Source organism: Monodelphis domestica, chromosome 2, assembly GCF_027887165.1.
Source record: "Monodelphis domestica isolate mMonDom1 chromosome 2, mMonDom1.pri, whole genome shotgun sequence".
Classification (NCBI taxonomy): Eukaryota; Metazoa; Chordata; class Mammalia; order Didelphimorphia; family Didelphidae; genus Monodelphis; species Monodelphis domestica.
The window spans coordinates 103,153,738-103,225,826 of NC_077228.1; the positions used below are offsets into that span (position 1 = coordinate 103,153,738).

Genomic DNA, 72,089 nt, shown 5'->3' on the forward strand with positions numbered 1-72,089 from the left:
TTTTAGAGGCAGATTTTGGCCCAATAAAACAACAATAACCATGGAGTGGGCTATCTCAGCGAGTTGGGTTCCTGCCTCTGTTCAGTTCAGTTCCTTTCTCTGAAACTTACTACCTATGTGACCTGGACAAGAAGAAATTTAATTTCCCTGGTCCTCAGTTTCCCCATCCAAAAAATGAAGAGGATGGACCATATGGCTTCAAGGTCACTTTCAGCTCTCTGATCCCAAATTCTTTAAGGATAATCTGGATGACTACTTTGGGGTGAAGTTGTAGAGGTGTTGGATAAATTGACTTCTGAAGGTATATCAGAGTGGTACTAGAACCCTTTAGAACCTTCCCAGCCCTTCCTCCCCCTTCCCCCTCATCAAACCAACAAAACCTCAAACCACACTCCTCCCCTGCCCAAAGGGTTCTGGTCACTGTGGTATGTAAAGATGAGTGAGAGAAGGCAGAAAGAGAGGAGGAACATGAGTTAGCAAATCCAGATTGGTTTTTCTAGGGCTTATGGAATCTTCTGTGGCACCTCCCAGGGTGCAGCTCTCTTAGGGCAAGTTGGCACTGGCCCAGAACCAGGAATCCCATGCCTTGGCAAGAAGCTGGGCATGCACATTTCCACCATCAGTCCTGGCCCATTCCCCAAGATCCAAGATGCCATGAAGGAAGCCACTTGCTGATCACATTGCTTTCTCCCAAAATCCCTCCATATCACACTCTCTAGGAAGGAGTGATTGGTAAAGCCTCTTGCCCTAGGGAAGCTGGTGATAAGTGTTGACTGGAAAGCTTTGTCCAGCCAAGATTGAGCCTACCCATCCTGAAACAACCTGACCCAAGGGTTTTGGTGGGACTCTGGTTTGACTCATACATGATGCCAAATGCTCATCAGCTTGAAGGATCTGGGATTTCATAAGTGGAGAGAGTTCTAGTGTGGGGATTTTCAATACTGAGAAAAGCACAATTCATCTTTGACTTATTAATCATGTCCAAGGAAGTTGTCAGAGATTCAATGACTTGTCCAGTGTCCTATGATTAGTAAATGTTAGAGGTAGAATTTGAACCTAGATCCTTCCAACTTAAAAAACTGATGATTCCAGGCTAATATGCATATTATAATGTGCTCTTTTTGAACTGTACAAAACAAAGTACGTGTGCAATATCTCTGCAATCTCTTTTATAAGGCTTTCTCCCTTCCCCTCTCAAGATACTCAAAGGGGATGACTTGTCCTTCTAAAATCCTGGATCTTGAGGCAGCTGGGTGACTCAGTGGATTGAGAGCCAGGCCTAGAGACGGGAAGTCCTGGGTTCAAATTTGGACTTAGACACTTCCTGTGTGACCCTGGGCAAGTTACTTAACCCCCATTGCCTAGCCCTTACCACTCTTCTGTCTTGGAACCAATACACAGTAGTGATTCTAAGAGAGAAGGTAAGTATTAAAAAAAACCTCTTGGATCTTTATTTTAGAAGGATGAATGCCTAGTTTGTTTCACACAGTAGATGTGCTACTGGAAAAGTGGTATGTGAGTTTTTTTGGTAAACTCTTATTTCAAATATACAAGGAGATGGTTACCATGAGGAACCCTATAGAGTACCCTTTTAAGTGAATAATTAGTCATCCACCAAAGCAGATTTTGTAAATTCATTTTCATATATTGGGGTTGCTTAAAATCAGATAGACCTCTCTAAAGAGCAGACCCTCCTATTATAACATCAGGGATAATAAGCTGCTCTTGAGAACCTTGCATAATAATGATAAACCTCTCTTCCACACTCCCAGAAGAGATCATCTCTTACAACTGTAGAAATAAAACTCACTCTTTCTCTACCAATCACTGAGGTTCTTAAATTCAGTGTCATCTTCAGTTCTCCTTCCCTTATTGCCCCACTTCTAATCAATAACCAAAACTTGTTCTATTTCCATCCATAGAGGTACCACTCTGGCTCAGGGTCTAGAGGTAGCTGGGTGATGTGACTAAGAAAACTGAGACTGGAATCAGGAAGACTTGAGTTCAAATTAATTGTCATACACTTGCCAGCTGTGTGATCCTGAGCAAGTCATTTAACCTCTTTGCTTCAGTTTCCTCAAATGTAAAATGGGAATCATAGAAGACCCTACCTTTCAGGGTTTCATAATGATCACATGAGATAGTATTTTTAAAGCACTTAGCACAGTGCCTGGCACATAGTAGGCACGTGCTTAATAAAAGCTTGTTTTCTTTCTCCTCCTTTCCCACTTTCCTCTTGTACTATTATCGTAGCCTTCTGATTGGCTTCCCTGCATCGTTTCCCCTCCTCTCCAATCCATCCTCTACCCAGGTGATGAAGTGATTTTCCTAAGGGCATATCTTCATTTAAGCCCAATTCACTCACAAGTCATCACCCCATGATGTCATTGGTCCTCTTTGGAAAGGAAGAACGAACAACAGACATCTGACCATAGCAATCTCTCTTCATTGGCCGAATAAGCTCCAGGGAATCCCTATTACTGCCAAGATCCCAGATGCAAGGCTGCATTAGGCATCTGAAACCCTTTACAACCTGGACACTTCTTAACCTGTTTTTTCTTCCATTTTCCTCCCATGGTACAATCCAGAAATTCTCCAGGTCCGGCTGTGCCTGGAACATTCTCCATCCTTACCTCTACCTCTTTGTCTCCCACTTCTTTCAAGACTCAGCTTAAAAGCCATCTTCTGTAGGAGGCCTTTTCCGATTGTTTGGGCAGCCAGTGCCTTCTCCTTTTAGGCTAACCACTCTTCATGCTTTTTGGATATGTCCATGTATATATATGCTTCCTCTCTCAAGAATGTAAGCTCCTGGAGCGAAAAAAATCTTTTTTTTTTTTTTTGGTAGCCCAGGGCATAGCACAATAACTAACTCATGGTTATATTAGCACTGATATGGATTGTCCCAAAAGTCTGTGTGGGTTTCAGCACTAAAATTTTTGGGACACTTAAGTATGGTTTATTTTCTTTAAAAAAAACAACCTTATCTTCTGTTTTAGAATCATATCAATTCCAAGGCAGAAGAGCAGCAAGAGCTAGACAATAAGGGTTAAGGGAGAAGTCACCCAGCTAAGAAGTATCTGAGAGGGTCAAATTTGAACCCAGTACCACCAAGGCTCCAAGCCTAATTATCTACTGATCTAGCTGTCCCTTAAGTGTAATTTTAAGACTTTTGGGACACTGAATAGTGTTTGAAGGTTTGCAAAGTAATTTACAGTTTATCTCATTAGATATTTACAACCCTTTATGGTTGGTACTATTATCATCAAAATCCCAATTTTATAGATAAGGGTCAGGGTTGAGAGAGGTTTAGTCACCCACCCTGGCTCACATAGCTAAATAAGTGTTGGGAATAGGTTTCAAACTCGGGTCTTCCTCCAGATTCCATATCCAATGCTTTATCCATCCAACCAACAAGCTGTCAATTTACTTATAAAGTGCATAATAATTGCAGGTGATTCTCTGGTGCCCATTCATCCCCACCAAATGTGGGAATGGACTAGAGAGAGGCTGCAGTGATGTTAACAGCCTGTTTTTGTGTCATTCTCATTTCCCTTTGACTTCCATCACTTACTTCATGTACCCCAGATTTAGTCCAATTTATATGAACCTCTATACCTCTGTGCCTATTTCTTTTGCCTAAAATATACCTCCACCCCCATGGATCCTTCAAACTATGTTCTCTTCATTCTTCAGAACCCTTCTTGGACTACCCCCTGCCCAGGTCTCATTTCTCAATTCATTCTTCCTCCATTCCCAAACTTTGTGCTATGTCCTATATTGACTTGTAATTCTGCAAATCTACTTGCTTGTAATTTGGGGTCTGGGTCTTAGAAATTTTTGTTCTTTTAAAAGCCCTCTCATTGGACTACAGTGGGGCTCCATAGATGGGGGTCTTCAGTACATTTATCTATTTCTAGGGCAGAAATTTTAATTACGTGCTCCTTCTGCCCAATTTGTTCTTCCTGGCTGGGTCTTTCTTTAATCTTCCCATTTCTATCCCCTTCCATTTATTACCTCCCCATTGTACTCAATGGCCAATCCAGCATTCAGGCTCTTCCAGGAGACTTCAGAAACGGGCCATTTTTCCTTCTCTGGCTATCCTCTCCCATTTCCCGATTTTCAGTGGATTTCACTGTCAACTATCTACCCAGATATCTATTGTCATTGACAGTCCCTCAGTTCATCCACTATCAGAATGGCACCAAGAGTTGATCTGAGGAAAGCACCAAACAGGATATGAAAAAATAGAGTATTAGGGGAAGACTCAAGGGCTGAAGGTGGGCTCATGGTAGTGATTCATATATCCACAGTTTTGGAATCTAGATATTTCCATGATTGGGCTGCTTTCCCCCCCAGGGAAGCTGTTCCATCTGAAAGGTCTACCAGCAACAGGTCTTAGCCTGGAAGGCGAGTTACCTGGATTCTGCTTTCTTTTCTAGACTTAAGACCTAGTGGCAGATCCATTCTCCAGATCTGTTTCCCCACTTAAACAGAAGGAGAATATGGCCCCTTTGGCCTTCCCACCCAAAGTTCTGAGGAGTCATTGATTATATCTCCTTCTGGCTCCTAAAGGTTCTTGAGATCCAGAAGGTTGGGGATGGAGGGGGAGATAAGACATAATTTAATCATTTCCTTGGCTTACAGGCAGGACTGCAAAGTGATGTGAGGATAGATGCTTCTCTCCATGCATTGAGGGAATAAACTTTGGGGGCAAGTGGGGATCCTAGGGGATGCTCAGGAATGAGTTTGCTCCTCACTCTGGGATGATGGAGGATCTAGCTTCTCCCTTTGACTAAACAGCTGGTGGTCAGTGGGAATGGAGGTGGCTGGGAAGGGTCTCAGTTTTTTTTAGTTGGTTAAGATGGAGTTATCTTGTCTCCAACATTAGGACTTTTGGCTGTAAAGGAACTAAGAGATAGGGATGTTGGACTACATCTAGAGAAGAAGTGGACACAGGGTAGAAGAAGTCAGGAAAGCTATTTGGCATATATACCCCGACTACAGAACCTGGGCCTTGGCTAAAATGTCACAATGCCAGCCAAACAGTCAGCTTTCCCATGGAAGTGACTTCAGGATCTGAGCTAGGAGGGCACAGAAATTGTGGAGTGGGATGACTGTGTCTATGTGAGTGTGGGGAATGGCCTTATTTAATCTACAGCAGAAGAGACAGGAGCAAGGTCATGCTGGGCAGGGTTTCTTTTCTTCCATTCCAAGCTAAGACATTCCGGATGCCCTTCCTTCCCCCTCCCAGGGGTTCTGAAGCTCTCCAGGATTTGGAGATAAGTTGGGGAAAGCAGAGGAGGCTGGAAGACATTTCCTACCCAATCCTGATGACTTCAGGAAATGTCTTTGTTCCTGTGGGGCTGTTATCTCCCCCCCAAATCCAAAGTCCTGAGATGTATTGAGGAGTGGGACTCACTCTCCTTGGATCATCATGTCTAAGGGAGAAGGGACGAGGAGGGTGGGTAGAAAAGAAGGGCAATGCCACAGGCTTGTAACAGGAAGGATTGAGAGAGAAAAGAGATGGGGAGAAGGGAAAAAACAGGCCCCTGACTCCCCACTCTCATTGCTTCCTCTTGTCCTTGGCCTAACTGACCCAGCCCATCTAGCTGAGCATTTTGTGACGATCAAATACAGTCTTCCTCTGTTCTTGCACCTGCAGCTTCCATCGCTGCTGGGCACCCTCTACCCGCTCCAGCACTGTGTTAGCTCGAGGTCCTGTCAGGGGGGCAGAGGCTGCTGCCAGGGAACGGGCATCCTGCAAAGAAAAAGAAATGGGAGAGTTGGAGGATGTCTCAAGTCTCGGGGAGCAGCAGCAACAGGCTCAAGTCTCCAGAATAGCCCTCTGGCTGAGCTGCAGAAGCCCAGCTGCTTAGGAATCATGCAGGAGAAACTCGTCCTCCTCTCCTCTTCTCAGTTGCATCTCCATGTTTCTCTAGTGCTTTTTAGAGGTGATCTGGAGCCCCACAGCTGCTCCTGAAGTGTACCTACCCACTTCTGGTTCCAGGACCCTGGCATGCAGTGCCATCTCCAAGTGTTATTTTCCTGGGCATGAATAGAATTCCTTGTGAATCTATTTCTGTGCTCTGAGATGATGTAAGGCCACTGGCTTGTGGTTCAGGGGGAAGGAGATAGAGCTTTGAGAGAACAGCTGAGAGATCTGGAGTAGCCAATGAGGGAAAGGGCTGGGCTACTCTGAAGTATGGTTATTCAAAGTGGCTACCTACAAGTTGGAGAACTCTCAAGATCAGGGGAGAGGGAGCAACTAGGTGCCTCAGAGGATTGAGAGCCAAGCCTAGATATGGGAGGTCCTGGGTTCAAATCTAGTATCAAACACTTCCTAGGTGTGTGACCCTGGGCAAGTACCTTAACCTCCATTGCTTAGCCTTCCCTGCTCCTCTGTCTTGGAAATAATACACAGTATTGATTCTAAGATGGAAGGTGAGGGTTTAAAAAAATAAGGGATGGATAACCCGGTTATCGCTAAGATCATTTCCAGCTCTAAATCTTTGACCTATGATCATCACCCTTCTGCCTTCGAACCAACACACAATATTGATCCCAAGAGGGAAGGTAAGGGCTTACAAAAAGATTAGGCGAGAGGTCAAGAGAAGCACTGAGCTAGTTAGGGCCAGACTCTGACAGAGGACAGTCAAATCGTGTGCTCTGGGGAGGTTATCCAACTACATCTCTGGTGCCCCAGTTAAAGGGTGTGCCTGTATGTAAGTGGAGCCATGGACCATTGGGGGAGAGAGCATTGATCCCATTCAGTAGATTCTTCTTTTCCTCAGCTTGGGGAGAAGTAGGAGAAGGATTTGGGGGTGTATTGCATTCTCAGGCTCTTCAGAGCACTTTATTTATCTAGGGTCTCTAACTCCAGATGAACCCAGAGAAGTCAGAAAGATGTTTACAAGCCACTTTCTGGTCTCATTCCTTGTAAGATGGGAGAAATACAGATAGTTCTGGCTTGGTCCTAGAGATGTAGCTCAGGCCAGGAAAAACAAACAAACAAAAACCAACAGACTGGGATTGGGGGTTGTGAATTCAAATCTTAACTCTACCATTTAACACCTCTGTACTTCCTTTTCTCTAATAGCTTCCTTTAAGCATTCTTTAAGGTACCTGAAATATAAGACAGTGGGGGGGGGGGAACAGTAAAAACAAATAGTCGGAAACACAATTCAGATTTTCCAGGAATCAAAGATGAGACTGTTTGAATTGGGAGGCTGGCAAAATCTCTAGCTCTTCCCTTTTCAGAAACAGTCCAACAGCATACCGACCTGCCCCTGTCTTTTGGACAAGAACCCTTTTTCCATAGCCACACTACAAATAAATTGGGTGATTAGATGGTGCAGTGGATAGAGCACTGGACCTAGAGTCAAGAACTCATCTTCCTGCGTTCAAACCCACCTTAGACCCTTATAAACTGTGTGACCCTGGGCAAATCACAATACTCTGTTTGCCTCAGTTTCCTCATCTGTAAAATGAACTGGAGGAGGACAAGACAAACAACTTCAGTATCTTTTCCAAGAAAACTCCAAATGGGGTCACATACAACCAAACAACAACACTCCAAAAAACATCAATAATAGAGAGAGAAGACCAAGTCCATGCTCCAGCTTTGTTTCATCAACTGAACAAGTTGCTTAATTTCTATGGGCCTCAATTTTCTTAACTGTAAAATGGATATTAAAAGAAAATACTTGTACTACCTGTCTGAGAGTTGTTGCTTAAAAAAGCTAAATTTGCTAAATCTCGAAGCCATATTAAAATGTGAGCTATTATTATGGCTTAGAGGCAATACGACAGTGGATAGAGTCAGTCTTGAAACCAAGAAGATGTGGGTATAAATCCCTACTCTGACAAATACTGGTGGCGAGACCTTGGGCTTACCTCTTAACCCCTCAGTGCTCTGGGCACTCAGTGTCCAGCCTAAGATTTTTTTTTAGGCTAGTAGGGTTAAGTGACTTGCCCAGGGTCACAGAGCTGGGATATGTCTGAGTTCAGATTTGAACCCAGGACCTCCTGACTCCAGACCTAGTTCTCAATCCACTAAGCTACCTAGCTGCCCCAATTGGGAAATATTTAACAGAATAAATAAAAATACAAGAGAACATGGATAATGTGTTTTTCAAAATCCATCTGTGACCCACAGGGACCCTTATATATTATCTAGTGCAAATTCCCCTCTTTCTATTTGAATTTGACTCTTCAATTTTGCAATACTATTATCTTAAGAAAATGCTATCTTGAAAGCAGAGGACTCCATTTATAATGGCAGGAGGGTAATCCAGTTCAGAGGCACTGAAAGTCTGGACCCCAAAGTGTGCCCCTGTCCTTGTTGGCCACCCACTAGCTATGTTTCTGGCTTCTGTGCCTCAGTCTCCCCAGATGATGACAGAACCTAGAAGCACACAGTTACAGGACCAGACTTCCCTTGGAATCTAGGCAAGGAATGAGCAGTTTTGATGTTGCCTCTTCCTGCTCCTTTCTTCCTCTACATGGCACCCTCTGTCCATCCCATCCTTACCTGTGGAAATGCCTGTGCACTGGAAGAAAGACATTAGAACATTTCCTGGCAGGGAGGGTGGGATGATGGGTGACCTCTGGATGGCACTTTTGAGTAATTCCCCAAGGTGGGTTCTTAGGACCCTGGATAGCTCTCTCCAGCTGGAGGAGGGAGAAATCCCCTTGAGAGATCTTGGAGAACAGAACTGGATTCAAATCCTGACTTTGTTCCTTTACTACTTAATTAACCATGGACAAATCACCTTTATTTCTCTAGGTTTCATTTTCTTCACCTGTAAAAGGAGGAAATTGTTCTGGAAAGTCTCTGTGGCCCCTTTGAGGTCTAAATCTGAGATCTTATAATCCCTTTGATCTGGCTTTGTATGGAGGGATAGGAAGTAGGGACCAGCAATATTTCTTTGCCTTCTCTTTTCTTTTTTTTAAACCCTTAACTTCTGTTATAGTAATTATTCTAAGAGAGAAGGGCAAGGGCTAGGCAATTGGGATTAAGTGACTTGCCCAGGGTCACACAACTAGGAAGTGTCTGAGGTCAGATTTGAACCCAGGATTTCCTGTTTCCAGGACTGGCTGTGCTACTTGGCTGCCCCCAAGACATGTAAGAGGGGCTCTTTGTCCAGGTAGGTGGCCTCCAAAGCTCCTTCCAGGTCTGAGACTGTGAGATTCTGATTTCTGGAGTAAGAAGAATATGCAGTGAGGCACCTAAGTGCTCCAACTTAGCTCACCTTTTCTCTTCCTCAGGAAAGAAGTGAGGGAAGAGAATATCCTGGGGAATCTGAGCTCAGATGGGAACTGGGGTGTCCAGAGACTAGCATTACTCCCCCTTTTCATCTGTGACCTTTCTGGAGGTTCATTATCTACCCTCCTGTCCCCCCAATGCTCTCCCACTCCCGCCTCCTCTTCCCCTCCGATCTCGGAACTGCCTCCGTCGAAAGCAGCCTTCTCTTTTAATTACCACTTCCCTGCTTCTGAAGCTCCCCAGCTCATGCATTTCCTGAAGGACCCGAGCCTGATCTTTGGGGGGGATTAGAGCCGAGGGCCAGGCCCGCGCCCCCATGGGGATTTCCTCCCAGCCTCTTCCCGTCTCTCATCTCCTGCCACACACCTCTTAAGGGATTAGCACACCTCTGGGAGCCCAGAGCCGCCCAGCACATGAAACTTTGCTTCTAAGGCCCTAAGCTGGCACAGCTTCTGTCATCCTCTGACTGCCAGGCTCAAGGAGGGGGGCCACAGGGGGAAAAGGTGGGGAGGGGAAGAGAACAAGCAGGGAGACAGTCACACAGGGAGGTGGGATGCCTTGATGCTGTGCGGCTGGGTGGAAAGTTCATTTCCCTTAAAAAGCACCCTCCTTGGGGCAGCTGGGTAGCACAGTGAATGGAGAGCCAAGCCAAGAGTCAGGAGGTCCTGGGGTCAAATCTGGCCTTTAGTTGTGTGATCCTGGGCAATTCACTTAATCCCAATTGCCTAGCCCTTGCCGTTCTCTCTTAGAATAATTACTAGAACAGAAGTTAAGGATTTTTTAAAAAGAAGAATAAAAGAGAAGGCAAAGAAATATTGTAGCTGCGCCATTGTCTTAGAATTGATACTAAGATAGAAGGTGGGGGACAGCTGGGTGGCTCAGTGTATAGAGAGCCAGGTCTGGGCACAGGAGTCTTAGATTTTGGTCTCAGACACTTTCTGGCTGTGCCATCCTGTGCAAGACACTTACCCCTGTTTTCCTACCCCTTGCCTCATTTCTATCTTAGAATTGGTGCCAAGACAGAAGGCTGGGGGCAGCTGGGCAGCCCCGTGGATACAGAACCAGGTTTGGGCAAGGAGGTCCTGGGTTCTGGTCTCAGATACTTTCTAGCTCTGCCACCCTGGGCGAGTCACTTACCCCTGTTTTGCCTATCCCTTGCCACTCTTCTGCCTTGGAACCAGTACACAGATAAGGTTTTTTTTTTTAAAGGTAGAAGGTACAAGCTCTTCCTACATTCACACACTCACTCAGATCATGGATGACAATAGCAAAGTGAGCTGGGTGGTCTCAGGCCTCTAGGAGCTCTGGGTCTAAGATGACTAATGTCTCTTCTCTGAAGTGTTTGGATAACTCAGTAGAGCTGGTTTCTTTTGTACTCTTCTGTGTTTCATGTTAAACATTTGAAAATGTTCTGAGAAGGGGTCCCCAGACTTCACCAGACTGCCACGAGGGTCCATGACACCAAAAATGATTCAAGAGCCTCCTTTTTTAAAGGGGGTCCCTTTTCAGGTGTGGGTTGGGCTCAGTGGCTTGTGAAGCCCCTTCCACATCTGAGATTCTATGGATGCCCCAAACTCCTTTCTTTATCAGGGGAGAAACAGTGACTTGTCTCCACATACCCTCAGAGCTCCATTCTCTTGTACTGCCTAAAAACTTACATGTTCCTGCCACCAAAGACCAATAGAAAGGTCAGTGGATTTGGTGTGAGAGGACCTGGTGCAAAATCACACCTCTGTTCCTTACTGCCCACATCGTCTTTTTTTTTTAGACCCTTTATTTCTGTCTTAGTATCAATTTTAAGACAAAAGAGCAGCAAGGGCTGGGCAATTGGGGTTAAGTGACTTTCCCAGGGTCACACAGTTGAGAGGTGTTTGAGGCCAGATTCCACTCGAGGGTCTCCCCACTCCAGGCCAGGTGCTCCATCCGTTGTGCTACCTAGCTCCCTCCTGCCTATGTCATCTTAGACAAATCAGTTCCTGTCTCTGGACCTGTTTTCTCATTTGTAAAATCAAAGGGTCTTGGATGGTTTGACTATCCCTTCCAGCTCTAACTCTATGATCTAAGCTTTGTATCTCCCCAGTGGCCAGCACAGGGCTTTGAAGAGAACATGTTTACCTGCTGAGGAATTAAACTGAAATGACTAAGAGTGAAGCAGAATTATGTCCCAAAGACTTCTGTGTCATTTCTTTCCTCTGGCTCAGCTTCCATGGGATTTCTGCATTATTGACATAAAACTAAATCAAGAAGGTATTGTTTGTATGGCTGGATAGGTGAATGGAGATTCATGTTCATTTCATTTTTGGAAGGTTGTGGATAAATTGTCCAGAGGAAGAAAGCAGGATAGTGAGGGCACTGGGGAACATGCCACAGAAAGACAGATTGAAGGAACTGGTTAGTGATAAGCCTGGGAAAAGGGGAAAGAGAAAGGATGGGACAGCAAACATTTGATTGTCTGTCACAGAAGTGGCATCAGATTGATTCTGCTTGGATCTACTGGCCAGAGCTGGAAGCAATAGACAAAAATTGTGAAGAAGTCATTGGGAAAATGACTTCCTAGAATAGAATGGGGGCATTGGGGTGGTGCAATGGATAGAATGCCAGGACTGGAGTCAGGAACACTTGGCTTCCTGAGTTCAAATCTGGCTTCTGACACTTACTAGATGTATTGCACAGGGCAAGTCACTTAATCCTATTTGCTATAGTTTCCTCATCTCTAAAATAAACTAGAGAAGAAAATGGCAAAGCACTCCAGGATTTCTGCCAAGAAAATCCCAAATGGGGCCACAAAGAGTTGGACATGATTGAAAAATGACTAAACACCTTAACTAGTTGCCACTTGGGTAATTGGAAGGAATGAATGAGATGATGGATGTATTTATAATATAAAATATTCTCTAAATAGAAGATAATTATTTTATACTGATGGAGGGAGCTTTCCAAACCTTATTAACCTTACTATGTTGGTCACAACTGGAAGTAACTGAACAATAAGGGTGGAATAGGCTACCTATGTGGATGATGACTTCTCCATCTTGGGAGGTCTTCAGGGGAAGGTTGGGTGGCCAGTTGGAGTCATAGAAAGATATCTGCTCAGATAGGAGTTGTACTAGATGGCCTCTAAGATTTCTTCCCACACACTAATTCTAAGGAAGGACAAATAATGGCTATTTCCAGCTGGGGATGGTATAAACATTCAGATGTATGGAGAGGCAACATGGTGAAGTAGAAAGAATCCTGGATTTAGTGGCAAGATACCTGGGTTCAAATTCTAGTTCTATCATTTATTGTTACCTTGGGCTTGATTTCAGTTGCCTCGTCTGTAAAATGAGGAGATTGGGCTAGATAACTTCTAAGGTCCTTTTCGGTTTCAGATCTGGGAAGGTTAAATTATTTCCCCTTATTCATTCCAAAAACACCCACTAACTTCCAAAAAAATCAGTGAGGTAGCTAGCCAATATTGTAGATAGAGTTTCTAGGCTTGGAGCCAAGAAAACCCAAGTTCAAATCTAATCTCAAGCACTTACAAGCTGTGTGACCTTGGGTAAGAAACTTTATCTCTCCCAGCCTCAGTTTCCTCATCTATAAAACGAGGGGGTTGGACCTGATGACCTCTAAGGACTGTTTCAACTCTAAGTCTGTGATCTATGATATGATGGTTCTCATTTATAAGGCTAGGTATGGCTCTGTACCTGATTTCTCCTTATAGATGAGCAAGGAGGGTTCCAGGGTAGGATGAGGGATGTTGCCTTTGCTACCCCCTTAGCATTAAATTTCCAGAACTGGAGGGCTCAACTCCCCCTTGCATGTCTATGTCTCACCAGTGGAGGATTGGAAACCATCAGGGAGCCAAGAGCAGCAGCATTAAGGGAACATGCTGAAATTCACCACATTACCACAGTGTCATTTGTTTTCCCTTCATGTAAAGTCTTAACAAACAGCTCCTAAGTGGGGGAAAAGCTGCTGCTGAGTGGTCCTGTGTTTCCACTGCTAATAATCTGATTAAAAGGTATTAAAGACACCACATCTGCTCCAGAGATGCATCAAATCAGATCCTAATCCTTGCTCTCTCTCAGGAGGGAGAACAGTGGGGTGGGGGCAGGAAGAATCCCAAAAACCTTATCTCCCTCCCTCTCCAGTCCAGGCCTGTCTTCAAATTCTGTCCCTGGAAAACTATGGATATGGCCAGGGCAATAATAGTTTCCTTGACAGGGCTAGAGTGTGAGGGGCCAGGAATCTTGAACCACTCTAAAGGAGCTAGATCCAGCCAGTCACCTTGCCCATCATATACTTTTCATTCTCTCTCTCTCTCTTTCTCTCTCTCTCTCTCTTTCTCTCTCTCTCTCTCTCTCTCTCTCTCTCTCTCTCTCTCTCTCTCTCTCTCTTTCTTTCTTCCTTTCTTTCTTTTTCTTCCTTCCTTCCTTCCTTCCTTCCTTCCTTCCTTTTTCTTTCTTTCTTTCTCTTTCTTTCTTTCTTTCTTTCTTTCTTTCTTTCTTTCTTTCTTTCTTTCTTTCTTTCTTTCTTTCTTTCTTTCTTTCTTTCTTTCTTTCTTTCTTTCTTTCTTTCTTTCTTTCTTTCCTTCCTTTCTTCCTTCCTTTCTTTTTTTTTCTTCCCTCCCTCCTCTCTTTTCTTTCTTCTTTTTCTTTCTCTTTCTTTCTCTCTTCCTTCCTTCCTTCCCTCCTTCTCTCTCTCTCTCTCTCTCTCTCTCTCTCTCTCTCTCTCTCTCTCTCTCTCTCTCTCTCTCCCTTTCTCTCCCCTCCCCACTCTCTCCCTCCCTCCTTCTATTAATAACCAGTTCAACTAATATTGGTTCTAAAACAAAAGAGTGGTAAGAGCTAGGCAAATGAGAATTTAGTGACTTACCAAGGGTCGCATGGCTAGGAAGTATCTAAGGTCAAGTTTGAACCCAGGACCGCCTAACCCTAGGCCTGGCTCTCAGTCCAATAAGTCACCTCACTATCCTCACACCCCATTAATCTTAAATGTCTACTCTTTGGATCTATTAACTGATAGCTATATATCTTTAGATGGGAAGATCCTTTCTGCAAGCATTCATATTTTACCTTTCTTTGGATCCCCTTGTAGCACTCAGTACAGTGATCTGCAAATACTAATTATATAATATACATGATTAATAACCAGTTATTGTTCTATGTAAAAGTCATCTTTGGTCATTACTCGGGCTTTCTTTTCTCCATTGAATGATTCCCACTCTTTTTTCCCTAGCCAATAAACTTGAACCTTTCTCTACATTAATAACAGCTAGGTAGCATTTCTATTTAAACTTTTCAAAATGCCTTAAATATGTTGTCTCATTTGATCATCACAACAACCTTAGGAGGAAGGTGTCTTCAATTTATCACTAAGGAAAATAAGGTAAGTGGAGGTTAAGTGACTTGCCCAGGGTCACACAACTAGGAAGTATTTAAGGCAAGATTCAAACTCAGGTTATGCTGATTCCAAGTCCTTCACTCTATGGAATGTACCTCTCAGAGGGTCTCTATCATAAATATTTCTCCTTGAGACTCTCGGATTTGGAAGGAACCTAAGAGGCCATGAAATTCAATTTGGGCAAATATGGTGCCAGAACCCGAACCAAGTAAACTGGGTCTGGTCCAAGATGAACCAATAATGATGCTGATGAAGATGGCAATGATGATAGCTGACATTTATATGATGCTTTAAGGTTTACAGAGCACTTTTCTATACTTAATTGAGATAACGCATGGTTTCCTGGTTCATGGAGGCTCCTTAACTCATGAAGGACCAAGCCATGCGGCATAGGGAGCTGCTAGGTGCCTCTATGAATAGCTTATCCTTCCCTCCCTTCAAAGAAGGTTAAACCTGTGCATCTGAGAAAAACAAAAACCCTCTGTTTGTCGTTTCTGTCCAAGCAAGCATGCTCACTTCCTCCTTTCAAAGGGTGTCTGAGCTCTGGGATTAGCACTAATGCTGCTGGAATCCCAGAAAAGGCAGCATACAGCAATCAGGAGGCTGGGGTGGCTCTTGCCAGAGTTTTCAAAGGGAAAGGGACAGGCTTTCATCTTGCTCTGGGGACTCTGAGCCTGACACTGGAAAGGGTGCCCTACTGCCTTTGCAATCACTGTAGCCTCTGGGAGAACTTCTTGGCTGGGGGAGTTGTGCTTAGAGGACCAATGGGTTACCCAGTATTCTTGACCGTGGAAATGTGATCCAGCCATCTGATTTCATGTCTGATGGTGTTTGAGTGGAAATCCAAGCTGCCTAAGGTTCTGAAGTCAGCTCTGGACCCTCAAGGAGAACTGAGCTTGAGGTCCAGAAAGCATTTTGATTGATACAGTAGAACCCTGACTTTCAAGGAAGGCTGGATGCCTTGGATTGAAAGGGATCCTAACAGACTATCTAGTTCTCAGCTGTCTTTTTTCTTCCTATAAAGAGAAATCTAAATTCCTACCATATAATCGAAGTCCAATCATTCTCTTCTTTAAAGACATAATGAAGAGATGGGCTCCCGAATTCTCTTTAGTTTCATTGTGGACTTGGGGGAAAATACTTGCCATAGACATCATGGCATGGTATACTGGGAAAGTACTAGATTTGGAGTCAAAGAACCCAGGAGTCCTTTTCCTCCTTGCAATTAGTTGAATCCTGGAAAAGGGTAGGTTCCTTAAGGCAAGAGGGACAGGGTTCACTCAGGAGTCATACAATTATAAACCAGAAGACCAATATGGGTCATTCCTCAGATAGTCGGATACCAAAATTCAAAGAACTGATGAGTGGAATGTGTGTGTGGAAGCAGAGACAAATCAGTGAAGAATCATAAGGGAAAATACAGGAGAAGCGATTTATCTTATTCAACTTGTTTCCCCAAAGCTTCAGTTGTTTATGGTGGCTGCTTATTTCCCCTGTACCAGCTCTGCACTGATGTGTTGGCATGACCACATGCCAGGTTATGGGCATCCTTAATAACTCAGTTGTAAGAACAATACTTTAAGTTAAGTTTGGGGTTTGAATCCCATCTTGATGTCTTTACTTATATGATTTTGAAAAAATCACTTAATCTCTCTGGACCTCAGTTTCTTCACCTGTAAAATGAGGGGGTTGCATTCAGGGGGTCTTAACTTGGGGTCAGTGAATTTGTTTTCTAAAACAACATAGATTACTGTATTTCTTTTAAAAAAAACAAAACAACACCGTATCTTCCATCTTAGAATCAATATTGTGTATTGGTTTCAAGGCAGAAGAGCAGTAAGGGTTAGGCCCTGGGGGTTAAGTGACTTGCCCAGGGTCACATAGCCAGGAAATGTCTGAATCAGATTTGAACCCAGGACCTCCCATTTCTAGATCTGGCTTTCAATCTACTGAGCCACCCAGCTACTCCCAATAACTGTATTTCAATGTAGATTTCCTCTGCATTTTATTTTATGCATTTAACAAAATTATTCTGAGGAGTTCATAGGCATCAACCAGCATGCCAAAGAGATCTGAGATACAGAAAAGGCTAAGAACCCTTGGAGATGATTTTTTAGACCCCTCTGTCTCTAAATCTTGTGATACCATGATCTTTTCTGCATAGCAATCACTCTTCTTTCCATCCTTTGAGTAACTTATGAATTGTACCTCCTCTAAGGATCCAAAGAGGAGATGACATCTCCCACTCTGACATTATTTAAACATGAATTTCCCATCACCCTATATCACTCATAGTCCACTAATGCCCTTAAACTTTTGGCCTTTGCAGAGTGTTAACGTTAAATTTGTTCTATTTATTTCATATATGTTTGCTTGTGGAAGTGTTTATCTTGGGCTGCAAAACCCTAGAGGTTAGGGACTGTGCCTGTATAACTATTAGCACGGAGCCCAAAACGACTCCTTGTGCAGCAAAGTTTGACTTCACAAGAATTTCTTGTTTGAAGGATAAGAATTCTTAGAGATAGATAAAGGGGACAAGAATGGAAGAAAATGAAAGGAGAGCGGCCATTCCGGAGTTATCAGGTAGAAGGACTGGTGGAAGGACTACACAGAAGCCCAGGGGATGTTGGAGGGGATGCCACTAGACCAGATTCCCAAGGGAGCTCAGAGGATATCAGCAGGTTTCAGGTCCTTAGGGGACATTGGTACCCATTCTAAGAGCACTCTCTTCTGGCCTGCTGATGTTTTATTTCACATAGCAAGGAAAAAAGATGAATATCTCTGGCAGAAGAAGAGTCACCAAGGGAGGCAGGTCTGAGCCATTCCCAGTGTCTGGACCAAAGTTCTTCCTAACATTTGATTAGAGCTTTACAATGGAATCATAGAATATTAGAGGGCTTGAGGCAGTGGAAGACAAACTTGACTGGAGACAGAGGATCTGATTTCAAAATCAAGCTTTTGGTCCTTAATCTCTCTATGACCTTGAACCATTCACTTAATGTTTCTTGGCTGCCATTTTCTTATCTTTAAGATAAGAGAGTTGAATTGCATGAATTGGAAGGATCTATTCAACAATCTATTCAATACCCAATGGAGTCCATGAATTCTTAGATTTATAGATTTGGGCGGGGAAAATGGCATCTTCATTTTCACTCACATCCAACTAAGATTTAGCATTTACCCAATAATCTTAAACCATTATTCTGAGAAAAGGCCTATAGACTGGCTACCTCAGACTGCCAAAAGGACTCCTAACACACAAAAGCTTGGGAATCTCTCAACTAGTCCAACTTCTCACTCCCTATATAAATATCTGTCTCTAAGTCTGGTCATCTAGCCTCTTGCTTGATCATCTGCAGGGATGGAAATTCATTGCTTCATGAGGCAGGCTGTGCCACTTTCAGGAAGCCCTGATCATTAGGAAGTTGTTTCTTATATTGACTTGACTTGAAGTCTGTCTCCCTGGAGTTTCTACTCACCGGTGCTAGTTCTATTTTCCGGAACAAGAGACAAATAAATCAGTTACTTCTTCTACAGGATGGACTTTTGTCTATTGGGAAGATGGATATTACTAGAGTGATGGATTTGAAGATAGAAGGTCAGGGCTTAAGTTATAGCTCTGACAACCTGTGTGACCTTGGGCAGGTCTTTGGTCCTCAAATTCTTCTCTAAAGTGAAGAAGGGCTGGGAGCAGTAGGATGGCTTGGTGGATTGAAAGGCAGGTCTAGAGATGGAAGATCCTGAGTTCAAATCTGGATTCAAACTCTTCCTAGTTGTGTGACCCTGAGCAAGTCACTTAACCCTAATTGCCTAGTCCTTATCATTCTTCTGCCTTCAAACCAATAGACTATTGATTCTAAGATGGAAGGATTAAAAAAAAAGTGAGAAGGGTTAACGAGGTTATCGCTAAAATCTCTTCCAACTCTAAATCTTTGATCCTGTGATCATCACCCTAAAAGTCAGAGAAGTACCTCTTCCTAGGGGTGAGAAGGAGGGGGCCTGCCCTTGGCACAGAGTCTGACACCCTTCCCCCTGGCTTTGTATCCATGGTGGCTAGAGACATAACAAAGGCCATGCCTGAGAGCCATGCATTCCAGGGAAATAGCAGCATCAGGCTGTATAATCACCATGCAGCATCTCTCAATTACACCCCCAGCCAGGACTGCAATTACCACATTACCCCTAATCACCATGTGTTTATTAGCTTCGCCCCTCCCCTATCAGGGCTGCTATTACTGCACATTAATAACCAGGTAGGGAGCTGAAGTTTCCTCCCTTGAACATCAGACCACCCAACTGCCAGCGCCACCCCCTTCCCAAAACACAGACCCCCCAATAGGGAAAAGCTCATCCTCTCTGCTCCACCCTCAGTCAAGATCAGATCAACAGGAAGCTAGGGGCAGAAGGGGAGGCTAGAACTGAGGCCAGCTAGGGCTGGTGTCTGGTCCAACTAAGACACGGATGGCCGAGGAATTGCTTGGTCAAACCCTTCACTCTGATCCTTGAGTCTGTTCACTCTTACTCCAAGAATACATTTGGGTAGGTTTCACTTAGGGGTATGTTATTCTGAGAAGGGAGGGACCCCTTTGCTTCATCAGACTGTTTAGGCTTTGTCATACACACACACAAAATTAAGAACCATGACTTAGATCAGTGGAGTCAAACTCAGATAGAAATAAGGGCGACTGATCGGGACATACGGATCTCTGCAGGTCAGATATTGACTTAGTTTTAAAATGTAATGTTATCGATTTATTGGCTTTTTATTTATTTTGTTAAATATTTCCCAATTATATTTTTAAAATCTATACCTCCTGTCCTGGAATCCATGCTAAGTATGGGTTCAAGGGAAAAAGAGTGGGAAGGACTAGGCAATGGGGGTTAAGTGACTTGCCCAGGGTCACACAGATAGGAAGTATCTGAGGCCAGATATGATCTTTGGATCTCCCATTTCTAGGTCTGAGCCACTTCCTTACTCCAGTATTCCTGAGAAACACTCAGATGTCAGTACACATAGGCAGTCCATCCCACAGGTTGATAGTTGAGGTATTCAAGCCGATGTACAGTAAAGGGATATTGAGACTGCAAAGGGGAGTATTCCTGATCCTCAGGGCTGTCACTTGGGTAAAGTACTGGACCTGGAGTCAAGAAGATGAACTCAAATTCTGCCTCAGGTACTGACAGTTACTAATCTTGAGGAGGTCACTTCATCTCTTCAAGTTTCAGCTTCTGCATCGGCAAGGTGGGGAATAATACTTACATTGCCTCTCTTTTGAGGAAAGTACTTTGTAAACCTTCAAATGCTATAGAAATGTGTGCTGCTATTGTGGAAGCACTTTATAAACTGTGAGGCACTACAGAAATGTGGCTCCTTAGTTTTGAACAGAAGCTGTTACTTAGATCATAGGACCTCAGAGCTAGGGCTGTCTCATTTTATTTTATTTTTATTTTTAAAAAATCTTCCATCTTAGAATCAATACTGTGTATCAGTTCCAAGGCAGAAGAGTTGGTAAGGACTAGGCAATGGGGATTAGGTGACTTGTCCAGGGTCACACAGCTAGGAAGTCTCTGAGGCCACATTTGAACCCAAGACCTCCCATCTCCAGACCAAGCTCTCTATCCACTGGGCCATTTAGCTGCCACCCCTCAATCCCATCTCATTTTATTTTATTAACATTTTTTCAGTGGACATAAATCTATTTTCTCTCCCTCCTACCTCCATCACCCCCAGTTGAAAAAGAAGAAAAACCAAAGCCTCTAACAAATATGCACAGTTAAGCAAAGTCAATTCCCAAACTGGCTGGTCCCAAAAGATCTCATTCTGTGCTCTGAGTGCATCACCTTTCTTATCAGGAGGTGGGTAGCATGTTTCATCCCTGGCCCTTGGGAATAGCAGGCACTAAATTTACACGTGAGGAAACTGAGGTCCCAGAGGCTAAGTGATATCTCCAAAGAAATGGCTTTTGAACTTAGGTCTTCCATTTCCAGATCCTCATAGTATCTACTTACTATAGTGTTCTGCAAAGAGTGGGGATCTAATGCAGATTTATTAAATGCATGAATGAATGAATGAATCTACCACCTCCTTACTTCCTCTTCTCCCAAATCCTTTTTCAGGTTTTTCCCCCATTCTGTGTACCTAGTGACCTGGACTCCTAGATCCTATTTTTATCAATGCATTCAAGTATTTTGGTTAATCTAGTTCCTTTCTGGCTAGGTATTGGACAGATGGGAAAGACAGGTAATCTCTTCTTTTATTTTCCCCCTAAACTCTTACCTTTATCTTGGTATCAGTTTTTTAAAACAATTTTTACCTTCTGTGTTAGGATCAATACTGTATATTGGTTGTAAGGCAGAAGGACTGTAAGGGCTGGGCAATGGGATAAGTGACTTGCCCTAGGTCACACAGCTAAGAAGTGTCTGAGGACAATTTAAATCTAGGATCTCTTGTCTCCAGGCTGGGCTCTCTATCCACTAAGCCCCCTTGCTGTGTCACCTCCACCCTCCCTTTTTTCTTAGTGTCAGTTCTAAGACAGAAGAACTGCAAGGGCTAGGCAACGGGGGTTAAATGACTTGCCCAGGGTCATCCAGCTAAGAAATATCTGGTCAGATTTGAAGCTGGGTCTTCTAGACTCTGAGCCTGGAGCTCTAGCCACTTAGCCACCTAGTTGCCCCATCACTTACTCTCTTAAACAAAGCAGATGTAAACCCATGCACTGAGGTGCCCTGGGGTAAGACTTTAATCAAAATATGAGGACGTCTCTTGGGACATGAAAGTGAAGAAAGTTGCTGGATTGATTACTAAGTCCTTGTTCAAACATTTATGTGTATGAACTTTACTAGGTATCTGGAGTGTATCCATGAAAGAGAACAAAGTAAATAACTAATATCACACGATGGAAAGAAGAATGGATTTGGAATAAGAAGATCTGAATCATTTTGGTTTTGCTACTACCTGTAGGATACCAGGCAAGTCATTTAATCTCCCTATATCTCTGTAAAATAAGGAGATTGGGTTGCAAAGCACTTTAAAGTCTATAAAGCACTTCACATGTATCATCTCAGTTGATCCTTATGACAGCCCTGGGAGGGAGGTGCTATTATCATCCTCATTTTATAGATGAGGAAACTGAGTCAAACAGAGGTTAAATGACTTGCCTTGGGTCATACAACTAGTAAGTGTCTGAGGTAGGATTTGAACTCAGGTCTTCCTGAGGCCAAGTCCAGTTTTCTATCCATTTTAATACCAACTTCCTCTAGGTCCCTTTTTGCTCTAAATCTATGATCTTGTATGTAGGGGTGTGGAAGGGATACCAGATGAGAAATTACCAAGTAACCAAGGAGAAGTGTAATAGAAGCACTCAATTTAAATAGATAATAATAACTATGATGAAAATGATAAAGATGTTATTGTCTAGTCCTTTTTCAGTCAGGTCTGAATCTCTGTGACCCCATTTGGGACTTTCTTGGTGAAGACCCTGGAGGGGTTTGCCGTTTCCTTCTCTTCATTATTCTTCCAGCTGGCACTTATATATTACTGTAAGGTTTGCAATATGCTTTACCCATTATCCCATCTGATCCTTGTCACAACCCAAATGAGCTAGATACTGCCATTATTATCCTCATTTTATTGATAAGGAAACTGAGGCTGAGTGAAGTGACTTATCCAAGGTCACACAGCCAATAAGAATCTAAAATGATATTTGAACTCGACATCAAGTCAATGACTGTACCTACTACTGACCTGTAAACCTTAAAATTTCTTAGATTTATGAATGTTGGAAATATTGGGAAATCTCATACTGGAAAAAATTTCCTACTGATAGTAAGAACCCCCTTGGCATGGGAGGATCCTTCTCCTCCCTACTTGGGACTGCTTTAGGACAGAAACCTTTTGCTGCACAATGGAAAGGGCTTTGACCTATGCTTAAGCATAGAACAGGAAGTTCTTTGAGTCATGATTGATTTTAGAATTGATACAATAGAGATACTTGGAATGACAGAACCAGGTCTTGAAACTACAATCTCCACCCTACTCAGAGTCAAAGGATTTAGGAAGGGCTGCAGCAAGGATCAAGATTTAATTATTTGAGAATATGACCTTCAACAGATATGTGCAAAGGGGCAGACCTCTGGGCGGTCCTGGGTTAAGCTAGAGCCACCATTGGCACAGGGAAGACATGGACAGTGATTGGTAGATGTGAGAACTGAGGGGAGGGAACTTAGATGGTTTCCTTAAAGATAGCGGGGTCTGAGGACTAGGGGGTTCGAGAGGTTTTGCTCTGAGAGGTTGTGCTCTGAGAAGTTTGATTCTGAAGGAGGCTGGAGGTGGAGGCCCCTGAGACTGTTTCTCCATTTTGGTCACGTGAGTGATAGGGACTGATCTCTTTTCTTTGCTTCAGCTATCTAAGGGCTTGGGCCTTTTGGCCCAGCCTAAACAGAGGGGGTATTTAAGCCCTATTCCCTTCTCTCTCTTTCTCTCTCTCTCTCTCTCTCTCTCTCTCTCTCTCTCTCTCTCTCTCTCTCTCTCTCTCTCTCTCTCTCACATACCTTTCTTCCTCCTGTTTGTAATAAAAAACTCCATAAAAGGTTGACTGCTGACTTGAGTTTTCATTTAGGAATTACATAGCTGAATTCCTTGGCGACCTTAAATTAATATATATCAGTCTTTTAAAGTGATTTCCTTGTCACAGACCTTAGCTGTATAACACCCTAAAGGGATGGGGCTTCCCCCTCACAAGTAGACAGAGATCCACAATGGCCTCTTCTGACAGCCCAATGATCCAAGGTGGCCTCCCTGTCCCTGTTCCTCCCCATCTCCTCCTCCCACCATCATTACCTCGTTCTCTTCCTCGTTGTGGAGTGGTTGCGTGTAGGCATCTGGCTTTCTGATCAAAGGATCCACCAGCATGAGGAAGGCCATGTAGAGCAGCAGGGCACCCACCACCGACAGATAGATGACGATGATGACCTGTCAAGAAGGCACATGGCTCAATGGGGGACGGAGCCAGAGCTGACCTTCTGAGTGATTCCTGAGCACAATTCCATCTGAGGCATCACAGGGAAATAGAAACTAAAGAAACATCAAATCCCGTCCTCAAGGAACTTCCTGCCTAGGGAAGGAGATTGTCTCCATCCCCACAAAAAGGCCACATAAACTAGAAAACAAAAATAAGCACAAATACATGAGTAAAGCATGGTCTGAGGAAGTGTGGGAAAAAAGTCATTGAAGACTTCCTAAAGGGAAAAGGAGCAAAAGTCCCTACTTTATGCCAGCTGCTTTACAAATATTATTTCACTTGATCCTCATAATTCTGTGAGGTAGATACTGTTCTTATCCCCATTTTACAGTTGAGGAGACTGAGGTAGACAGAGAGTAGTAAGTGATTTACCCAGGGCCACATAGCTAGTAAAGGTCTGAGTCTGGATTTGAACTCAGACCATCCTGACCCCAGGTCCAGCGCTCTATCCACCCACTCAGCTCCTAGTGGTGAGTTAGAGCACTGCTTGGATGTGTGAGCTTGGATGTGTGACTGTTGGGCAAAGGCACTTGGAATCTGGATTCTCCCCTTCTTAGAGCTTGATATTTCTGTCCCTTATACAAGGGAGAGTATTCCTGATTCCCAGGTTGATCACTTGTCGGCAGTGTAACATGGGGCAAATCCCTTAGTGGCCCTGGACCTCAGTTCCCTCACCTATGAAATGATACGGTTGGACAGGATAACACTAACCCTCCAATTCTTTAAAGCTAGGATCTATCATCTTCTAGCCTTGCTTCTCAAGCCCATCCTAAGTAGGGGGCAAGGAAGAAGGAGGCCACTTCTACAGCAGGCTTTGGGGGGAAGGTCACCTCGGGAAATCCTGGGATTAGAAGGATATGTCTGATGAGGTCTTGGGACTGGGAAGTCCCTTCTCCCTCAAACAGGGTGAGGTGACATCTGGCACACAGAGGGTGGGGCCCCACTGGAGGGAGTTCAGAGAAGGAGAGGGAACCTGCTTAAGGGAGGGGCTGACTCAAGAGGGAAGATGAAAGGAATTAAGTCTGTATAAGCTGACAGGGTGCTAACTAAGGGGTGTGCTTGTATGTGTGTATGTGAGTGTGTTGGGGAGGGGGTGGTAAAGGAGAGACATCTGTTATTTTTTTCCCTGAAAGGTGTAAACACAAAGAAATTACCACAAGAGAGGAAGTGCTCTCTGGCCCAGGGTAGGTCCCATTGTTTAGTCTGAAAGAAGCTAATCAACTCCTAAGAGTTCACTGCATGAAATCATAGAATTCCAGTTTAAATGACCTTCAGATTATCACCTAGTCCAACCTAGTCCTGAACAAAAATCCCTCCAACAATATATGCCAAAGATGGACAGGGAGCTCATTATTTTAAAAAAAAAATCTTTACCTTCTGCCTTAGAATTATTATTCTGTTCCAAGATGGAAGAGCAGTAAGGGTTAGGCAACTGGGGGTTAAATGACTTGCCCAGGATCACACAACCAGAAAGTGGCTGAGGCAGGATTTGAACCCAGGACCTACTTTCTCTAGACCTGGCTTTTAATACACTAAACTAACTAGCTACTTATACCTCCACCTTGGTATCAATTGTAAGACAGAAGAGTGACAAGGGCTAGGCAAATGGGGTTGTGAATCACCTAGGATTACACAGCTAGGAGGTATCCGAGACCACATTTGAACCCAGGACTCCCTATCTCCAGACTTGGTGCTCTTTCCACTGATATACTTAGAATTCATTAGTCCTTCAGGTAGTCCTATTCTACTTTTTGGACAGCTCTAATTGTTGATTAAATTTTTCCTTAAATTGAGTTAAAATCTCTGTAAATTCTGTACAAGGATCCTAGCCTTTCCTCCTTCAGTCCTCCTTTGAGGGTATGAGGAAATAAGTATAAAGGGCAGCAGGAAAGTTTTATATTAGAGAGCAAAAAGAACTTCCTGGTTGAGGATGGGTATACAGACATTTGACTAGGGGAGGCAGAACGGTTCTTTGTCTGAAGGTTTTTTAAATTAGAACTTGGAGAGAAAATCAATCTCAGAACTAGGAAGACCTGGGTTCAAATCTCACATTTGACATACACTGGCTATGTCCCAAGGTTAAGTCCCTGGAGCAAGTCTCAAGCAGTTTTCTAAGACTCTCCATTGCACAACAGGCAAAGACTTACATTGGTATTTCAATGAAATTATAGATTTGGTCCAAAACTTTTAATTAGATTAGATGCAATCTTGCCTAAAGAGAAGGATGGGCAATAGAGTCATCAGAGATGGCTATTAGGCTGAAAATTTCTCTTCTATTGTGATTTATATTACTGTCTTCTTAATTCATGGACAGCTAGGTGGCATAGTGGATAGAGCTCTGGGCCTGGAGGCAAGACCTCAGTTAACAAATCCGATCTCAGATTCTTACTTGCTGAGTGACTCTGGGCAAGACACCTAACCTTGTCTGCCTCAGTTTCCTCATCTATAAAATGAATTAAGAGAAGGAAATGGCAAGCTGCTCCAGAATCCTTATTCCAAGAAAATCCCAAATGGAGTCAAGAAGAGTTGGACCCAATTGAAATGGCTAAATGACAACTCCTTAATTCATTCACTAAAAAATTTTTTTTTGAGGATGGGAATATGGGAAAGTATGAAGACATTAGTCCCAGATTTCCCAGATTCCAGGTACCATCTTTCATTTATGAGGTCCTTGGAGGGTCCTTTCTCTTCTGGAAAGGAAATATCAGGCAATAAGTTGTTCCCCCACCCCTATAATTTGAAAAAACTCTTACTTTCTATCTTAGAATCAATACTAAGCATTGGTTCCAAGGTAGAAGAATAGTAAGGGCTAGGCAGTGGGGGTTAAGTGACTTGCCCAGGGTCACACAGTTGTCTGGCAGATATGAATCCAGGTCCTCTTGACTCCAGGACTGGCACTCTATCCACTGAGCCACCTAGCAGTTTTCATAAGCTTTTTGAGGGCTGGGATCATTTCCCTTTGGCCTTTGCATCGCCAGTGCTTAGAATAGCTCCTGGACCAAAGGGGTACTTAATTGATGCCTGTTAATATGGAAATATATTTTGCATGACTTCATATGTGTGATGGGGGCCGTATTGCTTGTCTTCTTAATGGGGAAGGGAGAAGCTGGAGGGAAGGAGAGAACCTGGAACTAAAAATAATGCTTGCTGATCAACTGATGGATTGGAATTGGCTAGAGCAAGAGACAGAACCTCAGGTATGTTGGAAAGAGGTGAGAGTGGAGAGGCCAGCTAGGAAGGCCAGAGAAGGCTGAGAGCAGCCCTGTGTGCACCATGGATGTGTGGGAGAAGACAGGCCAGCAGGACCTGGATTTGTGGAGAGTTGGAGGATGGGGTGCAGGGAAGAATGGGAGAAGGAATGAGCCTGGGGAGGCTGGGATTGGGGAAGAGGTACCTTGATGGTGGTGGTGCTTCTCTCCTCGTATTTACACTCACACAGCAAACAGTAAGCCTCTACGTCATGGCCTGGTACGGGCATTGGCTCCACCACATGTAAGCAATTACTACAGAAAGAGAAAGGAAAACAAATGAAAAGAGAGCAGAGACAAGGCAAGGGGCCACGGGGAGGTGTAAGGAGACCATAAAATGGCCAGAGGGATGGGAAACAGAATAAAATGGGACAATGTGGTCCCAAAGGGCAGAGTCAGAAGTGATCAGGGAAAATTGGAAAGAGGAACATCAAGAAACAAAAACCTCCCAACAACTAAAGCTGCCCCCAAATGGAACAAGATGCTTCTGAAGGTGGCGTGTCCCCTCCTCTGAGGTCTTCAAGCACAGCCTGGATCATTACTTGTCATGGATGATCACCTGGTACTTGTTCAGTCATATTTGACTTTTCATGACCCCATGGACCATAACTATTCACGGGGCTTTCTTGGCAAGGATACTGGAGTTGTTTGCCACGTCTTTCTCCAGTGAATTCTTTTGTCAGACAACCAGAGGCTAAGTGACTTGGTCAGAGTCACACATCTAGGAAGTGTCTGAGGCTGGATTTGACCTCAGGTATTCCTGAATCCAGACCCAGAGGTGGAGAGGATCCACAGTCCTCCTATACTAATGTCTCATTATGATATGGAGCTGACCCTGCTTTCTCATCCATTCATTTCTTTATTTATTCATCAGTTGGTAGACTGTTAGCTGAGCACATACTCTGAAGTTTCCATTAAGTGGGGAAGGCTCCAAATGAGAGTCCAGTGGTGAGATTGGTGCAGTTATCATGAGATTGGTGCAGTTATCACCAACCCACTTCATGGACAAAGAGCGAGTCTATGCCAGGTTAAATGTGATTTGGTTGGGCTACACAGGCATTAAATAGCTAAGATGGAACTGAAGGAATAAATGAATAAAAGATCTCTTCTAGGGAGCATCTAGGCAGCTCAATGGATAAAGAGCCAGGTCTAGAGATTGGAGGTTCTGGGTTCAAATGTGATCTCAGACACTTGGACAAGTTACTTGACCCCCATTGCCTAGCTCTTACCACTCTTCTGTGTTGGAACCAATACTTAGTATGGATTTTTTTAAACCCTTACCTTCCATCTTAGAAGCAATACTGTGTATTGGTTCCAAGGCAGAACAGTAGTAAGAGCTAGGCAATGGGAGTTAAGTGACTTGTCCAGGATCACACAGCTGGGAAGTGTCTGAGGACAGATTTGAACCCAGGACATCCCATCTCTAGGCCTAGCTCTCAATCCACTGAGCCACCCAGCTACACCCCCCCCTCCCTTAGTATGGATTTTAAGACAGAAGGTGAGAGTTTTAGGGGAAAAAATCTGTCCCAGGCTTCCTGAGATCCCCATGTCAGAGGTTCTCTCACAGATCATACCAGGGAAGTTAAAGATTCTAGAGATCTCCAATCCTGTGGCCATCATAAAATCCAAACTATAAATGATAAAACCAATATATTAGACTTCACCAAAATCCATGGGAATAGTGGTGCTGCTTTCGTGAGACTTTTATGACTATTTTGAAGAAAATTGTGCCAGAAAAGTGTTAATATTGTGAAATTAATCGCATTAATATGACAGCAGGGTTAATGATATTCGAAGTCAATGCTGGCTATGCATTCCTTTATTTCCGCCTCTTAGAATCTTAGTTCCAAAGCTTAGGACATATATCACTTCCTATAGAAAGCCCTTCCTGATCCTCCAAGTCTAATGCTCTCTCCTTTCTCATATGGTTCTGAATTTGTTTATCTGTATAAATGTTGTAGCTAGTGACACAGTAGACAGAGCACTGAGCTTGGAGTTAGGAAGATTCATTTTCCTGAGTTCAAATCTGGCCTCAGACACTTACAATCTATGTGACACTAACTGGGCAAGTCACTTAATTCCATTTGCCTTAGTTTCCTCAAATGTAAAATTAGCTGAAGAAGGAAATGGCAAATCACTCCAGGATTTCTACCAAGAAAACCCAAATGGGATCACAAAGATCTGAACACAACTGCACAGGTTGGGCAACAATAAGGAAGTCCAAATAAATTTTCCAGGGCTAAGCTTTCTCCTTTTCTTTTCTTTTGGCTTTGCCAGGGTCTAGGAGGACACTAGAGGCATTCTCTGTCCTATGGTGGGGTCCATGAACAAGCATTAGGGACAGTGGAAAGATGGAAGCATTAGAGCAAAGATTAACCAAAGAAGGACTTTGTTACTTGAGAGAATGTGAGTGAAAGGGTAGAAGTGATGGTGGGGACAGCTGCCAGAATGGCTTTGTCTTTGGTCCTGAAGTATGTTCTGTCTCTTTTGGGGCCTTCTAAAATGGATGATTAATACCAGAAGTCTCTTTGTGGAGTAGGAATGCAGGATAGAGAAGCACAGAAAACAAGACATGTCTCCAGAGTGGGTTGTGAACAGAACAAGAGCTTTGAAGACAAGAAGATCTGGGTTCCAATCCAATTTCAGTCATTTACTAACTCTGTGACCCTGGGCAAATCTTTCCTGAGTCTCATCTGCAAAGTGAGGGGAATTGGACTAGTAGTAGTAATAGAAGTAGTAGTAGTAGTAGTAGTAGTAGTAGTAGTAGTAGTAGTAGTAGTAGTAGTAGTAGTAGTGGTAGCGGTGGTAGCAGTAAAAGCAGTAGTATTGTAGTTTATAGCATTAGACTTGGAAGTGGAATGGGGAAGACCTGGTTTCAAATTTTGCTCCCAATATTTACTAGTTGTACAACTCTGGACAATTCACTGAACTTCTCTGGACCTCATTAAAAAAAATTGGATAATGAACTCAAATACCTCCAAGGATTCTTTTGACTCAGTCTATGAGGTCATTTTGGACCAATTTTTGAACTGGAAAGGAGTGTAAAGATTATTTAGTCCAACACTCTCTTCTCCAGAGAAGTCTGGGTCTTAAAGAAGTCAAGGAAATTGTCCAAAGCTACCCGGATGAGATTGGAACCCAAGGTCTTCCAGCTCCAAAATCAGTGTTCTTTCCATTACAAAAAAAAAAAAAGAGTTCCTTTTCTCCCAACTCATCAGCCTCATCTGATCCAGTGATACCATGAGAGTGACGTCCTAAGGAATAAATATGGATTCTGTATGGATAATATCAGCAATGTGAATATTCCTGCCACCAACACAGATGGTAAGGACTTCCTCTTTAGGAGTTTCTGTGGCCAGAAAAAGTATATTACCCAGAAGTCATCTCTGGTAATCAGTTTTGTCAATCATAATAGTGCCACAGTACATTGGTGGCCATGAACCTGCCCAAAGCCTTGGTGACTTGGCAGGACTTGGTAAAGCTTTTGCTCCACCTAAAAGATCTTGGAGAAGTTGAGTTCCCTTCCCTAGCACAGTGACATGGGAAGAAGAAGCCTTTTGGGGACAGTATGAAGTTGGTGGTGTTAAAATTTATAAAATGTATATAATGATATTTGTATGCCATACTTTAAAAAATGTTTACCTTATGTCTTGGAATTGATACAAGTGTACATTCCAAAGCAGAAGCGCAGTAAGGGCTAGGCAATTGGGGTTAAGTGACTTGCCCAGGGTCATAGAGCTGGGAAGTTTCTGAGGTTAGATTTGAACACAGGACCTCCCTCCGCTAGATCTGGCTCTCTATACACTATGTTACCTAGCTGTCCCAGGAACATATCTTTTCTTTCTTTTTTTTATTTAGAATATCTTTTCCTGGTTACATGATCATTGATCCTACCCCCCCCCCCCACTCTTTCCTCCTATCTCCTGAAGCTTACAAGCAGTTCCACTGGGTTATACATATATCATTGTTCAAAACCTATTTCCATGTTATTCATATTTGCAGTAGAATGAACTTTTAACATCAAAACCAATGAACCATGTGATCGATCATATGTTATTCTTTGTATTTCTGCTCCCACAGTTCTTTCTCTGGATGTGGATAGTGTTCTTTCTCATAAGTCCCTCAGAATTGTCCTGGATCATAGCATTACTGCTAGTAGAGAAGTCCATTACATTCAATTGTACCACAGTGTATCAGTCTCTGTGTACAATGTTCTCCTGGTTCTCACTCTGCATCAGTTCCTGGAGGTGGTTCCAGTCTCCATGGAATTCCTCCAGTTCTTTATTCCTTTGAGCACAATAGTATTCCATCACCAACATATACCACAATTTGTTCAGCCATTTCCCAATTGAAGGGCATCCCCTCATTTTCCAATTTTTTTGCCACCACTAAGAGCGCAGCTATGAATATTCTTGTACAAGTCTTTCCTTATTATCTCTTTGGGGTACAAACCCAGCAGTGCTATGGTTGGATCAAAGGGCAGACAGTCTTTTATCGCCCTTTGGGCATAGTTCCAAATTGCCCTCCAGAATGGTTGGATCAATTCACAACTCCACCAGCAATGAATTAGTGTCCCTACTTTGCCACATCCCCTCCAGCATTCATTACTTTCCTTTGCTGTCATTTTAGCCAGTCTGCTAGGTGTGGGGTGATACCGCCAAGCTGTTTTGATTTGCTTTTTCATGTGCTTATGGATAGTTTTGATTTTGTGGTGTGAAAACTGCCTATTCATGTTTCTTGATCATTTGTAGATTGGGGAATGCTTGATTTTTTGTAAATTTGACTTAGGGAACATATTTTTTATAAACTTTCTATCACCCCCAGTGCCTGGTGCACTTCTTTGAACAAACAGGAGCTTAATTTAAAAAATATATTAAATGACTGTTAAAGGAATTTTATTTATTAAAAAAAAATTTTTTTTGGGGGGGAACCCTTACCTTCTTAGAATCAATACTAAGTATTGGTTCCAAGGCAGAAAAAAATGATAAGGGCCAGTCAACTGGGTTGTGACTTGCCCAGGGTCACACAGCTAGGAAGTATCTGAGGTCCCATTTGAGTCCAGGACCTCCCATCTCCAGGTCTGGCTCTCTCCACTGAGCTACCTGGTTGCCTCCATACCATACATTTTACAGGAATGTCATTAGGAAGGTATTTTAAAATTTGAATGTCCTTTATAACTGTCAGTTATTTAGTTTAACATTACTCCTGGCTCTGGATCTGTGACTGCGAACCCCTTGAAAGTTGCAGTTATCACTGGTGAACACTAGAGAGAATATATCCATTTCTGTTTTTTATTGTTATTTTGTTCTGGAGAGGTTCTGGGGACAATGCAGATCATGGTGAGGGCACTGGATTTGGCAGACTGAAAACGCTGCTTTCAAATCCTCTTTTACTAGTTGTGTGATTCTGGGCAAGACCCTTAATGCCAATTGCCTAGCCCTGGCGGCTCTTCTGTCTTAGAATTGATATCAGGATAAAAGGTAAGGGTTTAAAAAAAAAAGAAAGGAAAAAAAAGACCAGAGTTCAGTTCCTATTTCTGATATTTGCTGGATGTGTGACCTTGGGTAAGTTACTTAACCCCTCTCAAATCTGTAAAATGGGAAGGCTGGATTCTCTGACCTTTGAAGTTCCTTCCGGCTCCCTCCACGTCTCCCCAGTGCTACCAACTCTTCGGGAGTTGCAGTTACCAGCAAAGAACACACAGGGGCAGAACGTCTCCATTTCAGGTTGGTTTGGTTTTTGAGGCTGAGCCAGCCCGTTTGTTCCCTACTAGAATTAGTTTTGTAATTAGAATTCCGGAAGAGCAGCCTCTTTCTGGGCTGCTCTATTGTTCTCCTAAAAGTGCTGACGCGAACCCTCCCCTCCCCCCAGGCAAGGATGGGCGCTCTGACTGGCATAGGAGGGGCAGGGAAGGAAGAGGAGATGAAACCAAGTTTAGGAGCTAGACAGAGGCGATCGATCCCAGAGATGTCTCCGCTCCCTGGCCCCGCAACTCCTTCGCGAGGAAGCACTGGGGTCATCCGCTCAGGGTTTCCCTGTCTGGGGCCTCAGTCAAAGCCCATGGGGATCCTGGAAGGCTGTGACCTCAAATATTGTAATAGGATCAGCAAAGGATCCCAGGCAGGAGCGTGACCCGGACAGACGAGACAATCAAGGGCTCGGATCGGGAAGAAAAAGGCTTGCGTTTCTGGGGCGCTCAGGCCATCTAACCCAACCCTCGCTGTTTCCAGGTGAGGAAGCCGAGCCCCCAAGGGCTTAAGTCACTTGTCCAAGATATTAAACATCAGAGACAGGATTTGAATCCAGTTGATCTGACTCGAGATCCAAGTACTCTTTCCATTGTACTAAGCACTTTCCTCATAGAAAAAGCTTCAGGGAGGTGGTGAGAGGATGATCACTCCCATTTTACAGATTAGGAAACTGAGGCTAAGAGACGTTATTTTGACTTGCTGGGCTAAAATAATTTGCTACTAAGTATGGGTCTCCCAAGGCCTCTTCTAATAATCACACTTCGAAAACAAAGCACCAATTGAGGTAGTTAGGTAGCATAGTGAATAGAGTTGAGAAGACCTGGGTTCAAATTTGATCTTCCTAGTTGTGTGATCCTGGATAAGCCACAATCTCAATTATGTAGCCCTTGCCTCTCTTCTGTCTTAGAACTGATAGGCATATAAGAGGTGGTGGCTAGTTGGTTCAGTGGATTGAGAGTCAGGTCTAGAGGTAGTGGGTCCCAAGTTCAAATCCTGCCCCAGCCACTTTCTGGCTGTGTGGCTATAGGCAAGCCATTTAACCCTAGCTACCTTAGCCCTTACCATTCTCTTCTGCCATGGAACCAATACTTAGTAAGACAGAAAGTAATTTTAAAAAATTAATTAAAGTTTAATTTAAAATGTTAAAAATTAATTTAATTTTAATTTTTAATTAAATTTTTAAATTTTTAATTTAAAAATTGATACTAAGACAGGGAGTAGAGGTTAACCCCTCTCCCCAATTTCTAGCTTCTTTGTCTTATTGCTGTTTGTCAGGCATCCTCCTAATTCTGAGCACTGAGGGGAAGAGAAGGAAGCGGGACAGATTCTTGTGTGTGGTCCCAGTGAGGAACCACAAGTTGTTTCTCCTGCAATTCTGAATATATCCATAAGTGCTGAGGTAGGGCTGCTAACATCTGTTCCAGCACTCAGGGAAGAAAGGAGTCATGGTTTGGACAAATCTAGTGTGTGGCTGAGGCACAGTCAGCTACTCCATCAAATCATCCCCTGCTGCTGCTAAAATCACAGCCACAGCAGCTAACCACTGATCTCCCAAAACCTTCAGTTTTGTGGCTTTGCTGGAATCTGCCAGGGATGGGGTGGAAAGGCTCTTGGACCTGGGTTCTAGGCTCAAGGCACTGCTGTTAATTTTTCAGGTAGCCTTGGGAAAGGCACAACGTTTTGGGGCTCTGTGACGATACTTCTCCAGGCAGTGGAATCAGGAAGACTTGGGTAATTAGCTGTATGACCCTGGGGAAGTCACTTAATGTTGCTAAACTTCAGTTTCCTCATATGTAAAATGGGGAATAAAAATAACTGTAGTACCTACCCATAGAGCTGCTGTGAAGCTTAAATGACATAATGCAGGTAAAGTATCTCACAAACCTTAAAAATGCTTTGTAAATGACAGTTGTTACTGCTCACACAGTCAAAGGATACAAAGCTGGAAGGAGTATTAGAGATCATCAAAGCCTACTACATCCTTTGTGGTTGTGGTTCAATCATGTCTAACTCTTGGTGAACCCATTTGGGTTTTTCCTGTGTTTTTTTTTTTTAATACTGGAGTGGCTTATTTCCTTCTCCAGTTCATTTTACAGATTAAGAAATTGAGGCAAACAAGGGTAAGGGATCTGCCCAGGGTCACACAGCTAGTAAGTGTCTCAAGTGGGTGTGAACTCAAGATTTCTAGGTTGCATACCCAGCATTCTATCCACTGAGACACCCAGCTGCCCTATATAGATAGTTAAGTCTTCAACACCAGAAGTGACAGTGCACGAATCACAACTTCTCAGAATTGGAACAGCCCTTGGAGGCCATCCAGTCCTACCCGTCACTAAAGAGCAATGTCCTCCAAGCCTCCGTGGCCAGCAGCCATCTCCATTTGGAGGCCTGCAGTTTTGGGGCACTGCTAACCTCCTGAGGAAGCCCCATGAAGAATGACCGATGAGCTGGCCAATGCCTTACCAGTCTTTCTGCGACACATTCTGGTTGTAAATGTGTCCACTGATATTCCGATATGGGGGGCAGATACATTTGCACCGGATGTCTTCAGAGCTCTAGAAGAGAATGGGAAAGAGGTGTCAGGATGGGAGGCAGAGGCTTGTGATTTCTTTATCAATTAGTCTGTCAACAAACACTTGTTAAGGGCTTTCTATGTCTCAGGCACTAACTACGCTAATTAATAACTTTACAATTATTATCCCATTTGAGCCTCACAACAACCCTGATAGGTAGCTATTATTATCCCCATTTTACGATTAAGGAGAATGAGGCATAGTTAAATGTTGTTCCATTGTGTCAACTCTTAATGACCCCATTTGGGGTTTCCTTGGCAAAAATACTGCTGTTGTTTGTCATTTAATTCTTTAACTAATTTTATAGATGAGGAAAATGAGGCAAACAGGATTAAACAATTAAACAAACACAATTAAACTGAGGCAAACAGGACTTGTGAGGGTCACATAGCTAGTGTTTGAGGCTGGGTTTGAACTCAGATCTTCCTTACTCTGATCTATCCTTGCCATCCAGTTGTCCAGGTAGCAAAGAGGATAGAGTGCTAGGTTTGAAGTCAAGAAGATCTGAATTGAAATCTGGCCGTAGACATATATTAGCTGTGTGCCCTGGCCAAGTTATTTAACTGTGTTTGCCTCAGTTTCATCATCTGTAAAATGAGCTACAACATGAAATAGTGAACCACTCTAGGATCTTTGCCAAGAAAACCCCAAATGGGGTCATGAAGATTCAGACACAACTGAACTGACCCAAAAACAAACCAGGTAAAAAAATACACTGAAAGGAGTGAAGCATAAGACTGGAAAAGGTAAGAGGGACCAAGGATAAAACTGAACAACTATTGCAATATGTTAGGCACTGGAGGAATCTTCATTTTTCCTGAACCTAGGCTCAGCTAACACTTGGAAGGCTGCCTCAATACTGGATCTGTGCACTCTTGTCCTGAATAAAAGTTTCTGACTTTGAGCCCCAGAATAATAGATCCCAACACTTAGATCTTAATCCTGATTCTGCCACTAAGTTGTTGTGCAACTTTGAACAAATCATTTAACTCTCTGGATCTGTTTCCATTTCTGTAAAACGAAGAGTCTAGATGATTTCTAAAAAGCTTTCAAGCTCTAAGAAGACATGGTTCTGTGGTTCTAAGTGGGTCTCGGTTGGGGAAAACTACCTAGTTTTGTGAGCCTTGGAGTGGAGGGACAATAAAAATCTCAGTGGGGCAAAGAGAGGTAAAGCCACTATAAGAATCCATGTCCCCTGACACTTTTCTACCCTGGTCTCCATAACAACAACAATTAACTTTTTGAAAAATCCTTATCTTTTGCTTTAGGATCAATTCTAAGAAAAAGTGACAAGGGCTGGGCAATTAAGGTTAAGTGACTTGCCCAGGGTCACACAGTTAGGAGGTTTCTGAGAGCAAATTCAAACCCAGGACCTCCCATATCTCCAGGCCAGGTTCTCTATCCACTGTGCTACCTATCTGCCCCTAATGATTGAATTTTATACAGAACTTCAAAGTGTGCAAAGCACTTGACATCCATGATCTCATCTGAGCCTTAGAGGATCCTGGGAGATAAGTACTACAGGTCTCCATATCCTTAATTTACTGATGAAGAAAGTGAAACAGAAGCTGATTTATCATAGTTTGAGACAGTATTAAAACCCAGGTCTTTCTGACCCCAAGTATATGCCCTTACCTAATCACTTAACAAACATTTATTAAGAACCTACTGAGTGCCAGGAATTCTGCTAAGTGCTGAGGATGACACAAACTCAAATACAATAAGTGGAACAGTGTTTAGTTGTATCCAACTCTTTGTGATCCTATTTGGGGTTTTCTTGGCAAAGTTACTAGAATAATTTTCCATTTCTTAGGGGGAAGTGGGCCATAAAGCTAGTAAGTATCTGAGGCTGGATTTGAACTCAGGAAATTGTCTTCCTAACTCCAGGCCTTGTACTTCACCTACCACATTGCCATCACCTCTTAGCAGCTGCAAATGAAACAACACCTATTTTCAATAATCTATCTTCAAATGGTGAAGATAATAAAGACATATATAAGTATAAATAGAATATAAAGGAATAAACACAAATAAATATAACAGCAAGTTTGAGGTGAAGGGTATTCTTAGTTAAGGGGATCGGAAAAAGGCTTCTTGCAGCACGGATCCTACTATCATCTGCCTTTTTTATAAGGGCCATGAAGGCAGGGACTGTTTACCAGTTTCTCCAGCCCCAACACATTACTATGCAGAGAGCACACCCTTGACAAGCATCTGTTGAACTGCTGGGCACCACAGAGATGTTCATTTATTCCTATTTGGGGCTCACCCCTTCCTTCCCTCAACCCAAACACAGGATCAGAGAATTAACATACCAATTTAAGGGTGTACAAAGCACTCTCCTCTACCTCTCTGTTAGGAGGTAGAATTTCCCCCATTTCGCAACTGGAGGAAACTGAGGTTCTGCAAAGCAGAAGTCAGTGGGAGCCAGGACTCAAATTCAAGTCTCCTGACTCCAAGAGAACTCGACTACAAACCCATGAGTAGAATCTCTTAACCCCCCACAGTACAGTGGGACTTACTACAGCTGCTTTTGGGGAAGGGCAAGTGGGTTAGGCCCTGGCCATAACTATGTAAACTAGTAGGTCGGGACATCACACTGTCATCAGCCCACCATCCTCACCTTGCCAGCCTTTGCTGGGGGGATGGCCAAACACCAGGCCATGGCCACTAGGGGTAAGAGCTTCATGCTTATCAAGACTCGCTGGGTCAGCATGACCAGTCTCCTGGAAAAGAGAAAAGGAGTCGAGGAAGAGGGACAGGAGTGAAACCCACGTTCACTTTTCTCCCCAAGTCCCCAAAAGCCCGAGTGACTGCACCCTGCTCCACTTGACTAGGACGCGGGACATCTGGGTTGTTGTTGTTGGCTTTTTTTTTTCTACCTGCTCCTCTTAGGTAAGTAACGTCCTTCCGGTTCTCAGGTTCCTCCGATCTTCAAAACGTGTGGGAATAATTCCGGGGCCCCCTGGGGTCGGAAGTAAGGCTGAAATCCCTTCTGTATGGTGCTTTGAGTTCCTTGGACAGAGCTGCAAGCAGAAAGATCCCGGCTGATGTTCCGCCGCCCAGACCCCTAGTTATCGAGGGTTGTCCGTACCGCCTCCACCCCCCCCCCCCGCCCTTCCTACCCCTTCCCCCCCCCCCCCCCAGCCCCGTTCGCTCTCAGCTCGAGCGCCTACATCCCTGTGCATCCCTCTCCGCATCCTGGTCCCCACTGCCCATCCCAAGCTGCTTCAGCCTCTTCTCCCCCGCGCAGGCCCAGAGTCCTAGCATCCTTCCCCAGCCTCGTCTAGGGGCAAGGCCAGAAGTCCCGAGCCCACAGCGCCTGGTCCAGACTGACCGAAACCGCCTGCACCCCACCCCCAGCGCCCCGGGGCCCCGAGCCCCCGCGCCCCTCCCCCAGCAGTCCTGCAACGAACCTCCGAACCTCTCAACATCAGCACCGGGCCCAGCTCGGCCCCGCCCCACTCCCGCTCCTATTGGCTCCTAGAGGTGCCTCTCTTCCCAACTCAGGCTGTCTCCGAGGCAACAAGAACCCGCCTTCTTCTGGGGGTTTGGAGGGTGCTGGCAGGGATCGGAGGGCATTTCTTAACCCCAATTGGGCAAGAAAAGGGAGTGTCGCTGAACGAAGGGCAGAAAAATAGATGTTTAGAATTGGAAACGCCTACTAAACATACATAGATTAAGAACTGCAAGGTGCCTTGGGCCATCTTGTACACTTGAAACACAAATTCACTCTACAACTTCTCAGGCCAAGGGGTCATCCCAGTACAATGGAAAGAATGCTGGATTTCTGGTCCTTCTGGTTATCTGTGTGACCTTAGACAAGTCACAAGTTCTGTAGGCTTTGGTTTCCTCATCTGTAAAGTGAGAGGTTTAGGATAAGATGGCTGTGTAAGTTATTGTCCAGCACTAGGCAGATCTAGGACCCCATGCTTTGAATTGCACACTTCCAGTGTGCTTTATTTTTCCATTATTTTGATGATTATAAAACTTCATTCTCTAAGGCAAAGCAGAATAAAGCTCATTTCTCTTCTAAGTGACACCTCATCAAATATTTGAAAAGCAGTATAATGACCCTCTCCAGATTTTTTTTCTCTTTCATAAAAGCAACCTGGTACAGTAAATAGAGTCCTAGATTTGGATTTAGAGGATATAAGATTGAATCTTGGCTTTGCTGATTACTATTGTGTAAAATTAGGGAAATTATTTTTCCACCCCAGGCTTTGGTTTCTTCATCTGTAAAAAGCATTAATTGACATTCATGTTCTCTTTCAATTCTAAATCTATCATACTATGATTCTGGGGTCTGAGTCTTTGTTTACATAATCCCAGGTGCCTAGAATGCCCTTCAATTGCTTTCTCTACCCTGTTCTGCCAGCTGACATTCATCATTTCTAGGAAGCTTCCCTACCGCCCAGATTAGAAATTAGTGTTATCCTTGGCCCTTGGATTCCTTTATTCAAGAAATCAGTTTAACCCACATTCACTAGTGACACATTGTTGGCATATTTATTGCTATGAGAAATCTAAAACAATATTGGGGGTGGGGTGGTGATAGCCAGATCTTGGGAAGGTTTTTTCTTTTTTTAAAGAATGAGGGAGACATAGATATGCTTGTAGGCATCAGGGAAGCAGCCAGTAGATAGGGAGAGAGAGTAAAGATTATAGACATATCTCATTTTATTGTATTTTGCAGATATTGAAGGTTTTGTTGTTGTTGATTTATTTTTACAAATAGAAGGTTTGTGGCAACCCTTGGCTGAACAAGTCTACCAGTATCATTTATTTCCAACAATATGTGCTCACGTCATGTCTCTGTGGCACATTTTGGTCGTGCTTGAATAATTTCAGTTTTTCATCATCACTATTATATCTATTTGGGTAATCTGTGATCAGTGATCTTCAATGTTACTATTGTAATTGTTTTGGACTCCATCCAAATAAGACAGCAAACTTAATTGGTAAATGTTGTGTCTATTCTGATTGCTCCACCAACCAATCAGTTGTTCCTGCTCTCTTTCTTTCTCCTTGGGCTTTCCTATACTTTAATAAAAAAAAAAAAGGAAGAAGAATATTGTATATACTTAGTTGATAAAACAGAGGCAGGGTCTGAAATGATTGATTCCAATTTTGAAAAAAGTTCTGCTAGGGATAAAATACTATCCAAAAGCATCACATGCTTCAGAGAAACCTTTTGTGGAAAAAAAGACATGGCATACTTGCAACATATACTCTTGCAGTGGTCTGGAACCAAATCTGCAATATCTCCCAGGTAGCAATCATTTGCTGGAGAAGGCTGGATGGATGAAAGGCAAATTCCTTAACTGGACCTTATTATCTTCATCTCTAAAATAAAGGAAATGGATGAGTTGATCCCTGCGGTCTGATTTTGCTTTGGATCTATGATCTTGTATCCTCTGGTCCATTTCCCTTAGTTAAGAATTATTCTTTTAATCATCATTGGGTAAGGTACCTCTTTCCATTTTTCTCCATTTCTTAAAAATTATGTGACCTTTTTACTCAAGCTAAATATTTTTTTATTCAATTGTGTTATTCAAGCTAAGTTTGTTATTGCATATGGTATAAATATTGGTCTGAACGCTAACTTTTGTCAGAAAGCTTTCTGGCCATTTTTGTCAAATGAAGAATCCTTACCCCCAGTAGATGGAGTCCTTGCATTTTTTTTTTTAAACCCTTACCTTCCTTCTTGGAGTCAATACTGTGTATTGGCTCCAAGGCAGAAGAGTGGTAAGGGCTGGGCAATGGGGGTCAAGTGACTTGCCCAGGGTCACAGAGCTGGGAAGTGTCTGAGGCTAGGCTATGTTGTTTTTTTATGTTTCTACAACCTCCTCATTATGCAGATTAGGTACAGAGAGAATGTCTTTTCTGGGGTCATTAGATGGTAAGTATCAGAGCCAAGATTCAAAACCAACTCCTACTGACTTCAGATCTTGGAAATTTTTCATATTGCCTCTAAAGTTTGAGGAAGCTTGACTAATTCTTTTGGTGACCATTGTACTCCAACATATTTCTTCCTCATATTGCATCCTACTCCCATCTCAGCCCAATACCATCTCAGAGGTATACTGATGCTACTCCAAAATAAAAGGCTAGTTGATCGACTTTTTTTATGGAATATTCTTTTATTTTATTTTTTCAATTACATGTAGAAACGATTTTCAACAATTGTTTTCTGTCATTTTGTGATCCAAAATTTTCCCTACTTCTTTGTTCTCTGAAATAGTAAAACATCTGATATAGGTTATTCCAATGTGATCATGTAATATACATTTCCATATTCAGCTGATGGATTTTTCCCATTTCTATTTATTTCTTTTCAATTATATTTAGAAACAATTTTAAAAATAATTGCTTTCTGACATTTTATAATCCAAATTCTCTCTCTCCTTCCTCTTTCTCCTTTCCAAAGAATCTGATACAGGTTATTCTAGTGTTGTCATGCAACACAAATGTCCAGATTCCTCATGTCATGAAATAAGATATATTGCATGTGTAAGAAAAAATTCATGAAAGAAATAAGACAAGAAATGGTATGGTTCATTCTGACATTTCCTTCTTTGGCTGTGGGTAGCATTTTTCATCAGGAGTCCCTTGGAGTTGTCTTTGATCTTTGTAGTGTTGATAATAGTCTAGATCTTCATAGTTGATCATTGTAGAATATTTCTGTTACTGTATGCAGTGTTCTCTCTATTCTGCTCACTTCACTTTGCATCAATCAGTTCATGCAAACTTTTCCAGGTTTTTCTGAAATAATCCTATTTGGCTGATGAACTTTTAAAAGGTGGCAAACATGCATTCATTAATTCAAACAACACTTATCAACAGCCTATTAAGGCCTTGATGCATACTGCTTAGTCCTTGCCCTCAATTAGTTTATGATTCAGTAAACTATAGGATGCTTGAGGATAAGAATTGGTTTGTGTTTTTACTTTTAGTATCTTCTACTGTTTTGGTGTTTTTGTTTTTGGGGTCCAGATGTATCATTATCACAGGGAATTTCTCAATGGCAAATTCACTCCACCACTGCATTACTCACCACTGCCCATAATTAAAGAACAGAGAATTGCCTTCATTTGTGAGAAGGTGATGTGCCCATTGTCCCACAGTTATGTGAATTTCAAAACTACTCCACCCTATTCAGACCGTTCTTTAGAAGATCAGATTTAGCTATTTCCTGATCAATAACAATAGAGATACTTGGAATAACAGAATCCAGTCTTGAAAACTACATTTTCCACCCTACTCAGTGTAACAAGATTAGGAAGGACTGCGGCAAACTCAAGATTTAATTATTTGAGAATATGGCCTTCAACAGACATGTGCAAAAAAAGGACAGACCTCTGGGCGGTCCTAGGTCCTAGGTCAAGCTAGAGCCACCATTGGCACATGTGAGACGTAGGAAGTAAGGTAGAGAACAGCCTCTGGAGTTCTCGAGACTTCCTGTGAGGAGGGCTAGAGTTCAGTTCGAGGCTAGTGCTTGAGGTTGGAGGAGCCCTGCAGACTGCTTTCCTTCAGATTGGTCATGTGAGTGATAAGGACTTTGATCCCTTTCCCTGCCTTGGCTATCCAAGGCCTTAATGCCTGCTTTGGCTCAGCCTGAGCCAGAGTGGTTCTGAGTTAAATTTCTTTCCTTCTCTCCCTTTTTCCTTCTCTCTTTCTCCCTCTCTCTCTCCCTCTAATACTTTCTTCCTCCTGTTGTAATTAAAACACCATAAAAATCTGGCAGCTGACTTGAGTGTTTTATTTAGGAATTACATAAGTGAATTCCTTGGTGACCTTAAATTAATATATATCAGTCTTTTAAAGTGATTTTAATATCACAGTTAGTATTCAATAGAAATAGGATGTGAAACTGACTCCAAGGCCATTTCTTTATCTATTACATTTGGATACCTCACACAGTTGGTACCTAATAAATATCATTTGAAATGAATTAAATTCTAAAACTGAAGACCAAGACTGGGTTTCATGGTAGCATTAGGAAATAGCCTGGTGATCAGTATTATTACTGTTTTGGTGTCTATGTCAAGAAAATCAAAGGGCAGGTAGGAGCACTGGGCTCAAATCTTTCTACTCACATCCCCAGCAAATTTTCATGGCAAAGACTGGAGCATTAAATCTTCCTGAAGTCCTCAGAAAGAGTTGAAACCAGGTGCTGTCTTGAAGACACTTCCAGTTGAATTTTTCCTCTACATTTTGATAGCTAATATGCTGATCCAAAACATTTTAGAATAAGAAAAATGGAAATCAAAATAACCCTGAGGTTTCACTTACCTAGCAAATTGGCAAAGCTGAAAAAGATGGGAAAATTATTATGGAGGGGTTGTGGAAAGAGTCATGCTAGTACATTGTTGGTGGATCTGTGAATTAATATTACCCTTTTGGAAAATAATTTGGAATTATGCAAGTAAAGTGGGAAAAATGTCCCAGAGATCCCACTCCTAGACATAATCATTGATAAAAAAGAAAGATTCCATATACACCAAAATATTTATAGCAGCACTTTTTGTCAGAGCAAAGAATTAGAAACAAAGTAGATAGCCTGATAAGGGCATGGCTAAACAGATTGTGGTACATTAATGTAACAAAATATTATCATGCTGTAAGAAATGGAAAACATAATGACTATAAAGAGGCACTGAAAGACTTATATGAAGTCATCACAAAGCATCAACATACATAATAACTAAAACAACCTGAAAACAACTGAAAATAAATGCTACAAAATTATAAAGAATAGGCTTGGGCAGCTGGGTCAATTCGTGGATAGAGGGCCAGACCTGGAGATGGGAAGTTCTGGGTTCAAATGTGATCTGAGACACTTCTTAGCTGTGTGACTTCACCCCAATTGCCTAGCCCGTACCACTCTTCTGCCTTGGAACCAATATTTTCTATTGATTCTAAAGTGACTGGTAAGGGTTTAAAAAAGAAAGAATAAATTTGTCCCCAAAGAAACCCCCCTCTCTCTGTCTCTCTCTGTCTCTCTCTGTCTCTCTCTCTGTCTCTTTGTCTGTCTCTCTCCCCATAGGTGGAAGTCATGAGTGTGTAGCATTGGGTATGCTAGGTTTCCCACCCACTACTGTATTCATCAGATTTGATGATTTTTGTCTCTTTTTTTCTCTTAAAAATGAAATTTTTAGTTATAAAACATGTCTGTCTGGGAGGGGTTGGAGATAAGATATAGGGGGAAATCTCAGTGATATAAAAACAAAAGATATAAATAATTACATACTTGAACATATAAATTTAGAAATATATTTAAATATAAATTAAAAAAGCAACATGCTGAATGAACCTCAAACTCATCATCTTTTCCTATCAAAGAAGCACTGTTTTCTAATTTCCTTAAAAAAAAACGTCCTTATCTTCCACCTTAGAATCAATATTGTGTATTGCAATGTTCCAAAGAAGAAGAGTGGTAAAGGTTAGGCATTTGGAGTTAAGTGACTTGCTCAGGCTCATGCAGCTAGGAAGTGTCAGAGGTCAGATTTGAATCCTAGACCTCTAGTCTCTAGCCCTGGTTCTTTATCCATTGAGACCTCTAGGTGTCCCTCAATTTCCCTTTAAAAAGTTATTCCTATTCAAATTCTTAGAGCTTTCTTTCTTTCTTTCTTTCTTTCTTTCTTTCTTTCTTTCTTTCTTTCTTTCTTTCTTTCTTTCTTTCTTTCTTTCTTTCTTTCTTTCTTTCTTTCTTTCTTTCTTTCTTTCTTTCTTTCTTTCTTTCTTTCTTTCTTTCTTTCTTTCTTTCTTTCTTTCTTTCTTTCTTTCTTTCTTTCTTTCTTTCTTTCTTTCTTTCTTTCTTTCCTTTTCTTCTTTTAACATTATTTTATTTGGTCATTTCCAAACATTATTCATTGGAGACAGAGATCATTTTCTTTTCCTTCCCTGCCCCTCCCACCTCTCCCATAGCTAACACGTTATTTCACTGAGTATCACATGTGTTCTTGATTCAAACCCATTTCCATGTTGTTGGTATTTGCATTAGAGTGTTCATTTAGAGTCTCTCCTCAGTCATATCCCCTCATCCCCTGTAGTCAAGCAATTGCTTTTCCTTGGTATTTTTACTCCCACAGTTTGTCCTCTGCTTGTGGATAGTGTTTTTTCTCCTAGATCCCTGCAGATTGTTCAGGGACATTGCATTGACACTAATGGAGAAGTCCATTACATTCAATTGTACCACAGTGTTATCAGGCTCTGTGGACAATGTTCACCTGGTTCTGCTCCTCTCACTCTGCATCAATTCCTGGAGGTTGTTCCAGTTCACATGGAATTTCTCCAGTTCTTTATTCCTTTTTGCACAATAGTATTCCATCACCAACATATACCACAATTTGTTCAGCCATTCCCCAATTGAAGGGCATCCCCTCATTTTCCAATTTTTTGCCAACACAAAGAGCGCAGCTATGAATATTCTTGTACATGTATTTTTCCTTATTATCTCTTTGGGGTACAAACCCAGCAGTGCTATGGCTGGATCAAAGGGTAGATATTCTTTTGTCACCCTTTGGGCATAGTTCCAAATTGCCCTCCAGAATGGTTGGATCAATTCACAACTCCAGCAGCAATGCATTAATGTCCCTACTTTGCCACATCCCCTCCAGCTATTCATTACTTTCCATAGCTGTTATGTTAGCCAATCTGCTAGGTGTGAGGTGATACCTCAGAGTTGTTTTGATTTGCATTTCTCTGATTATAAGGGATTTAGAACATTTTTTCATGTGTTTATTAATAGTTTTGGTTTCTTTATCTGAAAACTGCCTATCCATGTCCCTTGCCCATTTATCAATTGGAGAATGGCTTGATTTTTTGTACAATTGATTTAGCTCTTTGTAAATTTGAGTAATTAAACCGTTGTCAGAGGTTTTTATGAAGATTGTTTCCATTGTTTCTTCTTTGATATATCACTACCTCCATCCAACATCTAGGTCAGTTCCAAATCTTCAGACAAACTCCATCCTTGATGCAGAACCATTATTTCCTACTTATCAATCAGCATTTGCAGTTTCCAAGCAGGCTTCTTCAAAAACTATTTCCCTTGGTTCTAGTCTTTCCCTGTTTCAAATTACCTTCCTCAAATAAGGTCTTATAGGGCAACTCAGTGGGTAGAGAGCCAGGAGGTCCTGAGTACAGATCTGACCTCAGATACTTCCCAGCTCGTGACCCTTGGCAAGTCACTTAATCCCACTTGTCTAGCCCTTCCTGCTATTCTGCCTTAGAATTGATTAGTATGATTGTAAAACAGAAGATAAGGGTTTTAGAGAAAACAAAACAAAGTCTTATCATGTTATCCCATGACCCACGACCATATAACTTCTCAGTTCTTTATTGCATCAAATTATTGCTGGAATTCCAAGAACCATAGCTGGTCAGATCTGGAAGAGACCTTAAAGAACATCAAGGGTCTAGTTCCATCTCCACATTTTATAGAGAAAAACGTAAAGCCCAAAGAGGAATGACTTAGCCAAGTTATCTAAGGTCACAGAGGTCTGCATCAGCCTGACCTACCCTGACCTCTGATCTTGACTTTTATTAACTCTTGATTTGCTCATTTAGGCCTTCATGACCTTGCACATGCCTTTCTCCTTCATTATCATTCTTTCCTTATTCTCCATCAATGTTTGCCCCTCACCTCCCTCAAAACCCTGCACCAGAACTCCCATTCCATGGAGCCTTGTATGAAACCCTATAATCTCACATGGCACTTTGATTCACCCTCTTCGAATACATCCCCATATCGGGAGCACATTGCCATATAGCTCCGGCACTTCACCAGACTCCCAGATGCAGTTTGTCTATTTTGGGTCGTTAATTATATAACTCATGGCCCCAGCCACCATCAAATAGGCTGAGTCCTTAAGTAAGACATTGTTTCAAAAGAAATAACAATGAGGGAAATAAAAGTAATAAAAGCATTCACATATGGGAATAGGTACGATTGCCGATGCCTCCAAGGGAAATATATTCTATTTTCTAAAATTCAGTTTTTAAAAAATTTCCATTCTGAATTTTCTCCTTCTGACCTCCCTCTATCCTCACACCGAGGAAGCACGGAAAACAAAGTCATTACAAATACAAAAAGCAAAACGAACAAGGTCAAGGAAGCTAAATCAAACGCTACTCATGTCAGAAATGAAACATGATAAAATAGGAAGCTTCAGTCTGCAGTCTGAGTTCATTGCTTCTCTCTCTAGAGATGAGTAACGGGTTTTATCATAAATCCTCTGGAATTAGGGTTGGCCATTGCGTTGATCAGAGTTCCCAAGTCCTTTGAAGCTGTTTGTATTTATAAGATTGTCATTCTTATAGAAAATATTCTCTGGGTTCTGCATACTTTACATTAGGATGGATGCACAAGTCTTCCCAGGTTTCTCTGGAACTTGATTCCTTTCGTTCTTCTTACAGCACCAGAGAATTCCATAGTATTTATATTCCATAATTTGGCATAGCGATTCCCCAGTTGATAGGCAGCCCCACCCCCAATTTCCTATTCTTTGTCCCCATTAAAGGAACTGCTATAGTAGGATCTCATTTCACGAGACCTCTATGCTCCAAGACCCTTCACTTAAGCTGAAAATCACACGTAATTATTCAATATTTATTCCATGAACATACCTGGAACTTTAAGACTTTTCTTAGAGCAACCAGCATCATTACTCTTGGACTGTGGCGCCATTATTAATAACTAAACAGGGTTAAATAAAACAAAGAGAAGTCTGCTCTGTTGGGGCAGGTGAGAACTCCAGACAAAAACTGATGGTGGGAGCTAATGTTTGTTGCAAAACAATGTAATGACTCATTCTCAGAGCCAGAATAAGTGTGATTGGGCAAACTTTAAGCTGCTGGAGGGAATGGTGTGGATTTAGCTTGTAACTAAAAATGTTTATTTTTATATATTCCCCTCACCCCCTGCTTTTTCTGGATTGCTAATCACGCGTACTTGAATTCGTGTGTGTTGAGGTTGAGTAAAATGAGGTCCCATTGTTTAATTATTTTTCTTTTTTGATTCTAGTTACAGCAGAACTCATGTTCTCAGTGGAAAAAATTAAGGGTGCCTTTTGGGTCTTTTTCTGTTCTTTGGCAAGAGTATCTCTTAAGCAGACAGGAATAATTGTTGAAGTCTTTTGTCTCAACTCTGGAAATTTCAGGATCCAGATGTGATTCCTGGGTCTAGAGATACCATGGCTATACTGCTACATAAATTCCTTCTCCTCTTCCCCAATTTGCCTCTCCAATACCTCTCTCTCTCTCTCTCTCTCTCTCTCTCTCTCTCTCTCTCTCTCTCTCTCTCTCTCTCTCTCTCTCTCTCTCTCTCTCTCTCTCTCTCTCTCTCTCTCTCTCTCTCTCTCCCTATTTAAATACATGTAGGTATATTTATATATAATAAACCCTTACCTTCTATCTTAGAATTAATAATAAATATTGGTTCTAAGGCAGAAGGCAAGGCTACCAAGGGCTAGGCAATTGGGTTAAGTGACTTGTGCAGGGTCATACTGCTAAGAAGTGTCTGAGGCCAAATTTAAACCCAGGAGCTCCAGTTGCTCTCTATCTACTGAGATATCTAGCTGTCCCATACTTGTTGATGTCATTCTACTGTCACTAGATATCCAGCAATTGTGAGAAATAAATCATACTCCATTTTTGTTGTTGTTTAGGGTATAAACTAGATGGTAACCTTTAAGAGGAGAGAACTAAGTCTTAATTAAAGTTGGAATTTCTACTCTAGTATTCCATCCAACATACAGGTTTAATTAAGGATGTGAATTTTAAAAATTGAATTCAGAGTGAATGGCTATTTCTATAACCACAAGAAGGCAATAGTGATCCCAGAAGGCAAGATGGAGTATTGGGCCCTCAACCCAACCTTACAGTGTGTCTTGCATAGCCAGAGAGGCTAATTTGGAAAATACCCTGGATCTTCCTATTTTTATTCTTCCTGATATCAAGGACTCCTGCTTCTCCTTTCCCCTCACATCTCTAGGGCACAGACTCTCCCCACATTTGTGTCATTTTTCCCTTAGAAGCACTCCAGACCTAACAGATTACCACTCTCTCCTTTTTATCTCCACTCATATCTCCTACTAGCATATCTATCCTTAGAGCTTTCAGAGGTGACTGTCTTTCTTGCTAGGTCTCTAATCAAGGATTTCATTCACACAAACACAATTAAGTGATTCACAGGAAAGTGACAAGGTATTGATTCACTTATAAAAATAGGGGTTGGACTAGAGATCTGCAGTCATTTCTAGCTCTAATATTCTAAGATTCTTCAGGGAATGAAGTACAAAATATTTTAAAAATTTAATTGCATTATAAAATGAGACCTATTAATAAATTATATGTATATACAAGTATAAAAATTTCCATAGGTTTCCTTATAACAATAGTCATAAAGTAAATATTATTATACCCATTTTCCAGATGAGGAAACAGGATCAGAACAAGTAAGCAACTTGCCTGAGCATATAATGCTAGTTGGTAGAAGTGGAAAGAAAAGAACCCAAGTTTTTTTAGGCCAAAATTTCCCACTATTATCTCTTCAGAGGCCTAAAGAATGCTTTAACCAATGGAATGAATCTCAAATGCTTGGATTCCATGCAAACCCTTTGGGAATATCATAGCAGATATGGACTACCTGTTTTAACTATAAAAGCCAAGTCATTATGCCCTTTGATAATGGTACTTGTGTTAGAGATGGTTATCTGGCCTTCTAGGATCTTGGACAAGTTTTTTTTTTTTTAATTTGACAGTAGTGAGGTTTATCAAACATTTGGAGAATGGGAGAGTGTGCATGGCCATTCTATATGTTCTTCCTTACCTTCTGGGCAGTCAAATGGACTATATTATTCTTTTGTTTCTATGTAGGGTCTTCTTGTGTAGACACTTTCTAGTCTTCTCCCCTCTCTGTACACATAAAATCCCATCACTTTTTTTCGTAATTTGTCCTGATTCCCTTCTATTCCTGAAATGCACTCCTTCACCTCTACTTCATAGAACCATCGGCTTATTATTTTTTGAAAAGTTTGTCAATTTTTAAATGAACAACCTTTAAAAAAGTAATTAGTCCCTCTTACTACCCTCCTCTATGTTGAAAAAAAAATAAAGCCCTCAGTACATAGTTGCTTAGTCTAGCAAAGCAAATTCCTTCATTAGCTAACTTAAAAAATGTATTTCCCTTTCTGCATTTTAAGTTTACCGCCTCTCTGTCCGGAGGTGAGTAGCATTCTTATTTTTCAGTCTCTGAATTCATAGTTAATCAATGTATTGATCAGGGTTCTACAGTCTTTCAAAGTAGTTTTTTCTATGATGTTGTCATCATCATATAAATTGTTCTCCTAGTTCTTACTTTACTCTGCATCAGTTCATAAAGGTTTTCCCAGTTTCCTCTAAAACCATCTATTTTATAATTTCTAATGGAACAATAACATTATATTACAAAGAGGATAACCTATTTGTTTTAAAGTTTTGGCTGCTATAAATATTTTCGGATATACAGATCCTTTTCCATTTCCTTTGACTTCTTTAGGGATATTGATCATCGTAGTGGTATAACTGGGTTCAAATATAGGCAGTGTCTAGTGGCTTTCTGCACATAGAGCAAAATTGCTTTTGAAAATGTTCCAACAGTCTACTAAGGACCTGTTTTCCAATAACCCTTTCAACATTAGTCATTTTTCTCTTTTGTCATCTTTGCTAGTTTTATAGGGGTGAGGTAGAATCTTAAAGTCCTTTTATTTATATTTGATTATGAATGACTTAGAGAATTTTTTCATGATTGTGAATAACTTTGGCGTATTCTTTTGAAAACTGTTCATATCCTTTCACCATTTATCTACTGGAGAATGGCTTTTATTATTATAAAATTGAATCATTTCCTTTTATATCTTGAATATGAAAACTTTACTAGAGAGATTTCATACAAAGATTTCTTTCCAAGTTATCTATTTTTTTCTGATTTTTATTATATTGGATTTTTATGCAAAATGGTTAAATTTTATATAATCAACATTTCCATTTTATATTGTACGATCCTTTCTATTATTTGTTAGTTATGAGCTCTTTCTCTACTTATAGATGGAAAATGTGATTTCTTTCTTATTTCTCTGATTTGTTTTTGATGTATCCTCTTATGAAATAAAATCCACTTGGATCTTATTTTAGTGTATGGTATTGAGGTGTTAAAAAATACCCAGTTTCTACCAGTCTGCTGTATAGTTTTTCTAGAAGTTTTTGTTGTATGGTGAATCCTTCTTCCAGTAACTGAGTAGACCCCTGTGTTTATATAGTACTATGTGTTTCTTCTCGATGTTGTATATCTAATCTGTTCTATCAATTTACATCTCTATTTTTTAACCAGTGCCAAATTCATTTTTAATGAGTTTACTTGTAGAACAGTCTGCGATCTTGTACTGAGAGACTTCTTTCCTTCCCACTTTTTTCTTATTATTTTTGAGACCCTTGACCTTTGTTCCTCCATATTAATTTTGCCATAATTTTGGTAAGTCTATAAAATATTCTTTGGAGGATTAGCTGAACTTATCACCATTTTTATTATACTGACTCAATCTTTCTATAAGCAATTAATGTTTCTCCAAATATTTAAGATTGTCTTTTTGTGTGCACAGAGTATTTTGTAGTTAGATTCATATGGTTCCTGGGTAAATAGAGGTAGATATTCTCCTAAATATTTTATAGCTTCTGTTATTTTGAATAAAATTTCTCTTTCTAGCTCTTCCCACTGTATTTTGTTGGTTTTATATATATAGGAATCTTGGTGATATATGTAAGTTCATTTTCTAAACCTGAAGCTTTGCTGGTTATTAATTAGTTTAATTAATTTTTAATTGGCTCTCTAGATTCCTAACTTATTTTAAGATTCAGCTTCTTCTACAGTCTACTTTTTTCACTCCCCCCACCTACTAGTACTTTCTTCAATAAGGCATCAGATTTCATTTATCCTGTATGTATCTTTTATAGTAAGGACATTTTGTATCCTTTATAGGTCCCTTGGAAGCAGTGATTATTTGGCTATTTAAACTATTCAATGTTCATATACTATGTAGATATATTTCATATTTAGTATCTAAGTAGTATTTATTGCAGTAGCATAGATTTGCTACTACATATAATATGTTCTTTGTATATCATTGGTGGCTTGGTGGTGCCATAGTGTACCTGGCAGGGGTAAGGGAGATGAATCTTCCCAAGTTCAAATCTGGCTTCCGACACTTAACTAGTTATGTGATCCTGGGCAAGTCATTTAATTCTGTTTCTCTCAGTTTCTTCATCTGTAAGATGGGTTGCTATTTCTGGTGACCTCTGTCACCTTTCTCTCTATCCTGAATGTAGCTTTGCATTTTCTTGTCCTTTGGTCTGGTCAAAATTTGGATGCTCTGCTAAAACTGCACCACTGGGGCGACTAGGTAGCTCTAGGCCTCCAATCTGGAGATCCTGTGTTCAAATGTGGCCTGAAGACATTTCCTTGCTGAGTGATCCTAGGCAAGTCACTTAATCCCTAGCCCTTACTGCTCTGCTGCCTTAGATATGGTACTTAGTAATGATTCTAATACAGAAGATAATGGTTAAAAAAAACAAAAACAACTGTTCCATCACTGCCACCAAAACTCTCATTTGCTATTGCCACTTCATAGGCAATGTTACAGTTCTTTTAGAATAAGATTTTTTTTTACTTTTTTTGAAAATTTTATTTAATTAGTCAATTTAGAATATTTTCCCTTGGTTACAAGAATCATGTTCTTTCCCTCCCCTCCCTTCACTCCCTCCCATAGCTGACGTGCAATTCCACTGGGTTTTATATGTGTTCTTGATCAAAACATATTCCATATTGTTGACGTTTGCACTAGGGTGATCATTTAGAGTCTACATCCCCAATCATATCCCATCGACCTGTGTCATCAGGCAGTTGTTTTTCTTCTGTGTTTCTGCTCCCACAGTTCTTTCTCTGGATGTGGATAGTGTTCTTTCTCATAAGTCCCTCAGAATTGTCCCGAGTCATTGCATTGCTACTAACAGAGAAGTCCATTAAGTTCGATTATACCACAGTGTATCAGTCTCTATTTACAATGTTCTCCTTGTCATGTATATATACATTTAATTTTATTTTTTGAATTAATTTACTTAGTCAATTTAGAACATTATTCCTTGATTACAAGAATCACATTATTTACCTCCTACCCTTTCCACAGCCAACACACAATTTCATTGGGTATTACTTGTGTCTTTGATCAGAACCTATTTCCATGTTGTTGGTGTTTGCATTAGGATGTTCATTTAGAGTCTACCTCCCCAGTCATATCCCCTCGACCCATGTATTCAAGCAGTTGTTTTTCTTCTGTGTTTCTACTCCCACAGTTTTTCCTTTGAATGTGGATAATGCTTTTTCTATCAGATTCCTCCAAGTTCTTCAGGATCACTGCATTGCCACTAATGGAGAAGTCCATTACATTTGATTGTACCACAGTGTATTGGCCTCTGTGTACAATGTTCTCCTGGTTCTGCTCCTTTCACTTTGCATCAATTCCTGGAGGTCATTCCAGTTCCCATGGAATTCTTCCACTTTATTATTCCTTTGAGCACAATAGTATTCCATCACCAACATATACCACAATTTGTTCAGCCATTCCCCAATTGAAGGGCATCCCCTCATTTTCCAATTTTTTGCCAATACAAAAAGCATAGCTATAAAGATTCTTGTACAGGTCTTTTTCCTTATTATCTGTTTGGAGGTATAAACCTAGCAGTGCTATGGCTGGATCAAAAGGCGTAGATAGTCTTTTAGTGCCCTTTGAGCATAGTTCCAAATTGCCCTCCAGAATGGTTGGATCAATTCACAACTCCACCAGCAGTGCATTAGTGTCCAATTTGCCATATCCACTCCAACATTCATTACTTTCCTTTGCTGTCATATTAACCAATCTGCTAGGTGTGAGGTGATACCTCAGAGTTGTTTTGATTTGCATCTCTCTGATTATCAGTGATTTAGAGATTTCATGTGCTTATTAATAATTTTGATTTATTTATCTGAAAATTCATGTCCCTTGCCCATTTATCAATTGGAGAATGGCTTGACTTTTTGTACAATTGGTTTAGCTCTTTTTAAATATGACTAATTAGACCTTTGTCAGAGGTTTTGTTATAAAGATTTTTTCCCCAATTTGTTGCTTCCCTTCTAATTTTGGTTGCATTAGTTTTGTTTGTATAAATAAAAACTTTTAAATTTAATTATAATCAAAATTATTGACTTTATATTTTGTGATTTTTTCTAACTCTTACTTGGTCTTAAAAATCTTTCCTTTCCCAAAGATCTGACATGTATACTATTCTGTGTTCATCTAATTTGCTTATAGTTTCCTTCTTTATATTCAAGTCATTCACCCATTCTAAGTTCATCTTGGTGTAGGGTGTGAGATGTTGATCCAAACCTAATCTCTCCCATACTGTCTTCCAATTTCCCCAGCAGTTTTTATCAAATAGTGGATTTTGGTCCCAAAAGCTGGAATCTTTGGGCCTATCATAGACTCTTGCTGAGATCATTTAACCCAAGTCTATTCCATTGATCCTCATTTCTGTCTCTTAGCCTATACCATATTGTTTTGATGACCACTCCTTTATAGTATAGTTTGAGATCTGGGACTGCAAGGTCACCTTCCTTTGCATTTTTTTTCATCATTTCCCTGGATATTGTTCTTCCAAATGAATTTGTTATGTTTTTTTCTAATTCAGTAAAAAAAAAGTTTTTTTTAGTAGTTCAATGGATATGGCACTAAATAAGTAAATAAATTTGGGTAGCATTGTCATTTTTATTATGTTAGCTTGTCCTACCCATGAGTAATCAATGTTTTTCCAATTGTTTAGATCTAGTTTTAATTGTGTGGAGAGTTTATAGTTGTGTTCATATAGTTCCTGTGTTTATCTCAGCAGATAGATTCCTAAGTATTTTATATTATCTAGGGTGATTTTTTTTTTAAACCCTTACCTTCCGTCTTGGAGTCAATACTGTGTATTGGCTCCAAGGCAGAAGAGTGGTAAGGGCTAGGCAATGGGGGTCAAGTGACTTGCCCAGGGTCACGCAACTGGGAAGTGTCTGAGGTCAGATTTGAACCTAGGACCTCCCGTCTCTAGGCCTAGCTCTCAACACACTGAGCTACCCAGATGCCCCCTAGGGTGATTTTTAAATGGAATTTCTCTTTCTAATTCTTGCTGCTCAGATGTGTTGGAAATATATAGAAATGCTGATGACTTATGTGGGTTTATTTTGTATCCTGAAACTTTGCTAAAGTTGTTGATTATTTCAACTAGCTTTTTTGGTTGATTCTCTAGGATTATTTAAGTAGACCATCATGTCATCTGCAAAGAGTGATAACTTGGTCTCCTCCTTGCCTATTTTGATGCCTTCAATTTCTTTTTCTTCTCTAATTGCTACTGCTAGTGTTTTTAGTACAATGTTAAATAATAGAGGTGATAATGGGCATCCTTGCTTCACTCCTGATCTTATTGGGAAGGCTTCTAATTTATCCCCATTGAAGATGATGCTTGCTGATAGTTTTAAATATATACTGTTTATTATTTTTAGGAAAGGCCCTTCTATTCCTATGCTTTCTAGTGTTTTCAATAGGAATGGGTGTTTTTCTGCATCTATTGAAATAATCATGTGATTTTTTGGTCAGTTTGCTTGTTAATATGGTCAATTATGTGGATGGTTTTCCTAATATTGAACCATTCTTGCATTCCTGATATAAATCTTACCTAGTCATGATGAATAACCCTCGTCATTACTTGCTGTTGTCTTTTTGCTAGTATTCTATTTAAGATTTTTGCATCTATGTTCATTAAGGAGATTGGTTTGTAGTTTTCTTTCTGTGTTTTTGACCTGCCTGGCTTTGTAATCAATACCATATTTGTTTTGTAAAATGAATTTTGTAAAACTCGTTCTTTGCTTATTCTGTCAAATAGTTTGTATAATATTGGGATTAATTGTTCTTTGAATGTTTGATAGAATTCATTTGTGAATCTATTAGAACCTGAGGATTTTTTCTTAGGGAGTTCTTTGATGGCTTATTCAATTTCTTTTTCTGATATGGGATTGTTTAGGTATTCTAAAAATGGATAATTTTCAAGCAAGAGAAAAGTTACAAATGAATATATAATTTTCTGTTCTTTGCATTGTATTTAGTTATAAAAATGAAATGCATTCATATAAAATACACATATGTAGAAGAAAAAGGCAATATTAGTCAGGCTGCCTTTGGAAATTTGAGGAACTAAATCAGGGTAGCTAGAAACAATCTGGGGGAGATGGGCAGGAAATAATGATGATTTGATATCTAGAGATGGTACTGTGACATTGCCCTGTTGATGAGTGAAATTCTTCTAGATGTAACCAAAGATAGAAGACTGCTTAGGATAGAAAAAAAGAAGAAAAATCTTTCCTACAGCTGCCTAGAAATGGATGGACTATTCTTAGAAGTAGAGTAGAGAAATCTTTTCTCCCCCATCACTAGCTATCTTCTGACTAAGGCTTGATGACCCCATTTCATGTATTTTTTAGAGACATCTTTTTCAGATAAGGTTGGACCAAATGGTCTGTGAGGTACCTCCCAACTGAAATTCTGTGAAGAGAATAGAAGTGATGAGAATAGAACAGAACAGACTATAATAAAAGAAGAATAGAATAGAATAGAAATTTCTTTGGATGGGAGTCACATCAGCAATCTGTCCAGAATCATAGAATCCCTTCCCTGGCAGGGAGCTGACACCTGCCTCTCTCTAACTTCCCCCCATTGATCCTCAGTCTGTTCTCTGAGACCAAACAAAACAGATTCTAAATCCCTCTTCTACATGTCAGTCCTTCAAAGACTTGAAGACAGCTATCACTCCCCCTCAGAGATTTCTCTAGCCGAAACATCCTTTGTTCTTTCAACTGATTCCTCTATGGCATGAATTCTAGTCCCCTCATCATCCTGGTGGCTCTCTTTAGGACAAATTCCAGTTTGTCAGTGTCTTCCCTAAATTTTGCTGTCTAAAAACAGATATGGTCTGACTTGGCAAGAATATAGTGGAATTATCTACTCTCTCATGTGGAACACTATATATCTGTTAATGCAGCCCGAGATTTCATTAGTTTTTCTTTTTTTCCCCTGCCCCCTACTATTATTGATTTAAAAAATCTTACTTTTGGTATAAATTCTAAAGCAGAAGAGCAGTAAGGATTAGGCGATGGGGGTTAAATGACTCCCTCAGGATCACACAGCTAGGAAATGTGTGATTTCAAATTTGAACACAGGACCTGCCGTCTCTAGACCTGGCTCTCAATCTACTTAGCTACCCAGCTGCACCCCCCCCCCAGCTTTTGTTTCTAGCTTCATAACATTTATAAATTTTATAAACATGCCATTGTCATTGATTATGAATGTTGAATGAAAGAGAACCAAGGGCAGAGCAGTGCCTTGTAACACTTCACAGTAGACATTCCTACAGGTTGAATACAATCTATTAAATGTTACTCTTTGAGTCCAGTTTTTCTATTTAACTATTCTCTCATTCAGCTCATATCTCCTCCATCTTATCCACAAAGATATCACAATATATATATATATATGTATATATATGTGTGTATATATATATATATATACATAACGTATTAAAAACTCTTACCTTCCATTTTAGAATCAATACTGTATATTGGTTCCAAGGCAGAAGAGCAGTAAGGGCTAGGCAATGGGGGTTAAGTGACTTGGCCAGGGTCACACAGTTAGGAAGTGTCTGAAGCAGGATTTAAACCCAGGACCTCCCATCTCTAGACTGTCTACCCATTGAGCCACCCAGCTATCCTCTACAAGATATCTTTTGTTGAAATGTTTTGCTGAAAATCAAGTATGCTATACTATCAGTCCCCTAATTATGTATGTCTAGTAACCTCTTCAAAAAAGGAAATGAAGCTAGTCTGCTGTGACTCATTCTTGAATTTATCCTGGCTCATTATGATCACTAGTTCATCTTCCAGGACAGCAGCCATTTTTTGGGGAAATTTTTATTTAATTAGTCAATTTAGAACATTATTCCTTGGTTACAAGAATCATATTCTTTCCCTCCCCTCCCCTCGCCCCTTCCTGTAACCAATGTACAATTCCACTGGGTTGACAGCAGCCATTTTTGATGTTACAACAAATATTTTTCTTTCTCACTATTTTGCTATTTTGTTTCCTCAAGACTTTCTTTTCAATGCTATCTCATCTGGTTGATCATATCCTAGACACTTACCAATAGGGTCCAGTATTGTTAATCAGTCATTTAATTTGTGTCTGACTCTTCATGACTATATTTGGAGTTTTCTAGGTGAAGATACTGTGATGGTTTGCCATGTCCTTCTCCAGTTCATTTTTTAGATGAAGAAACTGAGGTAAGTATGCTTAAATGACTTGCCCAGGGTCACACAGCAAGTGTCTGAGGTTGGATTTGAACTCAGATCATCTGGACTCCATGCCTATGCTCTATCTACTGTATCACCTAGATATCATCCAGTACTGAGATCTATAGCCTTTTGAAAATAATATTTTATTTCTCCCCAATTACATGAATAGGTAATTTTTAAACATTCATTAAAAAACGTGAGTTCCAAATTCTCTCTTCCTGCCCATCTCCTTCTGTCTCATCCTATCCTCTCCCTGAGAAAATAAGCAAACTGATATAGAGTCTACATATGTGATCCTGTAAAACATTTTTCTACATTACTTATTTTGTAGAAGATATTTCAAAGAAAAAAAAGGAAAGAAAGCAGAATATAGTATGTTTTGGTCTGTGTTCAGACTCCATCAGTTCTTTCTCTGAACACAAATGGCAGTTGTTATCTCGAGTCTCTGGGATTATCTTGGATCATTATTTTACTGAGAATGACTAGGTCATTCACAGTTGTTCATCAAAAATATATTGATGTTTCTATATGTTATACTCTTCTGGTTCTGCTCATTGAAATCATCCTGTTTGCCATTTCTTATGGCACAGTAGTTCTCCATCACCATCATATACCACAACTTGTCCAGCCATTCCTCATTTGATGGATAACCCCTCAATTTCCAATTCTTTGTTACTACAAAAACAGTTCTATAAATATTTTTGCACAAATAGTCTCCCCCCCCCCTTTTTTAATTTTATTTTTAATTTTTTAAATTTTTATTTGGTCATTTCCAAACATTATTCATTGGAAACAAAGATCATTTTCTTTTCTTCCCTCCCCCCCCTCCCACCACCTCTCCCATAGCCCACACACAATTCCACTGGGTATCACATGTGTTCTTGATTCAAACCCATTTCCATGTTGTTGGTATTTGCATTAGAGTGTTCATGTAGAGTCTCTCCTCAGTCATATTCCCTCAACCCCTGTAGTCAAGCAGTTGCTTTTCTTCGGTATTTTTACTCCCACAGTTTATCTTCTGCTTGTGGATAGTGTTTTTTAGATCCCTGCAGATTGTTCAGGGACATTGCATTGCCACTAATGGAGAAGTCCATTACATTCGATTGTACCACAGTGTATTGGTCTCTGTGTACAATGTTCTCCTGGTTCTGCTCCTTTCGCTCTGCATCAATTCCTGGAGGTCATTCCAGATCCCATGGAATTCGTCCAGTTAATTATTCCTTTGAGCACAATAGTATTCCATCACCAACATATACCACAATTTGTTCAGCCATTCCCCAATTGAAGGGCATCCCCTCATTTTCCAATTTTTTGCCACCACAAAGAGTGCAGCTATGAATATTCTTGTACAAGTCTTTTTCCTTATTATCTCTTTGGGGTACAAGCCCAGCAGTGCTATGGCTGGATCAAAGGGCAGACATTCTTTTATCGTCCTTTGGGCATAGTTCCAAATTGCCCTCCAGAATGGTTGGATTAATTCACAACTCCACCAGCAATGAACTAGTGTCCCTACTTTGCCACATCCGCTCCAGCATTCGTTACTTTCCATAGCTGTTACGTTAGCCAATCTGCTAGGTGTGAGGTGATACCTCAGAGTTGTTTTGATTTGCATCTCTCTGATTATAAGAGATGTAGAGCACTTTTTCATGTGCTTATTAATAGTTTTGATTTCTTTGGCTGAGAACTGCCTGTTCATGTCCCTTGCCCATTTATCAATTGGAGAATGGCTTGATTTTTTGTACAATTGATTTAGCTCTTTGTAAATTTGAGTAATTAAACCTTTGTCAGAGGTTTTTATGAAGATTGTTTCCCAATTTGTTGCTTTCCTTCTGATTTAAATTACATTGGTTTTGTTTGTACAAATACTTTTTAATTTGATGTAGTCAAAATTATTTATTTTACATTTTGTGACTCTTTCTATGTCTTGCTTGGTTTTAAAATCTTTCCCTTCCCAAAGGTCTAACAGGTATACTATTCTGTGTTCACCTAATTTACTTATAGTTTCCTTCTTTATGTTCAAGTCATTCACCCATTCTGAATTTATCTTGGTGTAGGGTGTGAGGTGTTGATCCAAACCTAATCTCTCCCACACTGTCTTCCAATTTTCCCAGCAGTTTTCATCAAATAATGGATTTTTGTCCCCAAAGCTGGGGTCTTTGGGTTTGCATTAACTGTCTTGCTGAGATCATTTATGCCAAGTCTATTCCACTGATCCTCCTTTCTGTCTCTTAGCCAGTACCAAATTGTTTTGATAACCACTGCTTTATAGTATAGTTTGAGATCTGGGACTGCAAGTCCTCCTTCCTTTGCATTTTTTTTTCATGATTTCCCAGGATATCCTTGATCTTTTGTTCTTCCAAATGAACTTAGTTATGGTTTTTTCTAATTCAGTAAAGAAGTTTTTCGGTAGTTCAATGGGTATGGCACTAAATAAGTAAATTAATTTGGGTAGAATTGTCATTTTTATTATGTTAGCTCATCCCACCCATGAGCAATCAATGTTTTTCCAATTGTTTAGATCTAGTTTTAGTTGTGTGGAAAGTGTTTTGTAGTTGTGTTCATATAGTTCCTGTGTTTGTCTCGGCAGATAGATTCCTAAGTATTTTATAATGTCTAGGGTGATTTTGAATGGTATTTTGCTTTCTAATTCTTGCTGCTGAAATAGGTTAGAGATATAAAAATGCTGATGACTTATGCGGGTTTATTTTGTATCCTGCAACTTTGCTAAAGTTGTTGATTATTTTGAGTAACTTTTTGGTTGATTCTCTAGGATTCCTTAAGTAAACCATCATATCATCTGCAAAACGTGATAGCTTGGTCTCCTCCTTGCCTATTTTGATGCCTTCAATTTCTTTTTCTTTTCTAATTGCTACTGCTAGTGTTTCTAGTACAATGTTAAATAATAGAGGTGATAATGGGTATCCTTGGTTTTACTCCTGATCTTATTGGAAAGGCTTCTAGTTTATCCCCATTGCAGATGATGTTTGCTGATGGTTTTAGATATATACTGTTTATTATTTTTAGGAAAGGCCCTTTTATTCCTATACTTTCTAGTGTTTTCAATAGGAATGGGTGTTGTATTTTATCAAAGGCTTTTTCTGCATCTATTGAGATAATCATGTGATTTTTGTCAGTTTGCTTGTTAATATGGTCAATTATGTGGATGGTTTTCCTAATATTGAACCATCCTTGCATTCCTGGTATGAATCCTGCCTGGTCATAGTGGATGACCCTAGTGATGACTTTCTGGAGTCTTTTTGCTAGTATCCTATTTAGGATTTTTGTGTCTATATTCATTAGGGAGATTGGTCTATAGTTTTCTTTCTCTGTTTTTGACCTGCCTGGCTTTGGGATCAGTACCATGCTTGTGTCGTAGAATGAATTTGGTAGAACTCCTTCTTGGCCTATTCTGTCAAATAGTTTGTTTAATATTGGGATTAGTTGTTCTTTGAATGTTTGATAGAATTCATTTGTGAATCCATCTGGACCTGGGGATTTTTTCTTAGGGAGTTCTTTGATGGCTTGTTCAATTTCTTTTTCTGAAATGGGGTTGTTAAGGTAATTTATTTCTTCCTCTTTTAGTCTAGGCAATTTATATTTTTGTAAGTATTCATCCATATCACCTAGATTGCCATATTTGTTGCCATATAATTGGGCATAGTAGTTTTTAATGATTGCCTTAATTTCCTCTTCATTAGAGGTGAGGTCTCCTTTTTCATCTTGGATACTGTCAATTTGGTTTATTTCTTTCCTTTTTTTAATTAGACTGACTAGTACTTTGTCTATTTTATTTGTTTTTTCAAAGCACCAGCTTCTAGTCTTATTTATTAAATCAATAGTTCTTTGACTTTCAATTTTATTAATTTCTCCTTTGAGTTTTAGGATCTTTAATTTTAATTTGTTCACTTTCTAATTTTTTAATTTGCATGCCAAATTCATTGACCTCTGCCCTTCTTAATTTGTTAATATATGAATTCAAGGATATAAATTTCCCCCTGAGTACTGCTTTGGCCGCATCCCATAGGTTTTGAAAGGATGTCTCATCATTGTCATTTTCTTCAGTGAAGTTATTAATTGTTTCTATGATTTGTTCTTTAACTAACTGGTTTTTGAGAATCGTATTGTTTAATTTCCAATTAATTTTCAATTTACCTCTCCATGTTCCCTTACTAATTATTATTTTCATTGCATTGTGATCTGAGAAAGTTGCATTTATTATTTCTGCTCTTTTGCACTTGTTTACAATGTTTTATGCCCTAATACATGGTCAGTTTTTGTAAATGTACCATGTGCTGCAGAAAAGAAGGTATATTCCTTTTTGTCCCTATTAATTTTTCTCCACATGTCTACTAACTCTAATTTTTCTAAGATTTCATTCACTTCTCTTATCTCTTATTTATTTTTTGGTTTCATTTATCTAGTTCGGATAGAGGAAGGTTCAGATCTCCCACTAGTATAGTTTTTCTATCTATTTCGTCCTTGAGTTCCTCTAGTTTCTCCTTTAGAAATTTGGATGCTATGCCATTTGGTGCATACATATTGAGTACAGATATTTCCTCACTGTCTATACTGCTTTTATCAGGATGTAATTACCTTCCCTATCTCTTTTAACTAGATTTATTTTTACTTTGGCTTTGTCGGATATCATGATTGCGACTCCTGTCTTCTTTTTGTCAGTTGATGCCCAATAGATTTGGCTCCACCCTCTTACTTTCACCCTATGTGTATATACCTTTCTCATATGTGTTTCTTGTAGATAGCATATGGTAGGGTTTTGGACTCTAATCCACTCTGCTATTTGCTTGCATTTTATGGGTGAGTTCATTCCATTCACATTCAGAGTTATGATTACTAGCTGTGTATTTCCCAGCATTTTGATTTCTGCTCCTTTACCTGCCTTTTCTTCTTTCACTATTTCCTTCTACACCAATGTTTGCTTTTGAACAGTCCCCCTTGTTCCCACCCTTATTTTACTTCCCTTTCTACCCCCCCTATTTATCCCCCCCTTATTTTCCCTGTAGTCTTTCTAAAATTAACCCCCCTCTCTCTCCCTCTCTTGTACTGCTTCCCTCCCCACCAGACCGTTTGTTACCCTTCTACTCCCCTATAAGGTGCAAATCTATTCTCTGCCCCCAATGGATTGGATTGTTTTTCCCTCTTTGAGTCACTTTCAAAGCACATAAAAGTTGAGTATTTCCTGTCTCTGACCTCTTTACCCTTCCAGTGTATTGATGTTCTCCCCCCTCCCACCATGAGCTTCTTTATGACATATAAATTTACCCCCATTTGTTTCTTTTCCCATTTCTTTTAATATTAACCTATTTTTAAGCTCTAGTTATATATATATATGCATACTCATGCGTATGTATTTTTGCATGCATATATCTATATACTTATTTATGTCTTATCCTTTCATCCTATACAGTTTGTTGCTGTTCCCTCTAAGTATACTTCTTTTTGCTGCCCAGCTAATAACAACAGTTTTTAAGAGTTACCACATTTTCTTTTCTTATAGGGATACATATCATTTTAACTTATTGAGTCTCTTAAAATTTTTTTTTGTTGTTTTTCTTTCCCCCCCTCTTTTTTAATTACCTTTTGATGATTCTCGTGAGTTCTGTGCTTGGACATCAAATTTTCTGTTCAGGTCTGGTCTTTTCTTTACGAATTCTTTAAATTCTTCTATTTTGTTGAATGACCATACTTTCCCCTGTAAGAATATAGTCAGTTTTGCTGGGTAGTTGATTCTTGGTTGTAGACCTAGTTCCCTTGCTTTCCGGAATATTGTATTCCATGCCTTTCTTTTTTTCAGTGTGGATGCAGCCAGATCCTGAGTTATCCTCACTGTGGTTCCTTGGTATCTGAATGACTTCTTGGCAGCTTGTAATATCTTTTCTTTGGTCTGATAGTTCTTGAATTTGGCTATAACATTCCTGGGTGTTGTCAGTTGGGGATTAAGTACAGGAGGTGATCTGTGGATTCTATCAATCTCCACTTTTCCCTCTTGTTCAAGGATTTCGGGGCAGTTTTCTTTAATAATTTCCTGTAATATAATGTCCAGGCTTTTTCTTTTGTCATGGTCTTCTGGTAGGCCAATAATTCTTAAATTGTCTCTCCTTGAACGATTTTCTAAATCCTCTGTTTTGTGAATGAGATGCTTCATATTTTCTTCAATTTTTTCATTCTTTTGGTTTTGTTTTATAGTATCTTGCTGCCTTGTGAGGTCGCTCGATTCAAGTTGTTGTATTCTGGTTCTTAAAGACTGGATTTCATCCTTAGTTTTTTGGTTGTCCTTTTCCTTTTCGTCGGATTTTCTTTGGAGGTCATCTTTCATCTTCTTCACCTCATCTTTCATCTGTTTTGCCTCATCTTTCATCTCCTTTGCCTCATTTTCCAGCTGGTTGATTTTGGCTTTTAAGACACTATTTTCTGTTTCCAGATGACTTATTTTAGTTTTTAAGTTCTTTTCCCAATTGTCTTCAGCCTCTCTTAATTGTGTTTTGAATTGCATTTTGAGTTCTTCCAAAGCCTGTATCCAATTCGCTGGGATTTCTGATTTTTCCTTTGCTGGGTCCTCCCCCTCTGTTTCATTCGTTCTTTGCTCATTACCTGTGCAGAAGCTGTCTATTGTAATTTCTTTCTTCTTTTTCTGTTGTTTGCTTCAGTTTATCCCTTCTTTGCTCCCCGTATTTGGCTGTGCTCTTGCTCCTCTCATTTTGCTTTAGTTTTGGGGCTGTCAGTCTCCCCTCTTGGAGCTTTGTCAGATCTCTTGGTACAGTCTCTAGGGGAGGAATGTTAGCTTCCCTGTCCTCTGGAGGCTTTTGATTGGATTGAGTTCAATTGGATTGGGCTGTATATGGTATGAAGCACTGAGGCTCTGAAGACTCCTGGAAGGCTGGGCCACCCAGGCTCTCTCCAGTTCTCTCCAGCTGCTTCTCCACTGTCCACAAGTGCCTTTGCCCACCTCCCTAAACTCTGAGGAGTTCTGATGGGATTAGTTCAACTGGATTGGTCTGGATGTGCCCGAGGCAAGGGTGAGACTGGAGCCCAATGGAGGGACCCAGCCACAGCCTGTTTCTCCCTGGCTTCCCCCCCCCCCCCCCATCCAAGCTGGATGCTCCAAGCCCTGCACCCTGCTGCTCACAAGGTAGACCCTGCAAACCAGCACCTTTGCCTGCTCAGAGGTTCCCGCTGCTGCTGGGGGCTCAGCCCTCTGGGTTGTGGGGGAGGGGTCCTGGGACCTTTGCTCTGCCTCCCCCTTAGCCCTGAGTATTCTTGGATTCCAGCTTTTGGGGGGGGCGTACCTTTTGATTTGAGTCCAGAAGGAGGGTTCCCCGCTTCTGTCCTGTTGTTCAGCTTGGATTTCGTTGCCCTAGGAGCATTCAGTCTGTATTAGTAAGGAAGGGTCCTCCACGAGGTCTGAACTTTTGCTGCTTGTTAAGCTGCCATCTTGACTCCCCCTTTTTGAGATCCATGGATCCCTTTTTTTAACCCTTACCTTTCATCTTAGAATCATTACTGTCTATTGGTTCTAAGGCAGGAGAGAGGGAAGGGCTAGGCAATAGGAGTTAAAGTGACTCGTCCAGGGTCACACAGCTCAGAAATGTTTGAGGCAAGATTTGAACCCAGGACCTCCTGTCTCTGGGCCTGACTACCTTATCCACTGAACCACCCAGCTGCCCCTGAGATGCATAGATTTTTTAATTCAGAGGAACCTTAAAGACCAACTAGTTCAAGGCAAGGATTCTTAAACTATTTTTTTATACAGACCCCTTTGGCAGTATGGTAAAGTTTATTAATTCAGAATAATGTTTTGAGTACATACAATCAAATACTTCGGATTAGAAAGGAAAGCGATTATATTGAGATGCAATTATCAACTCATGAAACCAGTTCACAGATTCTGGGTTCAGAACTCCTTCCGCTTCCTCATTTTACAGAGGAGAGAACTGACCCTTAAAGAAGTCAGCTGGGACATTGTCTGCTGGCCTCAGAGAGCCTGTTTATGTAAATTAGCCCCTTGCAATTATGTAGTTGCTCCCTGCAATTCATGCTTGAAACCTTGAGGCCATCTTTTCCTTTTCCCTCTCCCCAGTACTCAAGCAACTACTGAAGCGTCCACCACAGGTCACATCCAGGCACTCTCCATCACACAGAGGCAGGTCAAAGCCCCTGAGCTCCCATCCTGCTATCTCGTAGGCGCGCTCTCTCATGTCCGATTCATTTTCCCTACGGCTTTCAAACAATCTTCTCTCTATAAATCTGACCAAATCACTCCCCTACTCAAAAGCTTCTCGCATCTCTTTCCCAAATAGAAACCCAGCCTGGCATTTAAGGTCTTTTACAATCCGGCTTCGACCCCCTTTTCTGAGACTCATTTCTTGTTCCTCCTCCTCACGTACTGTGTTCGGGGCAAATTGCCCTCGAGCCATTCTCTCCAGAGTGGAGCTGGGGCTGGGTGTTCAGGCAGGCTTCCTCCTTCCTGCTGGGATTGTGGTCTCTTTCCTTCTCCTCTCAGGCTTTCAGAAGCCCCAAGGCTTGCAGGCGATGAATAAATGCTTGTGGATAGACTGATGACTTCTCGGAAGCCTTCCTTGAAAGCGCTCTCTCTCCCCCCTGAAAGCCTCCTAGAACGTTGTGGCTGATTCACGTCCCACCCGGAACTGGAAACTCACCTGTGTATGTGTCAGTCTTCCCTCGTAGCCTGAGAAGTTCTGGAGGGCAGAAACGGTTCCATTTTTCATCTTTCCACCTCAGGCCCCCATCACCGTGACTTGCGTTGGGAAGTTTCTTTTTTTTTATTTATTAAGAAGGAAAGTAGCTGATGCTTTGGGGTTGGGTTGGAGAAGCCCCTGGGGTTCTTTTCATCCCATCTCTGCAAGTTCTTCATTAGTCTGGCCAGGTCTGACCCAATTTGGACAGTAAGCCAAATAGTTTGATTCATGTAAAAGGTCGGGGAAAGCAATGTATGAAGGAAGGGAGGGAAGGGACGTGGCTGGGTACAATTGGGCCATCATCATCACAGGGTTTATGAAATATCCTTCTCTAGACAGTATTGAGTAAAAGCATGAGCGACTTGAAAGTGAGAACAATGCCTTCTTGTTTTGTATATAACCTGAGGCCCAAATTCCCTTGAATGACTTACTCAGTGCCAGGAACCAGCACAAAGGGCCAGCCTTCTGGAGAGGAGATTGCCCTTCTCTCCTAAGCCAATGGCCTGCTACCAGGTGTTGGGCATTGGATAATTGATGCTCTGCCAGTGAGGAGAAGGTTCCATGCCGATGGACTGTTTTCCAGAGCACTTTGTCATAGTATCTTGCACATTAGAATATTGAACAATTTAAAAAACGGGTCGTTTTGTTGTGCCTAGTCTAAAACAGACACTCTTTTGTCTCATCTCAAATGTTCTCTCCTCCCCTCCCCCTGAACCTGTCTGGCACGTTGGCTCTCATCATATTCCATCCTGTAACAGAGTCCTTGCCTGCTGCTCTTATTTCCCCTTTTAGAGTAAGTGCTCCTTGAGGTCAGTAATCAAATCAAAATATTTATGCCATTATTTCCTTTGGCCTGGTCTAAGAGTTTAGGAACTCATTAAATATTTCTCGAAGAGAATGGGATGGAATGACAAAGAGAATTTAATCGAGCAATAGCCAAAATAAAAAGGTGAATTTTCAAACTATGTACATGTACCTTGCTCAAACTCATGTCACATCTAAAATTTGTTGCCAAGGCTTGTTTCTACCTCACACACTAACCAAGTGCAGGTTTGCATCACCTCGTACCTCCTCACCTAGACTACCAAAATAGTCTTCTAGTTGGGTTCCCTAACTCAGGTTTATTATTTTTTTAAGTTGATTTATTTAATTAATTAAGAATATTTTTCCATGGTTACATGATTCATGTTCTTTCCCTCCCCTCCTTCCACCCCCCTCCCATAGCTGACACACAATTCCTCTGGGTTTTACATGTGTCATTGATCAAGACCTATTTCAATATCATTGATATTTGCACTAGAGTCTATATCAACAATCATATCCCCCATTGACCCATGTGATCAAGCAGTTGTTTTTTTCTTCTGCATTTCTGCTCCCACAGTTCTTTCTCTGGATGTGGATAGTGTTCTTTCTCATAAGTTCCTCAGAATTGTACTCAGGTTTATTCTTACTCCAGTCCAACCTCAAGCTGACCACAAAGTGATTTTCCTAAAGCATAGGTCTGACTGTGACTGTGTTGTGTCATTCTATTGCTCAGTGGGCTCCAGTGGCTCCCTGTTACCTCCATGATCAAATATAAAATTCTCTTTGTCATTTGAAGCCCTTCAAAAGTTGACCCCTTCCTACTTTTCCAGTCTTACTCTTCATTCCTTTCCATGAATTCTATAATCTGGCTACACTTGCCTATTTGCTGTTCCTTACATTACACCCCATCTCCCAAAGCTATTCTTTTTCACTGGCTATCAGGTTTAGAATGTTCTCTCTATTCACCAACTCTTCCCCACTGACCTCTCTCAAGACTCAGCTCCTGGGGCAGGTAAGTGGCTCAGTGGAGGGAGATCCAGACCTGGAGACAGGAGGTCCTGGGTTCAAATCAGATCTCAGACACTTCCTAACTGTGTGACCCTGGCTAAGTCACTTAACCCCCATTGACTAGTCCTTACTGTTCTTCTGCCTTGGAACAAAGTATTGATTCTAAGATGAAAAGCGAGGGTTTAAAAAAAAAACCCCTCCAATTCCATCTTTTGCAGGAGATGTTTCCCAGTGTTCCTCCCTTGATCCAAATTATTTGTCATAGTCTGTATATCAATCAGTATATCTTTCTATCTAGAAATCTCTCTCTACATATAAATCTCTCTATATGTACATATCAATATATGCAGATATGCACAGACACACACACATATATATACATACATATATATATACATATATATATATATATATATAGAGAGAGAGTCACTTGCATGTTATCTCTTCCATTATAAAAAGGCAAGGTTGGTATTTTTGCCTTTCTTTTTATCTCCAGAACTTAGAACAGATACTCAAGCTGCTTCTGTTTCTCATTCCACTTGGCAGTCATTCCTTGTATTCAGAAGAAATCTGGTGCCCCAAATGCACCCCCAAATAGATCATTCCAAGCTTTTGACAGAAAAGGGCCCAGATCCCATTTAAACATGCTTTTGTGCCCCCCAGATCATAGTGCTGGTAGAACAACTAACGTTCTGATGGAAAGCCAAATGAATTGAAATTGTGATAAACAGGGCTAAGCTCCCCAAAGGGACCTGTTTGCTTGTCTCCCCTGTTAGACTGCGAACTCCTCGAGGCCAGGGACTGTCTTTTGACTATGTCATCCCAGGTTTAACATAGTGCCTGGCACATAGTGGGCCCTTAATAAATGTTTACAGACTGACTTCATCTGGTTCACAGGGTGGGGTCAGGGTAGAAGGCATAATAAACAGCCCTACCCTGTTTGATGGCACCCTGGAATGTCCCCAGTCCCCAGAAGTCCCACCCCTTGAAAGCTCCAACCAGTGTCAGAGCTTCCCTGAATAAGGACACTTCTGCTAGTCATCCCCGTCACCTGAGAAAGATTGAGATTCCCCACATCAGAAGGCATGACTTGTTGTGCCTCTGCCAGGCACAGAATATCCCAGCTCAGATTTCCTTCCTGGGGCTTCCCGTGATCCCTGAGCTAATTAACCCCAGGAAAATGTGAAAAATCTCCCATGAAACCTGCCCTGGGGCTAGTGCATTCACATCTTGTTTCCCAAACTTAACTGGCATTCTTAGCCTCTCCTTTAGAAATGATTTCATTGGGGAAAGCTGATCCAGGGGCCACAAGAGCATGCCTGAAGGGGATCCGGGCCCTTTCCTGTCCAAGGCTTGGCATGCCCTGTTTGGGGGTGCATTGGGGGCACCTGATTTCTTCGGAACACAAGGACAGCTCCAGCCCTCCAGTAGATTTGAGGACCTAAATGTTAGTCTGCAGGTTCTCCGCCAGCTTTGGTGTGAACCTTGGGTTATTAACAGGCAGCTTGTCTTCAGATGCTTACAAGTTGCAATTTATTTACAGCTCTCTTTGAATAACGACCTCCCTTGGTATCACATTACTCCTCTGACTCTCCTAGCAATGCCAGTGAGTGGCCCCTCTCAGGGTGGCAGGGCAAAGGGAGCTGAGGCTCCATTCTGCCGCCACACCAGACAAGCAGGAACTACATAACTGCACGGAGTTACTAATCCTCTGTTTTTACATCTAATCACTTCACACAAGATAGATTAAGCAGCTAAAAATGCTTTCGTGTCTCCTGGGATCTATTCATTTAGAGGCTTCTCTCTCACTGTTGGACAACTCAGTGAAAAGAACCCTGGGCTCCTAGTCATCAGAGCTCTCCCTTTGGGACTCTGTTTTCTCATCTGTTGGATGGGTCTAGCATCTTTGCCTGCTTGATTATGTTACGGTAAGGATACTATGAGATGCAAAAAAAAAAAGACGTAAAAGTCTTGGAAAGTTAAAACAGCTCCTAAGTGCAATAGACCATTATAAGGTATGGCAGAGAGAGGATGAGATCTAGAATCAGAGAAAATGATTTAAGTTGTGGCTCTTTTACTTATTAGTTGTGTGTCCTTAGAGAGGACCTCAGTTTCCACATCAATAAAATAGTTAGACCACATGAGAGGTATCAAACAGGTGGTCCCTGGCTACCGTATATCATTTCCAAAGCAGAAGAGCAGTGAGTGCTAGCCAATGGGGCTCAATTGACTTGACCAGAGTCACACAGTCATGAAATGTCTGAGGCCAGATTTGAAACCAGGATCTCCCATCTCCAGGGCTGCCTCTCTATCAACCTAGCTGCCCCCTCCCCTTGTATTATTTCTTCTTCTTTTTTAAACCCTTTCCTTTCATCTTAGAATCAATACTGTGTATTGGTTCCAAGGTAGAAGATTGGTAAGGGCTAGCCAGTGGGGGTTAAGTACTTGCCCAGGCTCACATGGCTAGGAAGTGTCTGAGGCCACATTTGAGCCCCAAACCTCCCAGTCTCCAGGCCTGGTTTTCTATCCATTGAGCTAACTAGCCGCATCTTAAGTGTAATCACCAAGACTCAAATATAAATTTTCAAACTTCAAAGCCAAAGTCTTTCACCCAATGGTGCCTCATCATTTTTACCTTTGGGAGTATATATACTAACCCACTTTTCTGGTGCAAATAATTATTGACCAAGGAGCCAATTCCAATTATTTTATTGCCAATGAATCTGTTCTGGGGAAGGAATGGAGACTGCATCAAAATAGTCCCTATTCTCTAAGATGGTGAAGCTGTAATTCAAGTTTTGTAAGGATTTCTGTACCTGGTGCCAACGTCAGCAATGAAGCATGCTGGTTAGAGAGATGATAAGGGAATC

At 41.1% G+C, this 72,089-nt stretch overlaps 1 protein-coding gene across 3 annotated transcripts; it reads right to left on the reverse strand.

The window, feature by feature from the left end:
• Positions 1-4,598: 4,598 nt before the first annotated feature.
• Positions 4,599-38,742, reverse strand: TMEM9 (transmembrane protein 9). 3 transcript variants are annotated; one of them, XM_001363416.3, is made up of 7 exons: positions 38,661-38,742; positions 38,127-38,270; positions 37,868-37,970; positions 35,135-35,226; positions 27,068-27,176; positions 23,493-23,624; positions 4,599-5,758 (listed from the first exon to the last, which is right to left on the reverse strand). In XM_001363416.3, the coding sequence occupies exons 3-7, from the start codon at positions 37,958-37,960 to the stop codon at positions 5,606-5,608; spliced, it is 579 nt and encodes a 192-aa protein (XP_001363453.2). In that variant the 5' UTR covers positions 37,961-37,970; positions 38,127-38,270; positions 38,661-38,742; the 3' UTR covers positions 4,599-5,605. The 3 variants fall into 3 exon arrangements, with proteins under 3 accessions (XP_001363453.2, XP_056671689.1, XP_056671690.1); XM_056815711.1 differs by lacking the exon at positions 38,661-38,742 and adding an exon at positions 38,582-38,651; XM_056815712.1 differs by lacking the exon at positions 38,661-38,742 and adding an exon at positions 38,421-38,651.
• Between the last annotated feature and the right edge of the window lie 33,347 nt (positions 38,743-72,089).

Coding starts and splice junctions, on each gene's coding strand:
- TMEM9 (XM_001363416.3), bottom strand. CDS start 37,960: ATGCTGACCCAGCGAGTCTTGATAAGCATGAAGCTCTTACCCCTAGTG. Junction 23,625..27,067: donor GAAGCACCACCACCATCAAG/GTACCTCTTCCC, acceptor CCTTCTTGACAG/GTCATCATCGTCATCTATCT. Junction 5,759..23,492: donor ACAACGAGGAAGAGAACGAG/GTAATGATGGTG, acceptor TTTTCTTTGCAG/GATGCCCGTTCCCTGGCAGC.